General features: G+C 42.6%; 2 protein-coding genes, 1 long non-coding RNA gene and 1 other non-coding gene across 6 annotated transcripts; 3 read left to right on the top strand and 1 right to left on the bottom strand.

The window, feature by feature from the left end:
- Positions 1-3,998: 3,998 nt before the first annotated feature.
- On the bottom strand, positions 3,999-18,168 carry PHAX (phosphorylated adaptor for RNA export). Of its 2 annotated transcripts, XM_036409058.2 has the most exons (6): positions 17,988-18,168; positions 14,891-15,504; positions 12,073-12,193; positions 10,559-10,642; positions 10,143-10,192; positions 4,688-5,010 (listed from the first exon to the last, which is right to left on the bottom strand). In XM_036409058.2, the coding sequence occupies exons 1-6, from the start codon at positions 18,081-18,083 to the stop codon at positions 4,923-4,925; spliced, it is 1,053 nt and encodes a 350-aa protein (XP_036264951.1). In that variant the 5' UTR covers positions 18,084-18,168; the 3' UTR covers positions 4,688-4,922. The 2 variants fall into 2 exon arrangements, with proteins under 2 accessions (XP_036264949.1, XP_036264951.1); XM_036409056.2 differs by lacking the exon at positions 10,143-10,192 and having other exon boundaries at positions 3,999-5,010; positions 17,988-18,163.
- On the top strand, positions 12,477-12,579 carry LOC118703975. The gene has a single exon (XR_004983216.1). It is a non-coding gene; the product is annotated as a U6 spliceosomal RNA (small nuclear RNA).
- A 5,260-nt stretch (positions 18,169-23,428) lies between the features above and the next one.
- ALDH7A1 (aldehyde dehydrogenase 7 family member A1) lies at positions 23,429-62,038 on the top strand. Of its 2 annotated transcripts, XM_036409051.2 has the most exons (18): positions 23,430-23,649; positions 24,992-25,045; positions 25,911-25,976; positions 30,964-31,044; positions 31,669-31,792; positions 35,263-35,395; positions 38,002-38,046; positions 41,663-41,740; positions 43,922-44,019; positions 47,186-47,227; positions 49,291-49,385; positions 51,854-51,938; positions 53,177-53,283; positions 55,500-55,616; positions 57,154-57,251; positions 57,453-57,526; positions 60,701-60,776; positions 61,872-62,038. In XM_036409051.2, exons 1-18 carry the CDS (start codon positions 23,458-23,460, stop codon positions 61,924-61,926), a joined length of 1,620 nt encoding a protein of 539 aa, XP_036264944.1. In that variant the 5' UTR covers positions 23,430-23,457; the 3' UTR covers positions 61,927-62,038. The 2 variants fall into 2 exon arrangements, with proteins under 2 accessions (XP_036264946.1, XP_036264944.1); XM_036409053.2 differs by lacking the exons at positions 47,186-47,227; positions 49,291-49,385; positions 51,854-51,938 and having other exon boundaries at positions 23,429-23,649.
- On the top strand, positions 39,732-40,957 carry LOC123651143. The gene is made up of 2 exons (XR_006739642.1): positions 39,732-40,567; positions 40,799-40,957. It is a non-coding gene; the product is annotated as an uncharacterized LOC123651143 (long non-coding RNA).
- Positions 62,039-70,746: the final 8,708 nt, after the last annotated feature.

Raw genomic sequence — 70,746 nt, 5'->3', positions numbered from 1 at the left:
GTACATCTGGATTACTTTTATCTCCAAATAAATACACTCTCAAGGGATGCAAACAAAATTGAATTAAGTAAACATAATTAGGAAGATAAATTTATGCTTAGGAAATGCCTCCCAAAGCAAAATATTGGTTTGAATCACTGTTTCCTTCAATTTTTGCACACAACCCCAAATGCCTTACAGTCAATAAAGTTAGAAAGTAATAAATTATATAACTTACAATATACAGAGAAAAAATAACTAAATTATCTCAAACCCAAGGCACAGAAAAAAGTACTAATGACATTTAGTACTTAAAAAGTGGTTTTATATCTTAAAAGGGCTAAAGAAACAAGTTCTCAAGAAAATTTCAGGCCTATTTACCAAGATCTGACTGATTTGAAATGTAAAGAAAACAAATTTAGAAGGCCCCCATTACTATAAAATGTATTTTAAGTATATTTTGCAGAGTAGTTAAAAGACCAGCTAGGGCTAAGTTAGTAACATACAACTTATCTATCAGTCTACTTTTTTTTTCAAACTAATATAAACACACGTTTCATAATATTTCCTCTGCATTGTTTGTCACATGCATCCTGTTGTGTCCATATTTTGGATAAATTTTCATCATCCATATTCATCACATCAATTGACCATAATGCACAGTGAGTAGAAGTGATCTTTTTATATGAAAAATTGATATATGATATTTTCTGTAAACCAAAAGCTGATCATGATTACATTTAATTCCTATAAAATGTAGCTGCATGCTCATTAGAACACCTTTAAAATTTTTTTCATTGATTTCAGAAATGAAGGGAGAGAGAGGGAGAAACATCAGTGATGAGAGAAAATCATTAATCGGCTGCCTCCTGCACACCCCTTACTAGAGATCGAGCCCGCAACCCAGGCATGTGCCCTAACTGGGAACCAAACCGTGACCTCATGGTTCACAGGTCGATGCTCAACCACTGAGCCACCGCAGCTAGGCTTCATTAGAACATCTTAGCTTACGTTTAGACGATTAGCCATTGGTGTGATTTACTTTGACTGATCTAAGATAAAAATGCTATCTTCTTATTTAGTCTGACTAAATACCATTTTGTCAAAACTTATGTTCTAGCACTCTATTGACTGTAAAACACAACTGTGCTTTTTCTCTCCATTATCACTGTGACACCTTCAGCAAGGGAGGAAGGGGAGTGGTCTGAAGAATACCCAATAAGTGAGCAGGATGTTTCCTGTATTAAAAATTCCCATCTAGGCCGAAACCGGTTTGGCTCAGTGGATAGAGCATTGGCCTGCAGACTGAAAGGTCCCAGGTTCGATTCCGGTCAAGGGCATGTACCTTGGTTGCAGGCACATCCCCAGTAGGGGGTGTGCAAGAGGCAGCTGGTCGATGATTCTCTCTCATCGATGTTCCTAACTCTCTATCCCTCTCTCTTCCTCTCTGTAAAAAATCAATAAAAATATATATTTTAAAAAATTCCCATCTAAAAACTTTATAAAAACCCTGGCCGACTTGCTCAGTAGTTAGAGCTTCGGCCTGCACACTAAAGGTCCGAGGGTTCAGTTCCTGGTCAAGGACACATATCTCGGTTGCAGGCTGCATCCCCAGCCCAGTAAGGGCGCCTCTGGGAGGTAACCGGTTGATGTGCTTGTCTCACATCAATGTTTTTCTTTCTCTCTCCCGCTTCACCTTTCTTCTACCCTATCTAAAAGCAATGAAAAAATATCCTTGGGTGAGGATTGAAAAAAAACAAAACAAAACAAAAAAAACTTCATAAAAGCCCTGGCTGGGGTGGCTCAGTTGGTTTGGCATCGTCTCTGCACAAAAAGGTCACCAGTTTGATTCCCTGGTTTCGGGCTCCAGGTGGGGGCACGCATGCAGGAGGGAGCCAACCATCTTTCACTCTGACATTGATGTTTCTCTCTCTCTTCCTCTCTATCAACAAAATGTCTTTTTTAAAAATAAAAATTAAAACTTTGTAAAAATTTATAACAAAATACATTGGTGTTCCCATGTAAAAATGCTGTCTCCCAAACCTTTGAGTAAATCTAAGTGCAGGAAAAGGCACATTTTCATCTGTAGGTTCCATAGCTCCAGGAGAGCTCCACAACCCCTTGGTTGATAAGCAGATCATTAGCATTTACTTCTGACAACAGAGTTCTAAATGTAGTTTTACAAATTACATAAGGGGGGCTTTTTAAAAAGTTAGGGGTGGCCCTGGCTGTATTGGCTCAGTGGATAGAGCATCAGCCTGTGGACTGAAGGGTCCCGGGCACATGCATGGGTTGCAGACTCAGACTTGGGTGGGGGGCATGCAGGAGGCAGTTGATCGATGATTCTCATCATTATTTCTCCTCCTCTCCTCCCTCTCTCTCTGAAATCAATAAAAATGTATTTAAAAAAGAAAAGCTAGGAGTGGCTTTTTCCCTAGTCTTCATTTTCAAACCTTTTTTTGTAGCAAAATATATAAAATATAAAATTTGCTATTTTTTAGTTGTACAGTTTGGGGGCGTTCGGTACATTTCACATTGCTCTGCAACTATCACTACCATCTGTCTCCAGAATCGTGTTTTCTGTGTGTGTTTTTTTTGTTGTTGTTGTTGTTGTTGTTAAACCTGTTTTCCCCATTTTTAAAATTTAATTTATTGGGGTGACATTGTTTCACAAAACCAAACAGGTTTCAAGTTTATAACTTAATAAATCATCATCTGCACACTGCATCCTGCAAACCCCCCCCTTGAGTTAGTTCAATTTACATGACATTAAACATTTCTAGATGTTGAAAGTAGCACTACAGCTCTTTAAAAAATTCACTGAAGCCCAGTGGTGTGGCTCAGTGGTTGAGCACTGACCTATGAACCAGGAGGTCATGGTTTGATTCCTGGTCAGGGTACATGTCCAGGTTTCAGCCTTGCGCCCCAGTAGGGGACATGCAGGAGGCAGCCAATCATAAATCCTCCTTATTGATGTTTCTATCTCTCTCTCCCTCCTCTGAAATCAATAAAAATAAAGATATTCACTAAATATGTAATTAGTTAAATATAAAATAAAGCAATTTTCATTTGGTGATAATCTCACAGTACCAAATAATCTTATTTAATACTAACAATTACGTCTTTAAAAATCCAGTTAAACATTGCAATTTATTATACTTTGGTTGTGGGCACATCCCCAGTAGGGGGTGTGCAAGAGGCAGCTAGCTGATCGATGATTCTCTCATCAATTTTTCTAACTCTCTATCCCTCTCTCTTCCTCTCTATAAGAAAACTTTAAGAACCTTAAAAATTGAAGTATTAGTTTGTATATAAAATTAGGGTATAATACAAACAAGAAATCTGTGGTTTCCAAATATTAAACTATTGAAGAAAATGATTGAGAAAGGTGAGGAGCAATCCATTTAATGAAGATAAGTAACCTTTCAGGCATTAATGCCCTTCAAAAACCAACTTTCACTAGAAAAATCAGCTTATATGAATATATGGGATTTAGATTTCTGAATGTCAATTATTTTTCCAATTGTACTGTCCCTTTAAAATAACCTCTAAGAAATAATCCCAGAATTACCAATTTAAAATATTTTCCTTTCCTTGGTTATAATAATTTTATGAAAGAATATTTGAGATTAAAAGATAAAGTCACAGGGACTGGGAGGAGTAAGGAAAATAGGAGATATCTGTAATACTATCAACAATAAAAATATATTTAAAAGAAGTCACTTGAATCTCATTAAGGACCGCCAATACTAATTTTATTTTTGCATTCTTTATGAATAAAAAGCAACAAATAACCATTTTCCTTTTCTTTTCCCACTCAGATTCTTTAATCCAACTTCAATGACCATTATTTCAGGAACGACTGAGTTTAAGTACATTGCCTAAAAAGGTTTGTATTCACTTCCTAGATATTTTGTAGGAATTTATTTTATAAACTATCGTCAATACTTGGGACATCTTAAGTAACCTACCTTTGGAAGGTTTATTCCTTTCATAAAAATGAGTACTTGGATAATCCATGCAGATGTGATATTTTTAATACTTCCTTAACATAAGGTAAAACAAGCAGGCCCCACTGAAAACATTTTAAATATCCATGGTAATTAATTACACAGGTATGGATCACATTCAGTATTTAGAGTATGACCAAGTTAACAAAATAAAATAAAAAAGACAAACAAACCAAAGTTAAGTTATGAATCAATACATCTTCGAAAAGCTTCTGCTGTTTATTTACTTCTGGACAAACAAGTGGGAAGGCCCATCAGAATAAACATAATTGAATTTTAATCACTATCCTTAAAATAGCCTAAGAGTTCTTCAAACACAGACATACTAAATTTGGATGCATTTGTAATAAATAGTTTAACAATTTATGTATCTTAGTAGGATCTTTTAATGGAATGTATTAAAACCAGTCATAATTCACTGCAAAGATAAATAGGAAAAAGAAAACAAACTTTTGAATGGCATGTTATAATGACCTGGACAAAACTGATTATCATCTAGTCATAGCACATGCAACAGATCGAGAAATTAAATTCTCGGCTATATATACTTTTTAAGTATTTTGTCAGACACAAGAAAATGCAGAAGTTTCTACCAATCTCTGCCCATATTCAATTTCATTTAAAACAAAACAAAACAAAACAAAAAGATCTTTTTCTCCAGATATTCATGTTAATCAGTGCAAAGTGAAACAAAGCAATTCAGTAGAAATGATTTATTACAATATTATTTTAGGAGGATTCCTCAAATGTACTAAAAAATGTCTAAATCATGAGAATGATCAACCTCAATATCTTCCTCTACATCCAACTTAGTTTCTCCATGTCCCTCCTGTGATTCATCGAGAGAGGCCAAGGCCTCATTTGTGTCACTTGCAAAAGTTTCTCGTGATGTATCATCATCTTCTTGAAAATTCAGACTTTTAATGGCTTGCTTCATCTTCTTCCCCAACAGTTGTGTTCTCCTCTTCCTGGCAGCTTTTTTATTTTCATATTCCTTTTGATTTTCAACGTAGAAAATGTCCTAAATAGAGGCACAACTTTAGTAAATAAGAACTACCATGTATTAAAAGTGTATTAGAAGGCAGACCCTTTATATTATCTCCATTTCTCACAGAAAACAACAACAAAACAAGCCATTATTATTAGACTGACAATTGTATAGAGAGTCCAAGATATTAATTAGGTTCCCACTGCAAGAAGAAGATGAAGCTATGATTCAAACACAGCCTAGTGTTCAGTCTTCGGCCCATGCGTACTATACCATAATACATCATCTCTAAAGTTAAAGGGCTCTAACTAGAAACATACTGTAGAAAAACCATATTGTTTAGCATTTAAACGAAATATAATTCATCATGACGAAATTGAAGTCTTTGGAGTAAAGATTTACTTTGAAATACCATTATAACAATATGCTAAGAAACGGAGCCATTCCTGAATTGTGACTAAATATGATAATGTAACCTACACAATGCAAGAACAATTTCATTGCTTAAAAAAATATGACTGTAATTCACGTGACAATGTAAATCTTAGTCAAAAACTTTGTCACAAAGCACAAAAATAATACAGCACTGGAGTACATTCCAGGTAATACATTCCAGAGTTTCTCAACCTTGACACTACTGAAATTTTGAGCTGGATAATTCTTTGTTGTGGCAGTCTGTTGTATGTATTGTAGAACATTTAGCAGTACATATGACTTTGTATTTTCTAAACCAAAAATTAGAAGTACTGCCCAACTGGTATGGCTTGATGATTAAGCATTGACCAATAAACCAGGAGGTCAATGTTCGATTCCTGGTTAGGGCACATGCCTGAGTTGCTGGCTTGATTCCCATTGGGGTCATGCAGAAGGCAGCCAATGAATTTCAACATTGATGTTTCTCTCTCTCTCTCTTCTCTCTGAAATATATATGTTAAGGGGGGGGGGGGGGCGGGGAAACAACACACTAATTCTCATAGAAGTTTAAAAAAAAGTACACAGTCACATACAAAACAAAATCAAATGGAAACAAGGAAAGCAAGCCCACTCAGTTTAGTTCTGCTTCCAAGTTTTGCAGACTATGATTGTTAGCAATATAGCGATTAAAAGAATAATTATATCATCTGGATGGCATTTGAAATTACCCGCAATAAAATTCTATAAATTTGAAAAAACACATAAAAATCTTAAAAGCCAAAACTTTTATAATCCCTCACAATAGATTAAATCTTTGGTTGACATTTTGATGTTTTACATACCCATCTAGTGTCCCATGCCTCTTTTTTTTTTTTAAATAAATTTGTACTTTGCCTCTTTAAAACATTTAGTATTTTTGTACTATTTTCATTTCCTTAAAATTGCTTCACAAAAATAGAGGCAATAGCATAATCCCTTTTTTTAAAATATATATATATATATTTTTTATTGATTTCAGAGAAGAAGGGAAAGGGAGAAAGAGATAGAAACACCAATGATGAGCTCTAATTGGTCTGGCTCAGTGGATAGAGCGTAGGGCCTGCAGACTGAAGGATCCCAGGTTTGATTCCGTTAAAAACATGGACCTTGGTTGCGGGCACATCCTCCGAAGGGGGTGTGCAGGAGGTAGCTGATCAAAGTTTCTCTCTCATTGATGTTTCCAACTCTCTATCCCTCTCTGTAAAAAAATCAATAAAAATATATTTAAAATAAAAAAACACCAATGATGAGAATCTTTGATCCCCCCAGTAGGGGATCGAGCCCGAAACCCAGGCATGTGCCTTTAACCGGAATCAAACCCAGGACCCTTTAGTTTGAAGGCTGACGCTCTATTCACTGAGCCAAAGCAGCTAAGGCTAGCATAATCGTTTTAAGAATGTTCCTATAACCTGGCCAAGGTGGCTCAATGGTTGAGTGTTGACCTATGAACCAGGATATCACCGTTTGGTTACCACTCTGGGCACAAGCCCGGATGCAGGTTTGAGCCCCAATGGGGGTGTGCAGGAGGCAGCCAATCAATCATTCTCTCTCATCATTAGTTTTTATCACTCCCTCTCCCTTCCTCTCTGAAATAAAAAAATAAAATGAATAAGAAGTCAACAATCCTGTTATTGCATATTCCAAATATTTCTATTGTTTGTTATTATAATGCAGTGTTTCTCGTAGTTTAACATTAAAAACGAACATTAAAACCCCCTTCTCTACAATGAGTTAGAAGAATTATTTCAAGGACATGTAATTCGGTGAAATCATAGGTTTGAAAAAAACATAGGTTTAAAGCCAGTCAGTGTCTGTGTGATCCCAGGCATATCATTTTTATTACTATTTATTTGCATAACAGGATAACACTCACTTTGATAGCCTGTGTAAAGATAAGGCCATATAAGTATCTGGTCCAATACCAAGCTAAGGATAAATAAATGCTCTTTTCTTTCTTGATTCTGGAAAGTCTGCCCAAGTATTAGGCACAGAAAGCTTTTCTAGATATTTTATTTAATCCTTTCATAGCCCTATTAAATAAGCAGAGCACATATTAAAGTCCCCACTTTATAGATGAGAAAATGGAGGCAAAGGGAGAATTGCTCATGGTTATATAACCACTAAATGGCATAGTTAAGATTAAAACCTAGATTTTGAATCTTAGAGAATTCTATTCATTACATCATGCTATTTCTCCGAAAAGACTAATATTTTGCTATCTAATGAAAACCCAAGAATTTCGTTCTAACTACACACTATATGTCAGAGATTATATTGAGGGAGGAGAGAGAACATTAAGGTTTAAACTGTTCTACCATTCCTTAGGAAGTTTACATTGTTACAAATTTATGTCATCAAAATAATTGTCCCGCCGGGACCGGTTTGGCTCAATGGATAGAGCGTCGGCTTGGGGACTGAAGGGACCTGGGTTCGATTCCGGTCAAGGGCATGTGCCTTGGTTGCGGGCATATCCCCAGTAGGGGGTGTGCAAGAGGCAGCTGATTGATGACTCTCTCTCATCGATGTTTCTAACTCTCTATCTCCCTCCCTTCCTCTCTGTATAAAATCAATAAAAAAAATATATATATATATATATATATATATATATCAGAATCCAAAAAAATAAAAATAAAAAAAATAAAAAATTGTCCCAATAAGGAAGAAAGCACTTAGACTAGAGATTTCAAATGTGCAACAATAGTAATTTCAATAACAGACCTTTAAAAAGTGACTTGGCCCTTACTGGTTTGGCTCAGTGGATAGTGTTGGCCTGTGGACTCAAGAGTCCCTGGTTCATTTTTAAAAATATATATTTTATTGATTTTTTACAGAGAGGAAGAGAGAGGGATAGAACTAGAAACATCGATCAGCTGCCTCTTGCACACCCCCTACTGGAGATGTACCCTCAACCAAGGTACATGCCCTTGACCGGAATCAAACCTGGGACCTTTCAGTCCGAGGGCAGACGCTCTATCCACTGAGCCAAACCAGTTTTGGCAAGGGTCCCAGGTTTGATTCCAGTCAGGGGCATGTACCTTGGTTGCGAGTACATCCCAGGGGATGGGGATGGGGGAGGGGGGGTTGGAGGGTGTGTGCAGGAGGCAGCTGATCGATGTTTCTCTCTCATCGATATTTCTCACACTCTATCCATCTCCCTTCCTCTCTATGAGAAAAATCAATAAAATATATTTTAAAAATAAAAAGTGACTCAGAAGTAACCAAGCAGAAAACCTAAGGAAAAACAACATGGAACAGATGCAAAATATGCTCACATCAGCTCAAGAAAAATGGTTCTTATTTATTCATCATTAGTAGTATAATTAGCATGGCTCAACATATTCCTAGTTTATCACCCACTGTGGAAATAAAGAACTTCTCAGTTATAGCAGGCATGGCCCAGCTAGCATGGCTCAGTGGATGGAGCGTCGGCCTGCGGACTGAGGGGTCCCAGGTTCAATTCGGGTCAGGGGCATGTGCCTTGGTTGCGGGCACATCCCCAAAGGAGGGCGTGCGGGAGGCAGCTGATCGATGACTCTCTCTCGTCGATGTTTCTAGCTCTCTGTCTCTCTCCCTTCCTCTCTGTAAAAAATCAATTAAAATATATATTAAAAATTTTTTTTGAACTACGAAATATCCACATTGTAAATTCCCATAGAATACATTCTAGTAACACAAAAATGATTAAGAACACTGAATAGCTTCTAGTTTATAAGAAATGTTAGAAGAGAGGGATGAACAAAACAAACCCATGAGGAGACAACCACCAAGAATGTACATTCTTTAAGACTCTTCAAAGGTCTAAATCATGGAGGGAAATGTGGGACTAAAAAGAACAAAAGATAAATAAAATGGAATGTGGAAATCTGGACATGATCCTGTTTTGGAGTGGAAAAAAGAGTTGAAAATAGATTTTTGGGACAATTCAGGAAATAGGAGTAGTCTAGGAGTTGGATGAAACTAAGAAATTGTTTTATTTTTCTTAGGTATGCCTATGTAGGATATTGTCTTTATTATTGAGAGAGGCTTGTTGAAGTAATTAGGGTTGGGTGTCATGATGTTACCAAGAAATTGTAAAGTTCGATTGTTAAACTATCAACAACCCACGAATCTAGGTAGAGGATGTGGGATCCCTTAACACAACCCGCATGGTTCAGGCCAACTTAAGAGTCCCGTTTCTGGAGAAGGCCGCACACTAAAATGAAGAAGCTAGAAAACAGAAAATGGGGGCCAGACGGGAGACTACCTCTTGGGGAGGACTACTCAGATGCTCTGGCCTTTTACCATTCCTTTTATTGAGATTCTGAGACAAAGACATCTCTTAGGTGGGAAATTCCAACAACAGAAAATCAACAAGAATTCACATATGATCAACAAATTAAAGTTGCCTCAACTACCACTATCTCAACTAGATGATTCAGAGCCATCAAGATTGGCCAGCTCTTTTTACATTTTACTACCAGGGAACAATGTTTGGTTTCCGGTTAGCCAGCTCTTTTTACATTTTACCACTAGTGACTCAACCTTGACAATGAGTTAATAGCTCCGGCCATTCAGAGCCATCAAGGTTGACCAGCTCCCTTTACATATTATTACCAGTGACAACGTTTGGTTTCTGGCAGAGGATATATGGGTATTCATTCCATTCTTCCATTTATTCTGCATGTTTAAAATTTTTCAATAATAATAGCTGTAGGAGGGTAGAAAATAATTATGTGCTAAGAAACCAGGAAAAGATGCCATAAAAGAAATCTTGATCTTGGTTCTGAAAGGGAAGAAAAAGAGGCAGAGCTTTACAAAAGGCACAGGTTTCATTTGAAGTGAGAATATGACAAAATTGGTCAATTTAAGACAGAGCAAGTGATGAAGATTAGTAGGAAATGAAGTTAGGGCCCAGCCAGCACGCTCAGTAGTTGAGTGTTGTTGACCTATGAATCAAGAGATCATAGTTTGATTCCCGGTCAGGGGGCACGTTCCCTAGGTATGTGCTTGATCCCCTTTGGGGGCATGCAGGAGGTAGCCAATCAATGATTGTCATCACTGATGTTTCTATCTCTTTCTTCCTCTTTTAATGAAGAGGCTGAATAGAAGTCAAGTTATTATGAAAAGTCAAGAACATTATCATTTTTACCTTAATTTGTTCCTCACTGATACTAGGAGTGTTTTTCAGGAGATTTAGGAAAACTCCACCTGGTGTTCTTCTTCGACTACCATTCTAAAAAAGAAACAAAAAATATACTTTATAGACCTTCTCAGGAATGGCCAAAGTATCTTGTCAACAAAGATGTGCCTAAGGAGACAATGAGGTCACCCTGATCACTCCGGCTTAACTGCAATGCCCTCCTTGCCTCTCTGTACCTACATTTGATCTTTCTTTCCCCACAGCACTTAACACTGTCTAATACACTTAAAGATATTCCTCTTACTTTCATAGACTGTCTTCTTTCACACACACACACACACACACCCGCCAATACACTATAAGCTTCTGTGCCTGGCACCCAGTGATAAAAAGGAATGAATGCATCAAAAGAAAGTGAATTTGAAGTTCTATCTTCCCAACATTCAGTAGATTTGCATTAGCTCGCTGGAATATAAAGTTTTATTACATTACTATAGAATTAAAACACTGATGAACCTATAACTTTGTGCTCAACTAAATGAAAATCAAAGTACTTTAACAATGACACAAACAGAAGGGCCAGTACAGACTATTACAATTGGTTTTGGGTTTTACTTCAGTGATCTATGTTCACAGTCTGTTTCCTCAGCCAGTGCTATCAATTCTAATTGGTTTCCACAGCATAATATTGATTTACTCTCTTGTGATGTTATTATTCAGATTTCCGAAGAGTAAATAAGGAAGCCATTCAAACTTCATCCTCACCCGGAGGTGAAAGCTGAGTGAAGTGAGATCTGTAAATCATTCTATGGGATAAACTGGCGCTGCCTGGGATCTGGCCCAGCCAGAGAAGTGCTCTTGCTGCCGTTCTGAAAAGGTAAAGTGTTTCTCAGCTGTTTTTTTTCTATAATTGTTTCTCCTACTGCAGGGAGCCTTTAGACATTTTCCTATTCACCCCACCACCCATGAAATTTTAATACTCACAGTTTCTATTGTGCATTTTACATAATAAGGTTTTTCCTTTTGTCCCCAAGAACCAATTTTGAAGAATGCATGAATTAAACCAAAAGTAACACTTCTGTTCATCACTGCTAACTCAGTACTGGGTCCTGTTGATAGGCACCTCGTATGTATCATCTCATTTCATCCTCGCATTAGTCGCCATTTTACAGCTGAGGACACTGAGTCTCTGAGAAGTCAAACAACTTAGGCAAATCTCATACCTAGTAAGCTACAGATCCTGAACTCAAACAATGAACCCCTTAATTCCAAAATCCATATTCTTAAAATCTGAGCTATGGGTTAGTATGTTGTCTGCACACTAACAGGCTACAATTTACATATTTTTTTCTAAGTATTAAAACTGACTATACTTACTTTTTTATTCAGTTTTCATTGTTAACAAAGTTTTTTAAAATCTCAAACCAATAATTTATGAGCCAACAATCAGAGACAATTTAATTTTGTAAATACATCATATTAAGCACAATTAAAAATGAAAACAATGAAGCTCTTAGTCTTACCATTATAAAAAGGCCACCATTTTGTTCTATTTCAGCAGTTTCCATCAGAAGTTCAATTGCCTTTTTGTTCCCAATAATACTCACTACTCGGGCTATCAGATCTTTCTTTGGTTCCTGCAACCTGATAAGGAACAAATAAAGTAATATTAACCTCTTTTATTTGTTATATAAAGTTGAAGAAATCTACCTTAGTCTCATTGAGTCAACTAGAATTTAAGTCCTATTCTAATAACAATTACTTTTCAAAAATCTCCAATATTTAACTTTGAAATTGATGACCCGGAGACATTCCTATCTTGGGTCACCCAAAGAGTAGTAACCTCAAGATTTCATCTGAAGTTTCATAACTGGACTCTTCACTTCGCTTTATTGGGTTATGATGGATTTCAAAGTAAACATGCACAGTGCTTGCTTAAGCAGCACATATATTAAAAATGGGAGATACAGAGATTAGCATGGCTTTTGTGCAAGGATGACAGGCAAATTCATGAAGCGTTCCATATTTTTTTACATTGATGTTTCTCTCCCTTCCTCTCTCCCAAATTAATAAAAACATTTATTTTAGCCGAAACCGGTTGAGCGTCGGTCTGCAGACTGAAAGGTCCCAGGTTCAATTCCGGTCAGGGGCATGTACGTTGGTTTCGGGCACATCCCCGGTAGGGGGTGTGCAAGAGACAGCTGGTCAATGGTCAATGTTTCTCTCTTACTGAATTTTCTAGCTCTCTATCTCTCTCCCTTCCTCTCTGTAAAAAATCAATAAAATATATCTAAAAAAAATAAAAACATTTATTTTAAAAGTACAATAAATGTGCATATACACTGAGGGGAATGCAAGCCTAAAAGCAAAAGATAAGATAGTTCACTCCTGTCAAAACAAATAACATATACTAGCTTTCAATTATTAAGACTGAAAGTTAGCTCTCCTAACTTTAGAGATATCTGGACAGGATTTTCTCCTCACAAGCTCCCCACTTCAGAACAAAAGGTATGGCTAATATTCAATGATGACTTATAGGATAAGCACAATCCTAAGAGCTTTATATGCATTATCTCAGTTAATTCTCTCAACAATCTTAAGAAAGAGGTAATATTACTTTCACTTTACCACTCAAAATTAAAAACACCAGGAATGTCCTAGCTAGCTAGCTGGTTTGGCTCAGTAGATAGAGTGTCAGCCTGCTGATTGAAGGGTCCCAGGTTCAACTTTGGTCAAGGGCATATGCCCAGGTTGCAGACTTGATCCCCAGTAGGGGATCAATGATTCTCACTCATTGATGTTTCTATCTCTCTCCCTCTCTGAAATCAATAAAAATACATTTAAAACAAAAAACAACACCAGGAGCCTAAGTAATACTTTTAAAGTCAGAGCTCACTCTCTAGAGAGGAAGGAAGATTAATATTGCAGAAGTCTACCAGTTCCCTAACCGGCCTGGCTTCCTGTTTCTCCTCAATAGGAGGCAAAGAGCACTAGACTAGGAAAAGGAAACCAGAGTTAATTCCAGGTCTGACACATAACATTTGTGACTTTGGGCAAGCCACGCAACTACTGGGCTTCAGTTTCCATATTCTACAAAGGGAAAACTTTGTTTTACAAAATCTAAGTTCCTTTCCAGCACTCAAATTCCATATTCCTCAGAAGTTTAAAAATCCAGTATTGACAGGCTTGCCTGGAAAATAAATGCTGTTTTCCTTCTAGCTTTATTACTCTTGAATCATACTTGTTTTCAAATTTGTGACTATTCATTAGTGATTAGAACTTATGAAAGTTAAACAAAATTTGAAACATGCAATGTTAATTTGCATCAAGCAATTCTACTCTAAGGAATTTATCCAAGAGAAATGAAAATCGTGTCCAAAGATCTGTATGTGAAAGTTCATAACTTTATTCAGAGTAGCCAAAAGATGGAATAGCCATTCAATATGGATATGTGTGTGTGTGTGTAATAAATAAAACATTACACTACATAAAAGAAGCCAGGCATAAGAGACCACACGTATAATTCTATTAATATGAAATGTCCATAAAATGCAAACTTATAACTACAGAAAGTGGATTAGCAATTATCTGGAGATGGGGACAGGGGTTACTTTTAAATGGGCATATGGATATGAGGGGGGGTCTTTTATTTTTTTTTAAATATATTTTATTGATTTTGTACAGAGGGGAAGGGAGAGAGATAGAGAGTTAGAAACATCGATGAGAGAGAGTCATCGATCAGCCGCCTCTTGCACACCCCCTACTGGGGATGTGCCCGCAACCAAGGTACATGCCCTTGACCGGAATCGAACCCGGGACCTTTCAGTCCCCAAGCCGACGCTCTATCCATTGAGCCAAACCGGTCTCGGCTGAGGGGGGTCTTATTGGAGTGATGGAAATGTTTTGAAAGTGGTTTATGGTGAGGGTATACAACTGATAAATTTACAAAAGTATTAACACATGATTGAAATGTGTTAATTTCAATATTAATTTCATATTGTACTCTATGTACAATATGCCTGAATCATATAACAAGTCATGAATGCTTGAAAACACTCAAACCCTCCCCATGATTTAAAAAGATTTTTTTTAATCTAAAGAGCTCTATGGCACTAGATGGAAAGAGCTGCTTATGAGTTCATAAAAGTTTGTAAAATTCTATCAATCTGTCCAAATTTAATAAACTACAAATATATTCACACAACCAAATAAGCCCAGAGTTCGTTCCTTAAATTAAAAAAAAAATCTTAAAAAGGAACATTATCATTAATGTATTTGGAATCTATTTTATTTCCTATAAATGGTCAAGAGCTCATTTGTATGAAAATTTTAATTGCTCACCTGAAAGTAATTTCATCAGCCACTCTCTCCTGAGAATCATCCTCTGTGATCTCATACCGGCCTTTATAGTTCATTTCCAGTCTGTCCCCCAGTCTGTCTTTGACAGGTCGTTTCCGTTTGAGATGACCTTGCCCATTTTCCTCTTCCTTTGAGCCTGTTTTCTTGCCATCTTGCATATATTCATCTAGCTCTTTGTCTAATTCTATTGTCTGTTCTTGAGATTCCCTCTTAAGTTTCTTAGCAAGCAAATAATTGTAGGCCTCGCATTGTCTGCTTTTGTCAATAGTGCCTTCCATTTCCAAGATACCAAGTTCATTGGCCACCGAATCTTGAGTCTGCTCCTGCAGCACAGCACCCCAGATGTTGTTCACCTTCTTCCCTCCACCAAAAGGTGGTTTCTGGCTACCCTGGCCAAATGGAAAGGGCTCTAGTTTGGGAGGGGGGTTGAAACACTTCTGCCGCTTGCGTTTCCAAAGAGAGGTATCATCATCTGAATCAGAAAAACTCTCTTCACTGGAGTCTACACCTTTAACAGTCCGATAATGTGACACTGGTGCATAGGCTGCTGCAGTGCCCTGGAAGGGCCTCACCGCACTGTCCCCAACTAGTGCTTTCTGGAAGAGAAAGGAAATAAATCAATTCCATGAAACACATCTACTCCACCCACCACGTGCTTTTTAAAGAAAAAAATTATTTAGGGATTCAGCTGGACCATTTTGAAGCAGAACTGATCTTCAAAAACATGAGAAACCAATTCAGTCCCTACTTTTCTAAAGGTCCATATGGAATTTCCAATTTTAAATTATTCTTTATAGAGCTAATGCAGAACTTAGTTCTAAGGCAGTGGTTCTCAACCTTCCTAATGCCACGACCCTTTAATACAGTTCCTCATGTTGTGGTGACCCCCAACCATAAAATTATTTTCGTTGCTGCTTCATAACTGTAATTTTTCTATTGTTATGAATCGTAATGTAAATATCTGTGTTTTCTGATTATTTAGTCACCCCACTGGTTAAGAACCACTGCTATAGAGCTTAAGACCATCAGAAAACACAGATATTTGCATTACGATTTATTAACAGTAGCAAAATTAGTGAAGTAGCAGCGAAGATAATGTTATGGTTGGGGGTCACCACCACACTGTATTAAAGGGTCGAGGCATTCTAGAAAGGTTAAGAACCACTGTTCTAAGGCCTCCTTCTAAAAAATTACCAAAGCCCTTCATTCTCACCTTTAGAAGATTTGCAATCTTTTCAGTTTTGTCAGAAAGCTTAAAAATGATATACACACTAATTGTTACTAGTAGTTAAAAGAGAATTTTTCACTCTTTTAATATGTTCTTTATATCAGAGAGAGAAGGGAGAGGGAGAGAGATACGCAAACATCGATGAGAGAGAAACAGCAATCGGTTGCCTTCAGCACATCCCTCCCTGGGGATCCAGCCTGAAACGCAGCAGTTTCCCTGACCAGAATTGAACCAGTGACTTCCTGGTGCATGGGAGTTTTGATCAACAAACTGAGCCACACCAGCCTGGCCAGAATTTGTTGTTTTCTTCCCAAATATGCCTTTCATTCTTTCAAACACTTCAACTTCCTTTTCATGGTTTTGTGACTATACTTTTAGACTAAATAGTAAACTATGGGTAGGAATCCCGGACTTATTACTTTTAAGCCCACCCAGTGTGGCTCAGTGGTTGAACATTGACCTATGAACCAGGAAGTTACTGTTGGATTCCCAATCAGGGCACATGTCCAGGTTGCGGCTCCATCCCCTGTAGGGGTTGCCCAGGAGGCAGCTGATTAATGATTCTCTTGTATCATTGATGTTTCTATTTCTATCTCTCCCTCTTCCTTCCTCTCTCTGAAATCAATGAAATATATCAAAACAAAGAATGCAGAGCCCTGCCCTGGCCAGTGTGGCTCAATAGTTACAACTATTGGCCTATATACACCACAGGGTCGCAGTGCCATCTCCCTCAAGGGCACCTACCTGGGTTGCAGGTTCAGATCTCGCTCTGGTTGGGGCGCATGCAGGCAACCCACATATCCATGTTTCTCTGTCTTTCTCTCCCCACCCCTCCCTCACCTTCCTCACTCCCACTCTCTAAAAAACAATGGAAAAAATATCCTCCAGTGAGGATCAACAACAAAAATGTAGGGCCCATGGCGTTAAATTTGCCAAGTCATTGGTCAATCTGTAAAACCTGGAAGACATTGAAAAGCAAAATACCTCGGGCGTCATTTCAATGCAAAAGAATCACCTTTGCTTTTTGTACTGAATACTAAAGAAATATTTGTTTAACTATTATGTGCTAGAAATGGGGGGAAATTAGGCAATTTTCCTATCTTTTTCAAATAAATTTTTGATGTTTTTAGAGAAAAGAGGGAGATATATATATCGATCGATAGACAGACAGACATATATATATAAATAAAAGAGAGAAACATGATGTGAGAACGGAACCTCCACGGTCTGCCTCCTGCACGCCCCGGCGGGGGTCGGAGCCCGCAGCCTCACGCCGGCCGGGCATCTCCCTCTCCCAGAAACAATGGCAGCTGACGTTTCTCAGGTGGCCGGCGCCCTGGATGCTGACAGCCCGGCCTCGGCGCGCCGCTGCATCCCCAGCCCCGGACACGTGCACCCTTAGGCTGATAACCGGCCCCGTCCCAGCCGGCGCCGAGGACCGAGCGGGCGGCCGGCACCGGAGCCGCTCGGAGCTGGCTGCTCGGCGCGGGGGCAGGACAGACCCGCTCCCAGAACCGGAACCGGGTCCGGGACCCGCAGCCATCGCCGCAGACAGCGCGGGGCCGTGGGAACAGGGAAGACCGGGCTGCGCCGGGGATGATCCCGTTCCCCAGCCTCAGTCTCCCATCTGCTCCGCGGGAGGAGGAGCTCCACGCGCTTTCGGGCCGCAGTCCCCCGGGGCGGTCTAGCGGCGGCGAATGGCGGGTTTAGGGAGGACGAGCGGAGGGAAACGGCCTCCGGGAGGCCGCAGCCCGCGGTGCCTCCCGCAGCGGGAGCCGGCCCGGAGCGCAGGGCCCGCCGCCCGCTGCGTCCCCGCGGCCCGGGCCCCGCGCGCCCGCCCTTCCCGCTCACCGGCACCGGCAGCGGCCGCTCGCAGGGCGCGATCGTCATGTCGGAATCCGAGTCGGAAAGCTGCCCATCTTCCATGTCGCCGGCGTCCAGCGCCATGTTCCCGCGGCTCGGCCGGCGCGGCGGTGGAGGGAGCACTTCCGGCGGCGGCGGGCGGGTCCGGCCGCGGCCTCTCGGGCGCCCCCGCGAGGGCCGCTCCCGCCGGCGGCCGGGGCGGGGAGGGGCGGGAGGAGCGGGGGGCGGAGGGGAGGGAGGTTCGCTGGGCGCCTGCCCGGGGCAGACGGAGGGGCGTGATCCCTGCAAACTGCTCCCTGCGCTTCTCAGGGAAAACGGGTGCCCGCTGCCCCGCACTTCGGGGCGTTTTCCTCCGGACGTGGGTTCCTGCCAGCCTAAGTGGGGGCGCGGACAGCGGCCATGGGGACTCCTCGTTGGCCTCACCCCTCACTTGGAGCCCCGGCAGGACGTCTGGCTTCCATCCTTGCTTCTGCGCAATCTACTTGTTGCTTCCAGGGAAGCCATTACCTGAGGTCCCTGCCTTGCTCCGACCCCCCAGGGGCTCCCCTCCACACAGTGAGACCCGAGTCCTCAGCTTGGCCAGCAGGGCCGCCGGGCCGCGCCTCTGCTCCCTCTCCCCCTGCCCAGCCCCCAGCCCCCATCCCCCAACCCCCAGCTCCCCGGACGCGGTGGCGCTGCTCTCGGCGTCCCCCAGGCCCCCTTTGTTCTTCCCAGGCTCTAGGCCTTTGCAGTTGCTGTTCCCGCTGCCAGACAGACCCCTCCCAACACCCTGAAACCCCATTCTCTGCACTGGGTGTTGTCCCACGTGATTCAGGTTTCTGCTTGAATGCCATCTTCTCAGAGAGGCTTCTTCGACCACCTGAAAATAGGAACCGCTAATATCACTCTTCAACCCTTTTTTTCTTCATGACTTCAGTAGTCAGATGTGTATTTGTTTTATTTTTTTTTGTCTGAAATGTTTGTTTTATTCAGTGTTGTTTTCCCCGTGTTCCACCCAGTGACTTCTTATATATAGATGATCAAGAAATAGTTATTGAATATTTTTATATAAAGGGGTTCTTATTATTTGTACCTTTTAGGATTGTGTAATTTGCTTTAAAAAATAAACAATATAGCAAGTTATTCTGGACACCGTTCTATAGCAAAATACAAAGATCTGGTTCCCTCCTGATGACTCCCTACTATTCCATTGCATGGAGGCCCCATTATTTAGTCTCTGATAGTGCACATTTAGGCTATAGCCAATTTTGCAACTAGCACATATTTTTTTGCAAATTTGTTTAATTATTTCTTTAGGTACATTTCTAGACTATGTGAAAAAGATGAATATACATTTTTTAAATGTGAATTTAAGACATAAAGGAATTTTAGAAACCACTTGGTCCAATTTCTTATTTTGAGAAATGAAGAGAGACTACACAGCTATTTTATGTTTTTTATTGAGTTTTTTTTTAATAGAGCTGAGTTTTTAAAATTTTTTATGATGTTGACATATTTCCTTTTATAAAGAAATTTTATTAATTTTAGAGAGAAAGGGAGAGTGATAGCAATATCAATGATGAGAAAGAATCATTGATCGCTCGCCTGCCTCCTGCACATCTCCCACTTGGGACTGAGCCCATAACCCAGGGATGTGCCCTAGACTGGCATGGTGACCTTTTAGTCCGCAGGCTGGCTCTAGCCACTGAGCCAAACCAGCTAGAGCTGAGTTAGCTTGTTTGTTTTTAATTTATTTAATTTTACCAAACATGATTGGAATTTAGTAAGTAATTATAAATCCAATAACAATTCTACATAAATGGACATACAGTGCCAGAATTCCTTGAAAGCAACTAATACCATATTCTTTTGCATAAAACATGCATTCACTGCCACATGTTGGCCAAAATCGGTCTCTATAAGAAGAGACTGTCCCCCTCCTTTCTGCCCTCCCTTTCACTCTCTCTAAAAATCCATGGAGCTAAACCGGTTTGGCTCAGTGGATAGAGCTGTCAGCCTGCTGACTGAAAGGTCCCGGGTTTGATTCCAGTCAAGGGCATGTATGTTGGTTGCAGGCACATCCCGGTAGGGGGTGTGCAAGAGGCAGCTGATCAATGATTCTCATCGATGTTTCTAACACTCCCTCTCCCTTCCTCTCTGCAAAGAAATCAATAAAATATATTTTAATAAGTAAATAAATAAATAAAAATAAAAATCCATGGAAAAAATATCCTCAAGTGAAGATTAACAAAAAACAATAAAAAGTAAGCAACTTTCTGATAGTTAAATCAGAGAAATAAATTTGAGAAGATACAAACTTTCAGGCCCAAACGGTCCACCACCTGTGCAGTCTTGCAGAGGAGTTGCTGAAATCCTACCTTGGAAGAGTTCCCAAGCTGGGAATTGTAAACAACCTCAAAGATACCCTGAGCTTCCTAACCCCTTTTGTTACAAGGCCAGCCCCGGGCACACAAGCATCTCCTGTGGCCATAAGACCTGCCAGCTTCAGGATGTGTAAATAGGAGGTGTGATGCAGAAAAACATGGGCTGGACCATTTCCTTGACTTTCTGTAGTTCTTATTCAGCTCATCCAGGGATTAGTGGGTACTCGTCTACATGGCTGAACACACAAAGGAGTGTCAATAAACACTGTGGCCCCAAGGCCTCAAATGCTTGTAGTCACATACCTCAAAGGGTGTTCTCAGGGCAGACCTTGTTCTTCCAGAGGGAGAGAGCAACTCAGTGTTTATCCAAGGGTGTTTTCCACATAGTCTGAGGGGCTTTAAAGAGATTTCAAACCAACCGAAAGGACTTCCCCTCAAATATGGGGTTTTATACAACATTTCATGAGGTTCTTCAAAAGGGAAGAGCTGAATCTTGACTCCAGGTCTCCTAACTCTTAGACAACTTTATTGTTTTACCTTTCCTACATAGACTTGCAATCCCCTAGTCTATTTGGTTCAGTGGATAGAGCATAGGCCTGCAGACCAAAGGCTCCCAGGTTCAATTCCAGTCCGGGCCCTCAGGCAACCAATTGACGTGTTTGTCTCACACAACCGTTTCTCTCTGGCTGTTCCTCTCTCTAAAAAAGGTCAATGGAAAAACATCCTCAGGTGAGGATTAATGCACACAAAAACTTGCAATTGCCTTGGAATGGGTTTGTGTATGGTGTAATGTAGGAGTCAAATTTCATGCTATAATCATCGTTTTACTATGATATGGGACGCAAATAAATATATAAGGCATAGAACAGTCCTCCCACCCCTGAAATATTTTGTCCAGTGTTTTCCTCTAGAAGTTTTAGTTATTACCTTTAGGTCTATGGTCCATTCTGAGTTAATTATATAGTGTGAAGTAAAAGTCAAGCTTCTTTTTTTTTGTTTTTTTGTTTTTTGTTTTTTGTTTTAATGATTTATTTTTATCTCTGTCAGGCACTCTCAGCTTCCGTGATTTTCTAAAGATTTTTCTTTATATATATATATATATATATATATATATATATATATATATATATATATATATTTTTTTTAATTAAATTATTATCTGTGATTTTTTTTTGCATGTGAATATCCAATTACTATAGCACCTTTTATTGAAAAGACTCATTTCTCTGATTGAATTTCCTTGATACTTTCACTGAAAATTGGTTATATTTACGATGTCTATATCTGGGTTCTCCATTCAGTTCCATTTATTTTTTTTCGTTTGTTTATGTTTGTACATCCTAAGCCAAGGATATTTTTTCCATTCATTTTTAGATAGAGTAGAAGGGAGGGGGAGAGACATATCGATTGGTTGCCTCCCACACATGCTCTGACCAAACCTGCAGCTAAGGCACATGTCCTGGATTAGAATTGAACCTGAGACCCTGCCACCCTTCAATCTATGGGCCCACATTCTAACCACTAAGCAACCAGCTAAAGCAGTTCCATTGATTTTTTTTTAATATTTTATTGATTTTGTACAGAGAGGAAGGGAGAGAGATAGAGAGCTAGAAACATCGATGAGAGAGAGTCATCGATCAGCTGCCTCCTGCACACCCCCTACTGGGGATATGCCCGCAACCAAAGTACATGCCCTTGACCGGAATAGAACCCGGGACCTTTCAGTCCCCAAGCCGACGCTCTGTCCATTGAGCCAAACCGGTCTTGGCAGTTCCATTGATTTTTATCTTTATACCAATGTGAAGCTTTCTTGATTACTATAGCTTTATAATCATTGTAAAATTGTTATAATAAGTGTTAAAATTATGTACATTTGTTTTTCATTTTTCCCTCCAAAATTGTTTTGGCTGTTATAGAATAGATCCTTTGCATTTCCATTTAAACTTTAGAATCTGCTAACCAGTTCTGGTATTTTGATTAGGATTGCTTTGAATCTATAAATTAATTCACACATTAGGGAGACTGCCTTAGCCTGATGCCATTACCCTCGCTGAAATCATTTATTACTTGTTGACAACTCTTCTGATTCCGGGCTCATTAAACAACCACATAGGTAGTTTGTATCCAGGAGGAGAAGGCAGTGATTGGAGGATGTGAATGGTTGGTTTTGTGAAGATAATTTTTCCTATGAAGTAATATGCCAGCATTCTAGTTGTAGCATCATTATTTATCAACTGGGTTAATATCAGTCTGCCCAGAACAATAGTGTCACTCAACGCATGCTGTCACGGGTCGAGTTCCCAGTTTGCAATAACGAAATTGCATCCTGGGTTGTGATGATTTCTCCAATCTACTGCTGCGTTGGGGCAAGTGTAGATGTTCGGATTACATCTTTCTGCCTCCTGGCCAGCTATCTTTGAAGAACGAAGCCGGCCGAAACCGGTTTGGCTCAGTGGATAGAGCGGCAACCTGCAGACCGAAAGGTCCCAGGTTCGATTCCAGTCAAGGGCATGTACCTTGGTTGCGGACACACATATATATTTCAGAGAGGAAGGGAGAGGGACAGAATCATCAATCGGCTGCTTCCTGAACGGTCCCCACCCCACCAGAGATCGAGCCCATAATCGGGGCGTGTGCCCTTGATCGGAATCAAACCTGGGACCCTTCAGTTCACATGCACCGAGCCAAACCAGCTAGGGCCACTCTGCACTGGACATGAAGGCCCAGTGGTCACCTTACAGCCTGAGAAGCCTGGCTCCAGTCTCCTGTGCTTGGGAGCCAGCATTTCGCTGGGAAGCGCGCCTCGCTGGGCTCGCGGTTCCCGGCACCTCTCACTTGATGGCAGTGCCCAACTCGTTTTCTCCCCGCTTTGTTCCAGCCCTGAGTTACACCGGGTGCAGGCTGGGGCTGGCCCGGGGCGGGGGTGCAGGCTTGGGCTGATCCGGGGGCGGGGGTGCAGGCTGGGGCTGGTCCGGGGCGGGGGGCGTGCCCGGGGCGGGGCCGGGCCTGCCCAATGGGCGCCCCCGGGCGGGGGGCGGGGCCCTATTTGAGCGGCCCCTCGGGGCCGGGGGCGCGCGCGCGCGTCCCGGTTCAGCATGTGGCGCGTCCCCGGCCCCCTGTGCGCGCACATCGCCCGGCGGAGCGAGCTGCTGCGGCCGCGGAGCAGGCCGGCCGCCCTCATGTCCACGCTGCTCATCGCCCAGCCGCAGTACGCCTGGCTGCAGGAGCTGGGCCTCCGCGAGGAGAACGAGGGCGTGTACAACGGCAGCTGGGGAGGCCGGGGCGAGGTACGCGGGCGCCGGGGAATCTCTGCCGCCGCGGCTCGCCGGGCGGGCTCTGCGCCTCCCCGCTGCCGCCGCCGGGGGCGGGGGCTCCGGGTGGAAAGTTCCGAAACTCCGCAGGAAAAGTTTTATTTTTTCCCCGAGCAGGGCGCCTTAAGAATCCCCCTGGATGGTAGGCCCTTGTGCGCTGTGGAGAGTGGGTTCGATGCCATGTTGGGGCCGGTTGGGGTTCAACTTCTCACGCACATTTCAAGCCTCCGGGCCGAGCTCTGCGTCTGCAGTGAGAATGGCCACGCTGGCCGGTGGACGTTACCTTAGCTCCTCAGCGGTGACCTCTGCGCCAGGGGGATGTCCCACAGCGCAGGGCTGCATTGTCCTCTTTTCTGAATCCTTGTGGAGTTTGCAAGCTCGGCCTTCCTGAAATCCTGTTTTTTCATGAAATGCTGTTTTTTCCTTGAGGACCGGTGTTTCCGCAGTTCTCTTCCCAGAGCCTATCTCCATGCCTGGCATCTAGTTAGCGCTCAATAAAAACTTTTTCTAGGCTACGATGGGAAGGCAAAGTGCGGATCGCCTAGATTTTTTTTTGAGAGTGGCTTAGGGAAGAAAGTTTTTTTGGAATAAACTATTATATAACATGCAACACACATGTTGTGCATGTTATATAATGAACCTTGTTTTGTTATCGGAAACACCATCCCTGCAGTGATGGTGGGAGATTCAGGTGGTTTTAATACACCCTACTCTGTTGGTGGTTTCCTTTTTTTGTTTTTCCCTATGGCATGTAATCAATAGCTTCTTGGATAATGTGTTTTCTTCCGAAGGCCTTTTTAAATTTTTTTTATTAAATTATTATCTGTGTACATATCTTACCATTGCCCCCCACCCCCCATACCTGAAGGCCTTTTTAAAAGAAAGTTTTTAGTAATAGTTACGCCTTGATTTTTTCTTTTCTTTCTGTTGATCGATTCAGTTTGTGTGGACACAGGCCTCTCCCATAGTTGTTTGGCTTTGGCTGTTTTATCTCATGACCAGAGGGTGAGCAGAGTAAGGCAGAGAAAATAAGTAAAACTCGATTTTGGTCTGTTAATGGGAAAAGGGGACAACGTAACAGGTGACATTTAGATTTTTGTTGATGTACCTAATACTTAGATTTGCAGAAAGAGGGTTCTAAATATTTCAGTCAAAATGAAAAGCTTTGTAGAGTGGCTTATTTGTAACAGATTGGACATTTTATCTTAGTTTTTTTTCTTCTTCCTCCCTTTTTTCTTCCCGCATCTGGCCTATTCCCCTAATTTGGATGGGATTACCTTTTCAATATCTGGTTGTCATTTTTGTTTTTTGTTTTTAGGTGATCACGACCTATTGTCCTGCTAACAATGAGCCAATAGCACGAGTCCGACAGGTAGGTACCGTATTTTTCTGACCATAAGACGCTCCGGACCATAAGACGCACCAGTTTTTAGAGAAGGGAAATGAAGAAAAAAAGATTCTGAAACAAATAGTGTCCTAAAATATTTTATGTGCATTAAAACCCAACATCACAGTCATAAACACATGTAATCAACCCTGTAAAGTAAACAGCAGCATTTAGAACCATTTTAGAGCCGGGCAAGCACACAGAGACCACACAGAGCCGGGCAAGTAAAAAAACTTTTTTTTTAAAGTATATGTGTAGGCTATATTTGGACCATAAGACGCAGGGACTTTTCCCCCCCACTTCTGGGGGAAAAGCACTTCTGTTTTTCATGCAAACAGTCTACCTGGAGTTATTGGGAGTGATCAAGAGCAATAGGAAATTTCAAAGTCAAAGAACAATGTTTCTTTTTCATTGCCATTTAAGAAACTGTCCCCAGTTCCCCGTGGCGATGTGTGTGCCCTAGGAAAGGTGAACCATAAGGAGGACCGGGAGAGAGGGGGTCCCTTGCTTCTGAATCACCGGGGATTCCTAGAATGAAGGTTCTGGCCTCATAAACCGGGGTTGGAGCCCGAGGTTCTGATCTCCCAATACGCCTTAGGTGTTGTCTGAGATGCTAACGGACAAAAAGCACACCCCGATTCTACGTGTTTTACTGGATTCCAGCGGGTTTTGGGAAGCCTGGGCCATGAAAATGATTTCAAACCACACATTTTAGGGCCACCCAGAGATTTCCAGTTCTTTTCCAAAGTAGTCTGTGTTCTTAGGAGACCGTCACTTTTCTTTTCCCTTGTCTCCACCTAATTCTTTTTGTTTGTTACATTCTCCTCTCCCCCCTTAATTCTCAATGTAGGCGAGTGTGGCTGACTATGAAGAGACAGTAAAGAAAGCAAGAGAAGCATGGAGAATCTGGGCCGATGTAAGTATGGAGGCCGAGGCATGACTCCTTACCGTAGCTGCAATGCGATAAAGAAGCATCTGATGAGCAGGCAGTGTCCCTGGCAGAAAGGGGAGCTCTTTGGGGCTGTGATAATCTCTGCTATAGTTCAGAATAGTGCCTTTTATTTGGCCTTCAGTGTCAATAATAGTTAAAAAATGTTTTAAATTGATTTTTAGAGAGAGAAATAGAGAAATGTCCACCGATTGCCTCCGACACACACACACCAACCATGGATCAACTGCAACCTGGTTATGGGCCCTGACCAAGAATCCAACCTGCCAATTTTGGTGTCTGGGACAACACTCCAGCCAGCTGAGCCACACAGGCCAGAGCATCAGTGGGTAGTTTAAAAATGGATTAAAACTGTTACTAACAGCCCTGGCCTGTGCAGATCGGTTGGTTGTTCCTCTCCGGTGCACAGAAAGGTTGAAGGTTGATGCTGGTCAGGGCCCATAACCAGGTCTCCCCAGTAAGGGGTGTGCAGGAGGCAACTGATTGATGGATGTTTTTATCTTCCCCTCTCTCTCTAAAATTAATAAAAACATTAAAAAAAATAAAAATACTTATTTGCTGCTTCTCCCTCCCACCAGCTTTATGGGAGGTGAACGGGGAGTATCTCAGGAACAGGTTCACATTTCTGGTTCACAGGGCAGTGGTGGCTGCTCTTTCAAAGGGCAGGGGCTGGAGTTCCTAAACCGGCTAACGGCCTTGAAGTGTGCGTTCTGCTTCCTCCACCCCTGTGTCCGCCAGGGGTTACATGAGCAAATGTAGGGACAGAGTGGAGTTTGGCCCCGCTTAGCTGTCCCGCGGTGAGGGCCAGTTCTCTGGAGGAGGGGAGAGTAAAGAACAGGGTTAGCCTGGATTTCCTAATCCTCCCTCACCTCACCCTGAATATCCCTCTTGGTCTGCCACCAAGCACTCCGGGCCTGTGGCTGTAGGAATATCCCGGGCTTCACCCAGCTCTGTCCCTGGGAAATTCACCTCAGTGTGCTTTGTTGTAAAAAGGGGAGACTGTGCCCATTTCCTGGGTTATCACGGGGGTAAAATGAGTTAACCGTGTGAAATGCTTACCATGTGAAATGCTTACCGGAGAGCCTGGCACATGGCAAACCTCTACCTGCCAGTGATAAAAGCACGTGCTGCTGGGTCTGGGATGTTGAGCTAAGTGTTTTCGCTGAATCGGTGATTGCTGGTGGGTGGGGATGTCCTTGGGGAGGGGCAGGCTCTCCTGGGTTGGATGTAGCTTTGTTGTTTGCTGAGAGACCTCTTTTCCATTATACATAATCAAAAATATGCCTGAGCAGGAAAACACCACTTCCAAAGGTCACCAGTGTGCTAATAAGTAAGTTCCCCCACCTGCGTACCGAATAGTGCCCAGAGCAGTGTCACTCATTGTCCTGCTTTAATAGTAACTTTTTTTTCTGATCGTAAAAGTAATGCCTATTCCCCACTTTAAAGAAAATTGAATGTGCAGTAAACAAGATAATCAAGCTTCCCTTCTCAGTGCAAACACTTTTCTGGAGTCTGCTGGGTCTTGAATGCCTTCAGCACAGAGGAATCCGCTTGTCCACGGGGCACGTTGTGGGTGGCACAGGAAGTGCAGAGCTGGCCCCGGGCCCTGGCCCGCTCCGCAAGTTTATTAACATGTTGCATTAGTGTGCGACATTAGTTATAGCGGGTGAGGCCATACTGATACATTGTCATTAAATATATAAAATCCGTCATTTATATTGGGATTTCACCCTTTTATGCACTATTTTGAATGCCAGTGAAATATTTGACCAGAAACATCTATTATATGTGTGTATTTATCCAAGGCAAATACAATCATGTTTGAGAAAAGTTAGTGTGAATTCAGGATCTTTTTTTTTTTTTAAATATGTTTTCATTGATTTATTTTTAGAGAGAGAGGAAGGGGGGGGGGAGAGAGAGAGAGAGAGAGAGAGAGAGAGAGAGAGAGAGAGAGAGAGGGAGAGAAAGGGAGAGAAGGAAAGAGGGAGAGAGGGAGAGAGGGAGAGAGGGAGAGAGGGAGAGAGGGAGAGAGAGAGAGAGAGAGAGAGAGAGAGAGAGAGAGAGAGAGAGAAACATCAACATTGATCAGATCGGCTGCCTCCAGCAGGCCCCTGCTGGGCACCGGGCACCGGGCACCGGACACCGGACACCGGCGTCTTTTCCGACTGGCCTTCACATCCCTCTTCGCTCCAGGGGTGGAGCTGCTGTTGTGACATTGGTGTTGGGCTGTCCCTGGCGGGTGTTCTTCCTCCGGGGTCTCCTTGGTGGCCTGCTCGTACTCAGCAGGGCCGGACTCTGCGCCTTACAGCCTTCCTCACTCCTCTCAGACGTCCCGGAGAATGGGGGCTGCTCGGTGGGAATGGGCTGCTTTTCTGGGTGATGGTAATTGGGGATCCACTTGTTGGAATTCGCGTTAAGCAACTGAGTTCAAAGTTTAGGGAAGAGAGAGACTTTCCCAATTGTGCCTCCCTTCGGCCGGCCTTCCTGTGTGAGGACCGACCACTGAAACTACTGTGTCATTTAGTTCACTTAAGTAAGCCAGGAATTTTTCAAAGGAAACATTTCCCTCGAAGGGGAAAGGAACCAAGTGAAAAATGCGGAAAACTAGTTGTAAGAACTGATTTCTTCCTCTTCGCTGGAGCTTACCACATTGAACCTGGTTAGTTCCAAAGGCTGCTTTCTTTCACGAGGCAGTTTCAGCTCACCTGTTTCTGTCCTCTGCACCCTCGTTTGTCCTCTGCATCTCTGCTGGAGGAGCCAGAGCCTCTTCCCTCTCTTCAGGGCAGGAACTGTTAGCGGGCCATCCTTAACGGAATGGAGGAGTACCAGATACTAGGCAGCTCTTAATCATGGGTGTCATTATAGTAATTCCTCAAAGGCTCAACTAATACTTCCCTCCTAATTCTTTATTATTATTATTATTATTATTATTATACTATTTAATATTTTAATATATTAATATAATTATTAAATATATTATTAAATATATTATTTTAATATATTTTATTGGTGTTTTTTTTCAGAGAGGAAGGGAGAGGGATAGTTAGAAACATCGATGAGAGAGAAACATCGATTAGTTACCTCCTGCACACCCCCTACTGGGGGTGTGCCTGCAACCAAGGTACATGCCCTTGACCGGAATCGAACCTGGGACCCTTTAGTCCACAGGCCAACGCTCTATCCACTGAGCCAAACCGATTTCGGCACTTCTCTCCTAATTCTCAATGTGACTTCACGGGTGAAGTGTTTAGGGACTGCAGACTCTTGCTGCCACCTCAGGAGGGTCTGAGAGTATTGATTCCCAGTTATGCAAGGCCTGATCAAGCTCCCCCTGGAGATGTAGCTTTCTTCCTTATTTCCTATCCCCCCTCATTTCGCTTTCCCAAACCTAACCCTGCGGTTCTCAACTTGTGCTTTTTGTGCAAATCATCTGGGAAGCTGAGGGAGTGGGAGAATGCCAGCTCTGGCGGGCATGTCTGTGGTTAGTGTTGTCGGTTCAATTCTTGGTCAAGGGCACTTACTTGGATTGCAAGTTTGATCCCCAGGCCAGGTCAGGGCACATGCCGAAGGCAAACACGATGTGTGTCTCTCACATTGATGTTTTTCTCTCTCCCCCGTCCTATTCTCTAAAAAATCAATGGAAAAAATATCTTTGGGTGAGGAATAATAACAACAAAAAAGATGCCAGATTTGAGTGGGTGAGTTGGTTGTGGGTGAGTTGGTTGTGCGTTGTGCGTACACCAAGAGCTTTCCAATTCGATTCCCAGTCAGGACACATGCCCAGGTTGTGGACTCCATCTCTGGTAGGGGTAGGGAGTGTGCAGTAAGTAGGCAGTCGATGGATGTTTCGCTCTCACATCAATGTTTCTGTCTCCCTCTGAATAGTCAGGGTTGAGAATCAATTTTAAATTATCAGGTTTTGAACATTTTTTTTTTAAAATGTGTTTTTATTGAGAGAAGAAAGGAGAGGGAGAGAAAGATGGAAACATTGATAAGGGAGAAACATCCATTGGTTGCCTCCTGATGCCCCCCACTGGGGATTGATCTGGCAACCTGGGCATGTGCCCTAATCAGGATTCAACTGGTAACCTCCTGGTGCATGGATAATGCTCAACCACTGAGACACACTGGCCAGGCTCAAGTCTTGAACATCTTTTTAAAAAAAATATATATTTTATTGATATTTTACAGAGAGGAAGGGAGAGAGATAGAGAGCTAGAAACATCGATGAGAGAGAAGCATCGACCAGCTGCCTCTTGCACACCCCCTACTGGGGATGTGCCCGCAACCAAGGTACATGCCCTTGACCGGAATCGAACCCAGGACCTTTCAGTCCGCAGACCGACGCTCTACCACTGAGCCAAACCGGTTTCAGCAAGTCTTGAACATCTTAAAGTCCATTTCTCTCTGCTGCCATTTTGTAGTCCAGGCAGCCACCACCTGAACTATGGTCTTCCTGTCCAGTTCTTGTTTCCCTCAGATCCATTTTCTATATTAAATTAGAGTTATATTTTAAAATGTACTGTTCCCCCTCCCCATCTACCCCACCACCACCTAAGGCCCTCTGGTAATTGCCTCACTGTTTTTGGGTCCTATACATGGCCCTTTGCCGTGTGGCCCCTGCATTTCACTCCTGCCTCTTTGAACTCCTTACAATTTTCTAAAACCACCATATTTTTTCTTGCCTTTTGAACTTTGCATTTTACTTTCTTTTTATATATTTTAAAGTATGTTTTTATTGATTGAAGGGAGAGAGAGAAAAAAACCCTACCACATGGATCAGCTGCCTCCTGCATGCCTGGTACTGTGGATTGAGCCCACAGTAATGTTCCCTGACTGGGGATTGAATCCCCAACCTTGGCATATTGGGATGATGCTCTAACCATGTAGATACCTGGATGGGGCTTACCATTTATACTTTGAGTTGGACACTAAAATTCCATTCTTTTCTTAGGTTCCTGCTCCAAAGCGAGGAGAAGTGGTGAGACAGATTGGGGATGCTTTGCGGGAGAAGATTCAAGTACTGGGAAGCTTGGTAAAGTATTTCTGTGTAAAAACATAACCCTTTAAAGGGGAATAGGACTGTCATGCCTTTCTGTATATGAGATTGATTTTATTTTAAGGTGGTTTTTTTTTGTTAATTTTCTTTTTTTATCTTCACCCAAGAATAAAAAAAGAAATGTTTTTATTGACTTTAGAGAGAGTGAGAAGCAGAGAAACATCAGTGTGAGAGCAAAACATTGTTTGTCTGCCTCCTGCACACCCCTGCCAGGGACTGAGCCCGCAGCCCCGGCGTGCGCCCTGACCGGGAGGTGACCTGGCCATTTCGAGGCCCAGGACGAGGCCCGGCCACCTGAGCGGCCAGGCCCGGTTGTGATTTTTCTTTTTCTTTTTTGGTTTTTCTAACATTGTGATTTTTTTTTGAAAAGCAATCTACACATTTCAAAAGTCTTTTCTCTGGAGGAAAGGTGAACAAGACAGGAAAAAGTGAAGTCTATTGTTGGGTTTTAAAATTCTTCAGAAAAATAAGTACAGATTTTCTAAAGTTTATTGCCCTCACAAGAGACACAGAATATGTTTTGCATTCCCCCCTCTGGTCATTTTAATGTTTAAAAGATGAATTCTGCTGGAACTATAGCTTGGCTTTTTGTATTTTTAGGTGTCTCTGGAGATGGGGAAGATCTTAGTGGAAGGTGTGGGAGAAGTTCAGGAGTACGTGGATATATGTGACTATGCCGTTGGCCTGTCACGGATGATCGGGGGACCCATCCTGCCTTCTGAGAGTAAGCAGTGAAGTCACGTAGGCTAAGAGTTCCGTGTTCTGATACAGAGAGCTCCAAAAATGCCTTGGCTGTGATCAGTTTGCAAAAGAGGACTTGTAAGTGGCATGTACATGAATGAAAATGCCTTCAATTTTATAGTCAGAAATGTAAGTTGAAACAGATGAAAACATCAGAGGAAGACATTTGAAAAATTTATTTTATTATTGAGAGTATTACAGAAAAATTTATTTTCACTTATTTTTTTAAATACATTTTTATTGATTTCAGAGAGGAAGGAAGAGGGAGGGCATTAATGATGAGAGAGAATCATTGATTAGCTGCCTCCTGCATGGCTCCTTCTGGGGATCGAGCCCCCAACCCAGGCATGGCCTTGACCAGAATAGAACCTGGAAACTTTCAGTCCATAGGCCAGTGCTCTATCCACTGAGCCAAACCGGCTAGGGCTATTTTTACTTTTATTTTTAAAGGTAAAACAGTGCTGGCAAATTTGTGGGTTGACAGACACTCCTATGGAGACTGACTAGTCGTAACATGAATTGCCCATCCATTTGGAAAACAATTTAAAAATAATTCCAAGAGCCTTAAATTTAATACCAGTTTCAAGAATCTAATTTGAGTAAATAATTTGAAACGTGACAAAGGTTTATGAACAAAGATATTGATTGTGGTATCAATAGGAAACATTAAAAATGACCTGTTAATGCTGTAAGACAAAGGTGGGCTCATGTTGGCAGTCTGTTAGCAGGTAAAAAAAATCCTGTTTATGAAGATTGCCTGCTTCCAACCCACACTTTTTATTTTTATTTTATTTTATTGATTTTTTTACAGAGAGGAAGAGAGAGAAATAGAGAGTTAGAAACATCAATGAGAGAGAATCATCGATCAGCTGCCTCCTGCACATCCCTCACTGGGGATGTGCCCGCAACCAATGTACATGCCCTTGATCTGAATCGAACCTGGAACCCTTCAGTCTGCAGGCCGACGCTCTACCACTGAGCCAAACCAGCTTCGGCTCAACCCCACACTTTTATGGAAAGGATGTATTTACTTATTTTTAAATGATTTTTATATTATTTTTTTGAAGAGACGATATACTCATATCACAAAATTAAAACGAAATAAAGGAGTAAAGGATGAAAAGTATTTCCCCTGGATACTCCACAGTAACCCTATGGAAGTAGTTCCTGGTTTCTTGTATATCTTTTTAGAGCTTTTATTCACTTATAGGCAAATATGTGTGTTTTGGAAACACAGACATTAGGAAACTATACTTTCCTTTCTATATTTTTTTCTACTTAATGGGTATTGGACATTGTTTCATATTCTTCCATTAAGAGGTTTCTTCATCTTTTTTAATATATTTTTATTGATTTCAGAGAGGAAGGGTGAGGGAGAGAGAGAGAGATCAAAACATCAGTGATGAGAGATAATCATTGATCGGCTGCCTCCTGCATGCCCCCTTCTTGGAGATTGAGCCTACAACCCAGGCATGTGCCCTTGACCTGAATCGAACCTGGGACCTTTCAGTCCACAGACAGATGCTCTATCTGTTGAGCCAAACAAGCTAGGGCTCCTTCCTATTTTTAAAAAAATATATATTTTATTGATTTTTTTACAGAGAGGAAGGGAGAGAGACAGAGAGTCAGAAACATCGATGAGAGAGAAACATTGATCAGCCGCCTCCTGCACACTTCCCCACGGGGGAAGTGCCCGCAACCAAGGTACATGCCCTTGACCGGAATCGAACCCAGGATCCTTGAGTCTGCACGTCGATGCTCCATCTACTGAGCCACACCGGCTTCGGTGTAAAGATCCTATATGTAATTTATTTAACCGGTTTCCAAGTGATGGATGTTTTCCAGCTCCTGCTGTCACACTGTGCAGCCAGGACCAGCCTTGGGCTCTGGGAGGTCTCAGTGACAGGCATACGGGCTTGTGTGGTTTGCCGTGTTTGCAGTTTTGATAGAGCAAACGTGGCTCTGGGTGGCTGCATTGAAGACAGAAGGGCTGGAAGTCCGCCAGAGGGTGATAGTGGTTACTGTCTTCTTTCTATTTTTCAGAGTTTCCCTGGGAGGTGATCATGATACATTTATGATCTGAAAAGAAAAAATTTTTTTTTTTTAAAGAATGTAATATTAATCGATGCATGGTCTTTGAGCTAACTTTGACCTCACTGATAATGCAATTAATGCTGATTGTGTGTCTACCAGTTGCCAGGTGATCTCATGGGTGATACTTGGTCTAAATAAGGGATAGTCCTTGTCCTCAAGGAATTTATAAGCCTGCAGATTCCTTACCCTTAAGAGAGGCAAGCGGGAGATAAGTATACTAGAACATGATAGATACTGTGATGGGGCGGAGGATAGGTCAGTGAGCCCCTACGCTAGCCGAGAAAGTAAACCCAGGGCTTCCCAGAAAAAGCAATTGAAGTTTAGATTTCAGGGCGGCCTTTTAAATAAGTGACAGCTTAGTGTCCTAGCCGGTCTGGGGCATCGGCCTGGGCCTGCGGACCAGAGGGCCTCCGGTTCGATTCCGGTCAAGGGCGCCATACCTTGGTTGCAGGCTCTTCCCTGGCCCCGGCCATAGGTGGGGCACATGCAGGAGGCAACCAATCAATGTGCTGCTCTCACATTAATGTTTCTCTCTACCTTTCCCTCTCTCTTCCAGTCTTCCTAAAAATCAATGGAAAAATATCCTTGAGTGAGGATTAACTAACTAACTAACTAAATAAATAAATAAATAAAAAAGAAAGCTTAGGATGGGAGAATGTGTGCTGTTGGGGAACTGGATGGCTTAGCACACCTGGAGGCCCAGTATGAGGGGGCTGGGTGGTGGGGCGGAAGCGGGAAGAGGATTGTCCCTGACGGGGGATGGACTTTAGGTGGGCAGCTACAGTCGTGACCCAGGGTTTAAGCAGGGAAGTGTTCTCAGAGCCGCACTGGCCTCCCTGAGGGGGATGGGGAAGAGGGGAGGGCAGGGGTGGAGGTGGCAGGTCCTGCCAGAAGGAGGCGGAGCCAGCACATCATCTGAAGGGAGTGTAGGAGGCCTAGACCCAAGGAGGTCTGGCAGGGGGTGCAGCAGTGGCGGCTTCCCTTGCTAGCGAGCTGTGAGCGTGGCCACACGGATGCATGGCTGGGAGCTCCGCCTTCCTGGTGGGTCTGGCTTTGACCAGGGTTTGTGAGCCAGCCCTCCTTGCTTCACTGCTTTGGTTGCCCTTGGTTAAAATGACCAGAGTTCCTTCAGGATCAGAGACATTGTGTCTGGTGTCATTATGGTTGGTGTCATAGCCATTTTGTAGTGTGTTAATTAATGAACCAATGCCCCGCAGCATGCAGAGAGATGCACGGCAGGGCCTCTGGAATCCCCTCTTGGTCCCGAGCGCCTTTGTTCTGAAGCAGAGCAGACTGATTAATGAGACATGCATTAAATGAACACGCTTAAGCATGCTCCTCGCCTCCCCCTGTCTTCAGGACCTGGCCATGCACTCGTTGAGCAGTGGAATCCCGTAGGCCTGGTTGGAATCATCACCGCGTTCAACTTCCCCGTGGCGGTGTACGGCTGGAACAACGCCATCGCAATGATCTGCGGGAACGTCTGCCTGTGGTGAGGCCTGCTCACTTGCTTTTCTAGAATAGATGATAAAAGTAGCCATTATTAGGAACTAGCAAAAGTATTTTATTTTTAAAATATATTTTATTAATTTTTTTTTTTACAGAGAGGGAGGGGGAGAGAGAGAGAGTTAGAAACATCGATGGGAGAGAAACATCCATCAGCTGCCTCCTGCATGCCCCCTCCCCCTCCCCCCCATCCCCCCACACACACTGGGGAAGTGCCCTCAACCAAGGTACATGCCCTTGACCGGAATCGAACCTGAGACCCTTCAGTCTGCAGGCCGACGCTATCCACTGAGTCAAACTGGCTAGGGCTAGAAGTATTTTAAATGTATTGAAATGTGTTCTCCTACTCTACTCTTTTTTTTTATTGTTGTTAAGATTTTTTATTGATTTTTTAGAGGGAAAGGTAGGGAGAGGGAGAGAAACATCAATGTGAGCAAAACATCCATTGGCTGCCTCCTGCACGCCCCTGGTGGAGATTGAGCCTGCAGCCTGGGCTTGTACCCTGACGGGGTTGAGCCAGCAACCTTTTGGTTCATGGGATGATCCCCAACCAACTGAGCTATACTGGCCAGGGCTCTACTCTTTCCGTTAACATATTAAGTCATATTGGCTACTTGTGAAGTGCCCACTCTGAATTGTTATGTACTATTTTACTGTTGGTAAAATTTTTTGACTTATTTCTTTTTTTGACATAGCATTGTCTGTACAGTTGCTTCCACCCCAAGGGGGTACTGTAATTAAATTCTGACACTCACTTCCTGTGTTTAGTGTCAGATTCCTCATGTGTAAGGGTTCAGACTTCCACAAGACTGGCTCCACTTCAGATACAATCTGAAAGTACCCCAGGCCCCCAGGACATCTGCAGTTCTGGCCAGCCATCTGTAAATCTGGGGGTTCCCGTGAACTCTCAGTTTCAGTAATTTATTAAAATGACCCAGGGGACTCAAGAAAGCGCAGTACTCAGATGATTATAGTTTTTTTTTTTAATAAAGGATACACATAGGGAAAGGCCGAGAAGTGTCTCAGACGCAGTGCCTCCAGGCCCTCTCCCAGTGGAGTTGGGAGATGGTACCCTCCCAATCAGGAGTCTCCGCTGAGCTTTGATGTCCAGAGTTTTTTTATTTTACTTTTTTATTATTTTTATTTATTTATTTTTATATTTTTATTGATTTTTTTTACAGAGAGGAAGAGAGAGGGATAGAGAGTTAGAAACATCGATGAGAGAATCATCGATCAGCTGCCTTCTACACACCCCCCTCAGGGGATGTGCCCACAACTAAGGTACATGCCCCTGACCGGAATCGAACCTGAGACCTTTCAGTCTGCAGGCTGACGCTCTATCCACTGAGCCAAATCGGTCTCGGCCAGAGTTTTTTATTGGGGTTTTATCCCATAGACATTGCTGATTGAATCATTGGACATGATTGAATGCAATCTTGATTTCTCTTTCCTGTGGTTGGTCTTTCTGGTGACAATTTTGAGGCTAATTAGTAGACATCACAAGTCACCTTGTTAGCATAACAAACTCACTTCTGTCACTCAGAATCCTGAGGTGAGTTTGTTTTGGTAATTGTCACCTGAGGTTATTTTTTCCTTTGATTTTTAGAGAGAGTGGAATGGAGGGAGGGAGGCAGAAGCATCAATATGAGAGAGACACCGATTGGTTGCTTCCTTCATGTTCCCTGACCAGGGCCAGGGATGGAACTTGCATCTTGGAACCTGCAGCCCAAGTGCGTGCTCTTGACTGGGAATCAAACCTGGGACTCTTTGATCCGAGGGCTGATAACTCCAACCACTGCTCGGTGGCCCAATGTATTTGAAAGCTCTATGCCAGAAACAAAGACAGTTAAATAATATTTATTGTACTATATTCCCCAAACAGAAAACTTAAATAAATAACTAGGAGGGAAAAAAAGAACTTTCAATACGTCACAACCTTCTTTTTAAAGTTTGACTCTCTTTTCTTCAATAAGAATTTGATAGTGAATTTCTAAATTTTCTGAAGCTCTTGGCCAATGTTCCCATTGATGCATTAAGTTTTACATTTTATGAACTATATGACAGTAAAAGTGAAGTGGGAAATATCAGCTTCTTGTTTTAGCTTTCCTGTTTAGTGGAAGAACTAGATTTGTCCTTGCCTGCTTTGGGTCTTACCACTATTTATATACTGATCTAAATGTAGGCAGCTGACTGTACTCAAAGACTGTCCACAAAAGCAATGCAGAGCTGGAGGGATTAATCATTCCGCACCATGTTGCCAGAGGGACCTGTGCTTTCTGGCAGCTCAGCAGCCTTCCAACATAAATCCTGTTGATTTCCTCTTCATTCAGCTCCCGTGATTGGCAGATATTAATGTAACAGTTCCTATGAGCAGTGCGGCAAGCAGTTTCAAAATTTCTTTTGTCCTTTTTATATTTATGAAAGTTTTGAGGTCTGCGAGGTCCCAGAGACACCAAGCTAAAGGACAGATTCCTATTTCAGTTATGAGAGGCTCAGTTGTCTAAAAAGACTTCGGCTGGATAATAAAAGGTATTAATGATTTTCACCAAATTAAATTGCCTTTTTTTTTTTTTTTTTTTTAACCCTCTCAAGGAAAGGAGCTCCAACAACTTCCCTCATTAGTGTCGCTGTCACAAAGTGAGTATGTGTGACTTTCTTCTTCCTGGGTGTGGAGTGATCTCAAAAGGGTGATTGGCAGGCACTGAATTTTAATGTGATGTAAAAGTCTCACATTTAAGGTGGGATTTGGCTAACCTCTTCCTCTCTTGACTGTAATAACACTTAGTGTTGTTTGGCAGCTTACAGAGCTCTTTCATTTAACTCAGTAGAAACATGGCTGATACAGATTTAAGGTTGGAAATAGAACTCTTATAAACATTATTGTCACTTGCAAAAGAAAAGCAAACCCAGCACAGGGGAAATTTTCTTGCGATTTTGGGGCTATAGTTTTTAACTATTCAACAGGTTAGTGGTTTTGTTTTCTACCCAGCTAACTCTTTTATTGCTTTTGTTTAATAGACTATTAGCAAAGCAGAAAGAAATATTATTCCAGGCATTCTTCTCACACTGTCTAAAATGTATTTTATCTTTTGATTAAAAATGGCTTTATTTACTCATATTTGAAAACTTGACAACTGACTGTGTCATAAAATCAACGTCAATAAACTTGTCACTCTGGAAGTTAGAGATCGTATACGAGAGTACCCCTTTCCATGTGAGTGATGATGCATCCTTTATGCTGGGTTGATTTTGTTCTTGGGGCAATTGGGGTATCCCTTTCCCCACTGAGTGCTGGGAGTGGAGTCCTTATGGTATCTCGAGAAAAATAATTTTCTGAGACTTTCACGGGATGATGAATGATTTTTATTTGCGTGGAATTGTGTCATGGGGTTTCCAAAGTCCCATTTCCCTTAGACCAGTGATAGACATGTCACGGAGGTTTCAGTAGAACAAGAAGCAAAGCCAGTGTCCAGAATGTCCCTTCCCGGTTGCAGCAGGGTCCTGTCAGCATCAGCTAGTTACAGTTTGTTAGTCCAGTGTGTGTGGGGGTCCACATGGCTGGTGGCCACGGGAGAATGCCAGGAAGCAGGCGTGAGACCCCAGGAAGCAGGAATCAACCAAGAGCGTGAACGCCTTTGTTTAGGGGATTAAATATCTCAAATCTTCGTGTGCTTGCAGTGGGCATGCCCATTCTGGCCGTTGACCTGTTCCCACGTGTGACTGACAGTCAAGTCCCCTCCAACATTGTCCCCAGTTTATCACCCCAGCTGTACTGGGCATGCGTCTATTTTCTCTCCGTCCGGTCTTTCCCCCAGCCATCTGCAGGGAATAGCTGGTGTCTCTGTAGGGAGTGTAAAGCTACAGCTTCCTGGTGAAGCTGCCCAATGATATGCCTATAATATTTGACCTTCCCTTTACTCCTTTCCTGTTATTAATAACTAGGATCAGTACAGTGGTATCACCCTCATGGCTTGCATTCTCTGATTTAAGAATTGTTGAAGAGAGCCTATGGTGGAGTCTATATGTAAGAATGTTTTCAATATTAGATCATTTATAGGATACTGGTTTAGGAATTGAAAAGTGAGCTGAAAAAGAGAGAATTAAAAAAAAAGAATAAAAAAAGAGACAATAGTATTTCCTTGAAAGGAATGTGTGATATTGAGCAAAATATATCCTTTAAGGTAGGGGTATTTGAATGAAATATTACATATTATTGTGATATACAAAACATAAAAATGATGAGATTCTCCAGGCAATTTTTTTTTCTTCAAAATAAAAAACTTAGAACTGGAAGAAAGAAAATCACTGTAAAGATTTTTTTTGTTAAGTTTATAGAGGTGACATTGGTAATAACATTTTGAGTGCACAATTCTATAATATATCATCTGTATAATGCATTGTATGTTCACCACCCAAAATCTAGTCTCCCTTCATTACCATAAATTTGACCCTCCCTTTATTCTCTCCCCCACCCCCCCTCTCTGGTGCTCACCTCCTGTTGTCTGTGTCTATAAGTTTGTTGTTTTGTTCATTCTTTTGTTGCTTTCTGTTTTATGTCACACATATGAGTGAAATCATATGATTATTGTTTATAAAGGACATCTTTTTGGGGAGACAACTGGAGTGTTTATTTACAATGGCAGTGGAATCTTTTATGGAGATGGGTATAGGATTTGGACCTTTTTTGAAATTTAAATTAAACCAGTTAGAAAGTAGCCAGCAAGTTGGCATGATTGATGAGAAAGAACCTTAGCTTTATTTAGGCCCATGCTCCTCAGAAAGATCAAAACAATTACCCTGTTTCAGAGAAAACAGAATGACTCGAGCCATTTTTATAATTCAAAATAAGATTGAATCAGCATGGAGCTGTGGTTATGTTAACGATTACAGTACAAGTTGTGGGAGTCTGAGGAAAAGCTGTGCTGTTTGCAGTGCTTTAACCTGGAGGTGCTGATATTTCCTGGCTACGAAAGGTTTGATGTGAAGGCAGCCCGCAGTAGTCCTGGACTTAAGGGTTTTGTGGGCAGGCCCAGCTCCCCCAGCTGCATCTCCTCACGACCTGCTCTAGGTTTGGGGAATGTTGGCGCTGCTTTGCGGAGATGTGCTAACCCTTCTCATTTGCTGATGGGGATGCCCTTTCACTTCTTTGTCTTTCTAGGTTTTATTTGTTTTTAAAAATACATTATATTTTGTTGATTTTTTTTTTTTTTTTTACAGAGAGGAAGGGAGAGAGATAGGGAGTTAGAAACATGGATCAGCTGCCTCCTGCACACCCCCTACTGGGGATGTGCCCGCAACCAAGGTACATGCCCTTGACCGGAATCGAACTTGGGACCTTTCAGTCCACAGGCTGACGCTCTGTCCACCGAGCCAAACCGATTTCGGCTAGGTTTTATTTCTTTTTAAAATTTCTTTACCATTATTTTAATGGATTTGTAGACAAAAAACACCAAAACAACAAAAAATGCCCTGTGATCAGTTAACCATCTTGAATCATATATGTCCTCATAGGTTGGCAGAAAATAATTGAAAACAATGATTTCTTGAACTACTTGACCAATGCTTTATATCTTTTATTTATTTTGCAGATTAAAAAAATATTTTAATTGTTTTTTTTAGAGAGAGAGAAAGGGAGAGGGATAGAAAGATAGAAACAGCCGAAGCTGGTTTGGCTCAGTGGTAGAGCTTCGGTCTGCGGACTGAAAGGTCCCAGGTTCGATTCCGGTCAAGGGCATGTACATTGGTTGCGGGCACATCCCCAGTAGGGGATGTGCAAGAGGCAGCTGGTTGATGTTTCTCTCTCATTGACGTTTCTAGCTCTCTCTCTCTCTCTTCCTCTCTGTAAAAAATCAATAAAATATATTAAAAAAAAAAAGAAAGAAAGATAGAAACAAATGAGAGAACATTGACCAGCTGCCTCCTGCACGCCCCCTGATGGGAATCAAACCTAAAACCTGGGTAAGTGCCCTGACCTGGGATTGAACCAGCGACCTCCTGTTGCAGGGGTCAACTCTCAACCACTGAGCAATACTGGCTGGGCAGTGTGTGTGTGTTTTAAATTTTTTTTAATATTCCTTTAGGGAGGAAAAAAAAAGAATTCTACTCTTAAGTGTTTGAAAACCTTATTTCTGTTATGTGAGGGGAAATCCAGGCCCGGATGTGTGAGGGGAGGAAGAGAGTCAGGTGGATGGAGTATTTAAAAATCCCTAAGAATGAAATGGCTTCCTTAGCAGTAACTGCTTTTCCTTTCCAGGATAATAGCCAAGGTCCTGGAGGACAACAAGCTGCCTGGCGCGATTTGTTCCTTGACTTGTGGCGGAGCAGATATCGGGTAGGTCGCTGTGTGCAGAACATCTTTCTGTTGAAGGACCCCAGGTTGATGGACTAGAACCATCTGTCCTAGAAGAGCTAAACGCAGGGCAGCTGGAGTGAGCATGTTTTTTTTGGAATCATTATTGTTAAGGACCTCATGGGCTCTGCCTTTATTAGTGCACAGACTCTGTTGGAGGGTAAGATACTGCCTTTTAATTGCCCAGAGCTACTATTGTAAGGTGTTTATATCCTACAATGACAAGCCGCTGTAATGCTGAGCAGTTCATGGCCTGCTGACACTTGATTTATCAAGGTGCGCTTACACAGCTGAGCTGGGCAATTGGAGTCTGGTGTCTCGCTGCCACCACCCCCATCCCCCCATCCCCTCACTCCCACCAAGAACCTAGCCTATTGGTCTGCGTTCTTCAGCCAACCAAAAAGGAGAACCTTGGGAATACAGCTTCTTTATTTTAATTTGTCCAGGGTTTTTTTTGTTTTGTTTTTTTTTAGAGTATTCACAGTGTTGTACAACCATCACCATTACCTTATTCCAAAACATGGGGGAAAGGGAATGGTTTGAGTGGACCCCAGAAGAAACCCTGTAACTATTAGCAGTCACTTCCTATCTCCCCCCCACACGTAGCAATCACTAAACTACTTCCTGCTTCCATGGATTTGCCTTCTTGAGACATTTCATAAAATCAAGTCATGCAACATGAGGCCTTTGTGTCTGGCTTATTCGCTTAGCCTAATGTCACAGCCTCTTTTTAAGCTGGAACTGACTGTATAATTGCTCAGAAGCATGATGAGATTGTTGTTATCAGCTTAGACTTGGACTAGGTGAGGTTTCATAGGGGTCTTATTGGTGTAGTTCAAATGTTAGTCTTTCTCTATTTTACCTCCATACTACTATACTTCTGGGCTATCTAAAAAAGGAGCAATAAATACTCCTTTTATTTTCAATAAGTGAAATATATGCATAGTGAATTATCTAAATGTCATTTAAAACGTGAGTATAATATCCTTTGACCAATTTGTTCTTCTGGGCATCCTTGCCTTTGGCCTTAGAGTAGCTCAAGTGATTGCATGAGTGTGTAGGTGTGCATCACGGAACAGCGGCCTTGGCTACCCATGCCTATGTTTGCTGGGCTGAATCTGAGGAGGCCTACATGGCTACATTCATCAGCTGTTGGTGCTCTATATTGGACTGATACTGTGGCTGCCTGGTTGGCCCACACCAAGCCCTTTGACGCTCCGAACTGAGCAAATCAATAGTGTCTGGTCTACGTTCCTTAGAAGCAGCTGGAACTCAGAGCATAGCCTTTATAAATCATCTTTCATGAGGGATACTTAGGATGGTTCCTACATTCTTTAGCTTTTTAATTCTCGAAGAATTAGTCATTTAATTGTGTAAAATAACTGGAATGCTTATTGAAGAAATGCTAAGGTCATGTTGTCAGTAACCCAGTTGGGACATAAAGGACTATCTTTCTTTTTTTAAAAATATATATATTTTTAATTTATTTATTTATTTATTTATTTAAAATATTTTATTGATTTTTGTAGAGAGAGGAAGGGAGAGAGATACAGAGTTAGAAACATAGATGAGAGAGTGTCATCGATCGGCTGCCTCTTGCACACCCCCTACTGGGGATATGCCCGCAACCAAGGTACATGCCCTTGACCGGAATGGAACCCGGGACCTTTCAGTCCCCAAGCCGATGCTCTATCCATTGAGCCAAACTAGCCTGGGCTTATTTATTGATTTTTTACAGAGAGGAAGGAAGAGAGATAGAGAGCTAGAAATGTCGATGTGAGAGAAACATCGACCAGCTGCCTCTTGCACACCCTCTACCGGGGATGTGCCCACAACCAATGTACATGCCCTTGACAGGAATCGAACCTGGGACCTTTCAGTCCGCAGACCGATGCTCTACCACTGAGCCAAACCGGCTTTGGCAGGACTATCTTTCTTAATAATGTCCTCAAAGTGATTTCTGTTTATAGAGAGCTCAGAAGAGGTTAGCCTATTGTTTTCCATGGTTCCACTTGTGAAAATCTAGTTCATTTTCACAAAGACCTTCCCTTGCTCTCCTATAACTTGGACTGCCTTTCTAAGAGCCTATGTCAGGGTTTTCCGGCCAGTACCATTAGGTGGCGCCATTGCTGGCTTTCTCTGAGTGACCTGTCTGTTCTGCAGCACAGCCATGGCCAAGGATGAGCGTGTGAACCTGCTGTCCTTCACCGGGAGCACTCAGGTGGGGAAACAGGTGGCCCTGATGGTGCAGGAGAGGTTTGGTAAGTGTTGGCTTTCTAATGATTTTAATTCCCTCAGAGGTATGGATGCGAAATGGAAAAGTTTTTTGTTTTGTTTTTCTTGACCCTTTCCATGAGATACCAGCCATGTTTATCTGAATGTCCAAGTAAAAGAAAAGGGTACAGTTATTAGTGGGTTAATATTAGGCAATCGAAAATGTAAATAGCATAATTGGAAAGGAAAAGGGTGTCATTTTTCTCTCTATATGACTGTAATAAAATCATATCAAATGTATAAGTTCTGTCAGGTCTATTTGGCAAATTAAAAAAAAGAAGACTCACAATCTAAATAGGAATATAGGACCTACAGAGAATGTGGAATAGAAGATTTAAATCTGTTCCCTCATTTATATAAACATAGCTTTGTACACTTTATTTTATGGCTGATAACAGAAGGTTTGAAGGATAATACTGACTGTCATTTCTGGCTATTGTGAATTTGGACTCTAACAAGGGGAGACTTGATAGGCAATCCAGCCCTTTTGCTTTTGGGGCATTGCTTTTATTTATTTATTTGATTTTTTTTTTTTTTTTTTAAGAGAGGAAGGGAGAAGAATAGAGAGATAGACACATCAATGAGAGAGAGACATCATCAACTGATAGCCTCCTACACACTTCCTACTGGATATTTAGCCCACAACCTGGGTATATGCCCCAACCGGGAATCAAACCGTGACCTCCTGGTTCATAGGTTGATGCTCAGCCATGTCAGCTGGGCTCCTGTACCCTTCTTATTTGAAGTAGTAGTTAGATGTTCTCTCTTAAGTATTACTATTAATTAAATGGATTATGATAAAAAAAGGATAAATATTCTGTCTGTCTTAAGTTGCAGGTGCTTTTCATGGAGGGGGCTGGCTGCAGGAGTGTGTTTAGGGAGCAGACAGAGTTGGAAAGATGTAGGAAGCGTAGGTCTCTTCTCTTCTGCCGCACAGCACTTGCAGCCAGGCAGGAGGAGCTGATGGGAGGTGTGGCATCTTCTGTTCCCTCCCCTTCTCTTGCCATCTTGGGCAATGCTCTGCCGTAGAGACCAGGGCTGACGGGGCACTCAGTGACTTGGTCATAGCGGCCCTCTCCCCTTATCATCAGCGCTCACTGACATGTGACCGTTTTAGAGTGTGGAAGTGACACCTCTCCTGCTGTCACATACATTCCCGGCACCACAGATAAATAAAAGTGATTTGCATAGAAGCTGATTTTAAAGTGCATTTAAGGAAAAATAAATGTATGTTCAAATGGTGTGGTAGACACAGCTCTAAAATTTTTATTATTTATTTATTTATTTATTTATTTTCCCTCATTTTTTAAATTAAGGTATTATATGTGTACATACCTTACCAATCCCTCCTCCCCCCCCCCCACTCCCGTACATGCCCTCCCTCCCCAGAGTTTTTCATCCATTGGTTATGCTTATATGCATGCATACAAGTCCTTAGGTCGATCTCTTATCTCCCCCATATCTCCCTACCCTCTCTGCTGTAATTTGACAGTCTATTTGTTTCTTTACTGTCTCTGTGTCTATCTTTTTGTTCATCAGTTAACACAGCTCTAAAATTGAGGCAAATACATTTCAGATCTTTGTGCTGGGAGTGTAAGGTCAGAATGGCATTTGTAGCCTGCTGTGTAATTGCCTGGAATGTAAGCTGGCAACATGTATAGTAGCCCTAATGTTCATGCCCCTGACCTACATAGGTAAGAGGTAGATAGATATCTAACAGTCCATATATTCATCACTAGAGAAGTAGCTAAATGAAATTTGGTGCCTCATCATGATGGATACTATGCAGTGATTTTTTTTTTATAGTTCCTAATGATTTAAGGAGAAGGTATAAGATATTAATCAGAAAATAAAGTAAAATTAATTCAATAGTAAATGTAAGTGCACAGGAGAAAGATTGGAATGCACTATACCAAAGTATAAGGACAGATTTCATGGTGACCTGTGGGCCATAGCTCTTTGCCTGATACATTTTGCTTTTTAAAAAGTAATTTTCTACAATGAGCACATAATTTTTAAACCTTTTTATTGTGATCAGATGTATAAAAATTAACAATTTTAACCATTTTTAAGTGTGTGGTTCTATGGCATAAGTATAATTTACATTGCATAATCATCATCAATATCTATATCCAGAACTTTTTTTTGTTTGTTTTCCCAGTGGCCCCTTGGCAGCTACTATTCTATTTTCTGTCTCTGTGAACTTGACTCTTTTAGGAATATAACCAGAATCACACAATATTTGTTCTTCTGTGACTGGCTCAAGTCATTTAACATAATATCTTTAAGGTTTATCCATTTTGTAGAATTTCCATTCTTTTTAAGGTTGAATACTATTTCATTATATACACACACACACACACACACACACACACATTATACACACACACACACACACAATCCTATTTCATTATATATATATATACACACACACACATTTATTTTAGCCATTCATCCATTAGTGGACACTTGGGTTGCTTCCACCATTTAGCTGTTGTGAATAATGCTGCTATGAACACTGGGGTACAAATGGCTAATTAAGTACCTGCTTTTTACTTCTTTTGGCCCTGTACCCAACAGTTAAATTGCTAGATCATTCATATGGTAATTCTGTCTTTAATTTCTTGGGACATTGCCATATAGTTTTCCATAGTGGCTGCACCATTAATGCTAACTGGGGTTTTTTTGGAAATAACGTCAAACTTAGAGAAAAGTTGTAAGACATACAAAGTAATTTCTATATAGCCTTAACCAGATTCACCAGTTGCTTACATTTTGTCCCATTTGCGTTACCATTTTCTCTTTCTCCAGTAGCACATATACATACACACACACACACACACACACACACGCACCCTCGTACATATACACACACGTATATTGTGGTTGCATGTTATTTTTGAACCATTTGAAAAGAGTTGAAGACCTTTGTTCCTTTACCAGTATATTTCCTGAGAAATGAGTACATTGTGTCATATAACCACAGTACAATTATTAAAATCAGGAACTATTTCATTGATTCCATGCTCATGCTGTGTTTTAAGCCAGAAAACAGATTAAAACGTAACTGGGGTAGATTATGATTTGAGGCCATCTGTGAGTGTGCATGAAATACTAAAATAGGCATTAATATGTGTTTATATGTTTTTAAAGGGAGAAGCTTGTTGGAGCTTGGAGGAAATAATGCCATCATCGGTAAGGCTGCCCCTGTTTTTGTTTTGTTTTCCATTAGGAATATCTTCGGTAGCTGTCCTGAGTACATCACACTTGTAGGACCTCGTCTGGTCTGTTTTCGTACGTGCCCAAGGCCTGACTCACATGTTCAGGAATTTTACTTAGTTATCACTGCAGGCAGAGATAACTAGGAAGGAAGGGTGTTCATGTTGGAAAAGGTAACCTGGGCTTAGCACCTGTGTGCAAGACTTCCCAATGTGGCATTGTTCCTGGTTTTCCCTTCTCCCGGAAAACTGGCCACGTGTGTCTCTACAAAAAGTAACTCCTGCCGAAACCGGTTTGGCTCAGTGGATAGAGTGTTGGCTTGCGGATTGAAGGGTCCCGGGTTCGATTCCGGTCAAGGGCATGTACCTTGGTTGCGGGCACATCCCCAGTAGGGGGTGCGCAAAAGGCAGCTGATCGATGATTCTCTCTCATTGATGTTTCTAACTCTCTATCCCTCTCTCTTCCTCTCTGTAAAAAAATCAATAAAAATATATTTAAAAAAAAAAGTAACTCCTATGTGACTTCCATTAGATTTCAAAAGCATGAGTTTTTCTTTCATGGAATATTTGATGCTTTTATAACTGAGAAGGAACAAGCCCTTAAGGCATTTTAATCACTCACCTGTAGACTTGGGCATTACGTAAGTTTGTTTCTCAATTTCAGATAGTTGGGCATTACATAAGTCTGTTTCTCAATTACTGGTAGAAAATAGTCTACCAGTGTAACTGGGTAATACAATGACCATCCGTAGGTTGAGACAATAAAAGCATGGGTTTTGTGATAAAAAGCACACTTGCTAATTTGTACATTGCCATCACCATCACGTTTAAACGCTTGCACATTTGAAGTATAAGCCAGAAATTTTAAAAGCAGATGGCAAAGGGTTTTTTCAAGATGAAGTTCTAATATAATTAAAGAGTGAGCTCACTTAAAAATGTAGCTAGCACTCCTTGAGCTCTGGGTGTTTGCTGGGTGCTGTGCTCCGCGGGTTCGCATGCATTGCTTCATTTAATCCCCACAATAACCCCACGAGGCAGATACCATTATTTATCTCATTGAAAGGTTACACTCTGAGGCTTAAAGTGAGGGTGTGCCCAGGTGACGGGTCAGGAGGTGGTGGAACCAGCATTCATATCCTGGCAGTCAGACTCTGGAATACTGCTCTTTCCTTACCTCCTTGCTGCCACCCATTAGTACCCCAGACATTATCCCATTTATGGCGGAGGAAATTGAGGCTTAAAAAGGTAAAATAACAGAGCTAAAGGTGGTGGAAATGGACAAGATCCCGTGGTCTGCTTGGGTGCACAAACCCTCTTCTTACCCATCATGCTAGTCTGGGGGTGCTAGGAGTTTGGAAAAGGGACAATGGAAGATGTAAGAGGGAATCGTGTCCCTAAGTTTCTCTAAGGGGTAAGAAGGAAGGGATTACAAGTCACGTAGAGGGAAGGATTAACTTTGTAAAGACTGGGCTAGTGTTTTCTCTGAGGGTGAAGGAGGGGAGGAATGAATGCACAGAACAGAGGACATGGATCCTTCAGAGGAGCAGAGGAAGCTGGGAAGGGCCCTCAGAGCGTGTGGTCACTAAGTGGGGTGAGGTAATCCGGAGGAGGAGTAAAGAGCTCGAGGGGTTTCAGAAATGTGGACACACTTCTGCAGGAGCAACATGAGGATTTCGGGGTCTGGCCTGGAGCAGGGTGGGGTAGATGCTAGAGAGGCAGTCTGCAGGGTGATGGTCCTAGGCTTCCCCCGCTCTCCACGGGCCCAGGGAAGCTGGCAGTCAAAGTGGGCCTCGGGGCTGAGACTGGAGGGAGGAAAGCTGACAAAAGGGATGGCGGTCTTAGAGAGGAGACCTCGAGGAGGCTGCAGTGCAGGCTTAATGTCAGGAGCTGGGAGACACGAAAGGTGAAGAGGTCAGAGGAGCGAGACCCGCCATGCACATCTGTACTGGGATAACCTCTCAATTCTCTATGATCTTTTTAGCAAGTACCTTGTCTGCCTACTTCACAACACTGATAGGTGTATGTTTCTGCTTCTCTCAGCTTTTGAGGATGCGGACCTCAGCTTAGTGGTCCCATCAGCTCTCTTTGCTGCCGTGGGGACAGCCGGCCAGAGGTGCACCACCGCAAGGCGCCTGGTGAGTATGTGTGCAGGCATGGGAGGTGTCCTGCTCTTCAGATTGCACTGGTAGGGAGGTGTCGTAGAAGTGCTTCCTACCCATCATTCTAGGTGACAAATAATGTGGCCCTGGTCTCCTCTCAGCCAGGGACTGCCTTACCCCCAGCCCAGGCTAACAGCAGTCTCTCTCTAACTGGGTGGACTTGGACTAGGAGGTGAGACTGTTTTCAATCCCACACCCAGAACAATATGGACAAAGTCCAGTGCCACTTAGAGACTAAAGCAAGCTTAATATTTGACAAATTCTAAAATTGTTAGCTAACAGACAGCCTTGGCTTTTACTTATAAAAGCATTTTGAAGATTTTAATTTTGAGTTTATAAATCAAGTCTTTGGTTTGACTTGGTATGACATGGTGTATTGAAAAGCAAATGACTATGTATGTGCTCTCTTTATGAATAAACAAATACATAAATAAGACATTAATATTATGTGCATATAAGGAGATGATGTTTAGCTTCAGCATGAATAGGGCTTGGGATGTTAATCTCCACACTCAGATTTGAGCTGGGTTTCAAGTTTTGTGTCAGATACATCCTTGATTTTCATGATTCTTTTGGTAATGAAAAAACTGTGTACAACTAGACAAGTTTAGTTAGGCTCAAAATTTGGCTACATTTGTCATTTTTAAATTATTTATGTTAAGTTTTCCTCCTGTAATTAAAACAGTTTACAGTTGAATTACAGAGGAATTGATTTTGGGTTTTTACTCTCACCCACAGTGAGTCTGAACAAATTCTTCATAAGGTTCATATAGTCTAAATTAACAAAAATAAAAGATATATGAAAATTAAGTCTTTTCTTTTCCCAAAACATTTTATATACATTTTCCCTGTATTTTACAACAAAAAACACATTTTCTTGTTTTTACATTACTCAGTTTAAATTCTCAAAAAAGATCTAAGAGACAATATTCATAAAGCATTTACAGTTTATTAAACTTTATATTCCATTAATGCTGAGAAGAAAATGAGTTCTTTAAAAATGATTAGCCTATAATAATAAAACCTTAATAAGCAAATCCACCGAACAGTGGAACAACTGGTCGCTATGATGCGCATTGACCACCAGGAGGCAGACGCTCAATGCAGTCGCTGCTCCCTAGTGGTCAGTGTGCTCCCATAGGGCTCATGGCTGGTGAGCGCGGTGGTGGTGGTGGTGGTGGTGGTGGTGGTGGTGGTGGTGGTGGTGGTGGTAGCTTCCTCCACCTCCGCTGTAGGCAGGCAGTAAAGGAGCGAGGGGTCCCAGACTATGAGAGCCCTGGAATGCTAGAGGGATGTCTGATTGCTGCCTTAGGCCTGATCCCTAGGGAATGTCTGCCCCTGAGGGGTCCTGGACTGAGAGAGGTTGCAGGCCAGGCTGAGGGGATCTGCCCCCACTGCATGAATTTTGTGCATCGGGCCTCTAGTAACCTTAATATGAAATGCCATAGAAGGAGCATTTCTCTATTCAGCCAATTTTTTATTTTCCTTTGAGTCTTAGAGCAAATATATTTAAATATATTTTTATTGATTTCAGAGAGGAAGGAAAAGGGAGAGAAACATCAATGATGAGAGAGAATCACTGATTGGCTGCCTCCTGGTGGTTTGAGTCCTACTGGGGATTGAGCCCCCAACCCAGGCACGTGCCCTGACCAGAATTGATCCCTGAACTCCTGGTTCATAGGTCAGTGCTCAACCACTGAGTCCCACCAGCCAGGACATGCTTTATATTTAGTATTAAAAAGTTAGAAGCTATTATTAGTCATTGCTCAAAAAGATTTCCATTGAACAGTTAAGTGATATGTAGAAAAACCTATTGCAGTACTACAGACTAAAGTACTACTCATAATGTCAATGTATTTGCCATGTGGAGACCAACTCGGAGAATGGATGGCTAGACGAGTTCACCTCCACCACTGGGAACATAGCATGGAGCTCATGGCCTCCCCAGAGTGAGTCCAAGGCATGTCCTCACCTGAGTGAGGCCTCACTCTGAGAGCTTGGCCTGAGGCTAAGACCACCTGGTTACACAGCAGCAGAGGTCGGCTGTGGTGTGTGTTCTCCGTGACTCACGCAGGCATAGTGGGGAGATAGGTATACTAGGTGTTCTGCTTCTTACGTTATCCATTGCTCTAGAATAGACATTGGCATGATTGATTGTAAAGCTTAATCAAATGGATCCCTAGAGATCTGACCAAGACTTGTCTCATGGTTTTGTTCTAATAGCCATCTATAGGAAATTATTATCTTCCTGTAGTAAACAATTAAAATTAGGAATTATACAATTACAAAAATAAACACACTTGTATTTGCATATGTTTTAGAGATCACAATTTTTCAAAATTTATTATGAACTATAAATTGGCACTATTAAAAAAAATTGTACATTGTTAACAAATTGGTACGTTTATTTGACGATTCCCTTGCGTGTTTCTTTTTTCACTTAGTTTTTGCACGAGAGCGTCCACGATGAAGTTGTAAACAGACTTAAAAAGGCCTATGCACAGATCCGGGTCGGGAACCCGTGGGACTGTGAGTATCTGGTTGGTTTCAGAGGAATTCCTTTACGATGGTGTGACAGTGTTTCTGAACCCTCCCCGACCCCTTTCCTGAGAGGACTGGGGGCAGCCAGGGCAGGCTGTAGGGCGTTGAGGGTGACACGTCTTGCTTCTAGGTCCGGATCTGGAGTGCTTGATGTGTGGGAGGGGGGATGCCCCGGGCATGGTGTTCAGCTGGGATGAGTGTGATGAGCTTTTCTCTCTTCACCCCGTTCCCCTCATCTAAGCCACCACCGCCCACTCATGGAAGGCTGCAGGAGTCACCAGACATACTTCCCGCTCTTACCTCTGCCTTCCACAGTGACTAGAGTGATTTTTTAAAATGTACTTAGATTAGATGATTCACTCTTACTTTAAATATTCCATTGACTTTTCTTTGCTCTTTGACTAAAACCCAGATTTTTTTCCTGCTCCTTCTTTAGCAGGCTTATCATCTGTGTGATCTGGCCTATGCCGCCTTCCCTCGTTACCTCCTGACCTCTACCCCTGCCCTCCTACTTCCTGCCCTCTGTCCCCAGACTTCTGCCCCCATGCTCCTACCTCCTGACCTATGCCCCTGGGCTCCCTGAGCTCCAGCTGTTCCAGCCTCCTCTCAGTGCTCCAGCTGTTCCAGCCTCCTCTCAGTGCTGGGTTCCCAGGCTGCCCTGCTGCTCCTTCTGCCAAAAAGCTCATCACCCAGATCTTCCCGCAACTGGCTTCCTGCTACAAGACCACCTGCTCCCGAGCTTACCTGCCTGCCTTCTTCCTCTCTCCTGTAACTCTCTGCTTTCGGGCAGCCGTCCATGGGCGGCATGAGGCTCTCCCCTGTGAATTGCACACCAGCTGCTGAGCCTGTGAAGTTCTTAGAGAGTGGTCACCCTGCAATGAATGAACCAGGGGCTCGCTGGTTGATCTAAACCAGGGGTGGATACATACATTTGGCCTGCCACCTGTTTCTGTAAAGAAAGTGTGTCAGGACACGGCCACCGTACTCGCTTCCCTATCTTCTGTGGCTGCTTTCAGCTGCAGTGGCCACGCTGAGTAGTTGTGACAGACACCACAAGGGCCATCTGAAGCATCCCATGTTTACTGTCTGGCCCTTGGCAGAAGACGATTGCAGACACGGCTCTAAACCGAGAGGACACAGGAAGGGATTGGTTTCTGGGGAAGCTGTTATAAAAATAAACCGCTGCCATTTAAAGGACTGTGAAGGACATTCCCCTTTCTCTCCAGCTAACGTTCTCTATGGGCCGCTCCACACCAAGCAGGCAGTGACCATGTTTCTTGGGGCCGTGGAGGCAGCCAAGAAAGAAGGAGGCACTGTGGTCTACGGTGGCAAGGTAAGGGCAGCCCGGAGCTCGGCAGTGAGACTGTCACCTCCTCTCCCTGGGAGACCAGCCCCCGACTGTCCTCTTCCTCTCCTCCTTTTCGTAAAGGGGAACACATGCTTTAAACAGGGATGTCATAAACCAAGGGAATTTCTGGAAGGACACACAGGAATCTCAGAGCTGTGGCTGCCTTTGAATTGAGTCTCTAGGAATCACATGGAGGGAGACCTTCCTGGTACAGCAGAAGACTTTGTACTAAAGTAAATTAGAATCCGTATTTAATGGTTATTTTAAAAGGTGAAGTGAGAACGGGAATAAAAAACATGCACACCAAAAACATTTTAATTTAACACAGACAACTATATTTGAGTCTTTAGATGTAGTCAAAGCAGTTTTCTCATGTGTGGTAGGCATTTGCCTTCATCCTTGCATAAGCTATACCAATAATTTATTATCTACAATTTAGTTTCATTTTCTTTTTTTTTTTTTTTAAACATTTAATCTCCTTTATTTATTTTTTGTTTGTTTTTGTTAATCCTCACCCGAGGATACTTTTCCATTGATTTTTTTTTTTTTTTTAACAAGGATGGAAGATCGAGAGGGAGAGACATCCATGTGAGAATAACACATCAATTGGTTGCCTCCTGCAGGAGCCCTGACTAGGGCTCCAGGCTGGGGAGGAGCCTGCAACCAAGGTACGTGCCGTTGACCGGAATAAAACCCGGGACCCTTTGGTCCACAGGCTGATGCTCTATCCACTGAGCCAAACCGGCTAGGGCTCATTTTCTTTTTAAAGAATATATTTTTATGGATTTCAGAGAGGAAGGGAAAAGGAGAGAGAGAGAGAGAGAGAGAGAGAGAGAGAGAGAGAGAGAGAGAGAGAGAAAGAGAAGAGAAGAGAGGGAGGGGGAGGGGGAGGGGGAGGGGGAGGGAGATCAATTGATTGGCTCCCTTCCACACACTCCACACTGGGGTTTGAGCTCGCAACCCAGGCATATGCCCTGACTGGGAATTGAACTTTGACCTCCTGGTTCATAGGTCAATGCTCAACTACTGAACCATGCAGGCTGGGCTTTAGTTTCACTTTTCACTGAGATGAGCCTCTTGCAAAGCTATCTGAGAGAAGACTCCTCTCTGGTTGTCTGACCAGTGACACACCCACATCTCATTGGACAGCACATCTATGAAAATTATGTATTTTTTTGTTACTTTTGTTGAGTTTTTTCCTGAAACGTTCAACTTAATTTTTATAGAAATAGCTCTTTTTCCCTTTGTGTAATACTTATTTAAGTTATGCAGCGCAACATAGCATTAAAGTAACAGATACAGCTGCCATACCCAGGACTGGGAGTAAATCCAGTTGACTCTTGGTAAACATAAGCTGAGAGGCTGATGCAGATTTACACAGACAAACCGGAGAGTCGACCTCCTAACAGGGCAGCTTACTGTGGACACCAGTAAGGGATGGAAGGAAAAGTGATCATTAAGTGAACAGGAACTAGTAATTTGATTACAGGAGGTTAGTTAGGAACGTCTACACGCTATCCTTTTGGAGCTTTTGATTTTTGTACAGTGTGTATTAGTTTGCTGTGGTTGCCATAACAGAATATCATAGATTGGGTGGGTGAGACAGCAGGACTTTATTTTTCTGGCAGTTCTGGGGGCTGGAAGTGTAAGTCAAGGTGCTGGCAGGATTGGTTTTTGGTGAGGCCTCTGTTCTGGCACCAAGTGTCCTCACTCAGCCTTCCCTCTGCATGAAGAGGTGGGCACTGGCTTCTTCCTCTTCGAAGGACATCAGGTCCATGAGCTTAGATCCCCACCCACGTGACCTCATTTAGCTTGACCTCCATAAAGGCCCTGCCTCCAAATTCAGTCTCTCTGAATTTGGGGGTTAAGGTTTCAACGAATTTGGGGGTGGGGACACAATGTAGCTATAACACAATGGGTATAGGTGAATTTTAAAATCATCTCTTTTAACTTTTTTTCAATGCTACTTGGCTGTGATACATGGCACAGCTCTATATCCTTGATTTCTCTTTTCTTTGACCAAGTGAGAGCCAATAGGAGGCAGAGAAAATTTTCATTCGTGGTGGGAAGTTATTGTGCAGAAACAATTCACCTAAAATGGCGTTGGCTTTTTTTTCTCCTAAGTATCAGCAAAGATACCTGACCACAAGTACTGGAACACAAAGTGCTTTCATTGCTTTTATTTCCTTTCTCTGCCGAAGGTTATGGATCGCCCTGGAAATTACGTGGAACCGACGATTGTGACGGGTCTTGCCCACAATGCATCCATTGCGCACACAGAGACTTTTGCTCCAATTCTTTATGTCTTTAAATTCAAGGTAAAAAAATGAGTCCTGTCACTCTTTTCTCTAGTCTAATGGTGAAACAAACATTAGAAGGCCAGGAGAAAAATGAAGGTGTGTTAAATTTCACTCGATTTGCCTTTAGGGGGGTTTTAGAAAGTCCTTCTGGTCGAAACCGGTTTGGCTCAGTGGTAGAGCCTCAGTCTGCGGACTGGATTCCAGTCAAGGGCACATCCCTGGCAGGGTGTGTGCAAGAGGCAGCTGGTTGATGTTTCTCTCTCATCGACGTTTCTAGCTCTCTATCTCTCTCCCTTCCTCTCTGTAAGAAAAATCAATAAAAATATATATATATTTTTTTTTTAAAAAAAAAAGTCCTTCTGGTTAGAATAAACTTGGAAGTTATGGATAAAATATGGTGGGATGAACACTTCGAACCGTAGAGCACATCACGCGAGCTGCCAGGGAAACCAAGGCTGTGTTGCAATTTATGGAGATTGTGGCCCTCATCTCCTGTATCACCTGACTCTGAGCTGAGTGCGCCAGAAATCTGGCTTCTGTGCAGAAGGAACAGATCGTGTGAAAGGCTGAGAGCCAGCCGATAAAATGAGAAGACTGAGGGCAGCGTAAAGATCTCCAGTTGCAATCTGTCTCCGAAGACAGAGTATGGTGGTTGTAATAGATGAAGAGAACTACAGGGTCTCCTTCCCCAGGGTGAGACACAGGCCCCAGCCCTGCCAGATCATATTTAGAGACTGAGTCAAGGTCTGGATGTTCCATGATTGACTGCTGAGGAGTAATGAGAATCGCACCTTACTGCAGTCACATGATTGTATTTCTTAACGTCTTGCTTTAAAAATTGTTTTATCATGTTTCACATATGGTGATTAGAGAGTATAATTTCATGTTTTGTAGTGTGTGCTTGCATGACTATGAGCTCTTGAACAAATAATTTTAAAAATATATATTTTATTGATTTTACACAGAGAGAAATTGAGAGGGATAGAGAGTTAGAAACGTTGATGAGAGAGAAACATCGACCAGCTGCCTCTTGCACACCCCCTACTGGGGATGTGCCCACAACCAAGGTATGTGCCCTTGACTGGAATCGAACCCGGGACCTTTCAGTCCACAGGCCGATGCTCTATCCACTGAACCAAACCGGTTTCGGCTTGAACAAATAATTTAAACTCTGGGGCCTCCTTTGCCTCATCTGTAAATTGGGGATAATAGGAAAATCTGTCAAAAGTGAGGAATAATTAAATGTATGCTAAGTGGTGGTCAGTGTGTTGCACTTAATAAGAGTTCAGTAACTATTAGATGTTATATATATTGATAGTAGCTTGAATGGAAGAATGTATTGGAGTGGAGCCTGGAGTAAAGATTTGATTTTTGTTCCCTGAAGTACATTGGGGAGAAAAACCCTACAAAGGTGCTATACGAGAAGTAGACTTTGTGACTCTGTGCTTCCGTTTTTGCACTAAAATCATACTGGTGCACCTCATGAAATGAGTCTGACAGTAACTTTGACCCGATCCCTGTGTCATCTAATAGCTTTGACCATCTGTCCTTTCAGAACGAAGATGAAGTCTTTGCTTGGAATAATGAAGTAAAACAGGGACTTTCAAGTAGCATCTTTACCAAGGATTTGGGCAGAATCTTCCGCTGGCTTGGGTATAACCTTGTTTATTGTTGAGACCTCTGTCAGTCTGATTTGCGTGGTGATGGACTTTAAAAGAAACACATGAAACCATCATAGTTGAAAATCCATTTTTTTTTTGGCACTGAAAGTCTTAAGAGTTTGTTTGGGTTGTTTGTTTTGTTCTTTTGCTTTTCTATACGTTGCTCTCACCATGCCTCCCTGTTTACACACAGACCGAAAGGATCAGACTGTGGCATCGTGAACGTCAATATTCCGACGAGCGGGGCTGAGATTGGAGGCGCCTTTGGTATGTGCAGCACGTGTCTCCTTTCCGTGGTGGGCCGTGTCGTGGTCTGCTAGGGCTGCCGTAGCAAAATACCACAGACCCGGTGGCTTCAACAACAGAAATGAATGTGCTCACCTTCCTGAAGGCTGGAGTCCAAGACCAAGGTGTTGGCAGGTTTGGTGACTCCTGAGGCCTCTCTTCCTGGCTTGAGGCCACCTTTGTCTTGTGTCCTCACATGGCCTTTTTTCTGTACACACACCTCTGGTGTCCCTTCCTCTCATAGGGACACCCGTCCCATTGGCTTCAGGCCCTCACTTTATGACTTCATTTAACCTCAGTGACCTACTTAAGTCTTCTATTCATTTGTTTACTGAGCTCAGCTACAGTCTGAGTTATTGGAGGCTAGGGCTTCCACATGTTCATGGGGGCAGGTGGGAAGGAGGGGGAGACAGTTCAGTTCATAGCAGGCAGTAAAGGGAAAGCAGAAGTGGCTTTTTAGAAACGTTTGACCAAGAAACTGAAATACTCATCTTGCCTGGTCTAACATGCCTGAGAAAGCTCACGTCCCATATTCCGAGTGACTGTCCGGGGCCCTGCCTTCTATCCTCAGTCGCAGCATCACGCTGGGGCAGGGCCCTCAGCCTGAGATGTGTGGGCCCCTGACGTGGTGGCATCTGTTTTCTGGGGAGACGGTTCAAGACCCTCCTCCAAAAAAAAATTAAGACCCCTCCTTCAAAGGCAGAAAATTTCACATGAAAAATTCTGGTTTGTATTGGCAAAGTGGGCATAGTAAATGTTAAATGTTCTCTTTCATCTTAGATAAGATGGCTCCCTTTTCACGGAGCCCTGTTTCTAATTTCTTATTTAGTTATTTATTTTTATCTATTTATTTCCACCTCCAGCCCACCGCTAACCCACACCTATTTTCTCTTTACGTGCTTAAACTTAGTAATAGTAATAATTAAAAAAAAAATCTTCCCAACAGTCATTTATTGTTTTACTTATTAAAAATGATTCAAAGTATAGTAAACACAGGTTGCCTTTAATTATATAGAGAAGCAACACAAGCATTCATTAACCTTTGTAAAAGTTTAAGTAATTCGGGGCATTCCTATATTTTAGACAAAACTATAATTACTATTCAGTGTGAAAACTTTGACAAAAGTTTTCTGCTTTCATTTCACTCTGTCACCCTTGCCCTCCACTATTTAGTGGCCTGAATGCATCTGTCTGTCCTTCTGTAACCCTTTAATCCCTGTATCCAGCCCATGCCCCTCTTCTCTCCTTTTCTTCAATTCAGCCCTTAACATTAAATTTTTTTTTAATTTAAAGTTTTAGAATGAAAAAAGAAATTCTGCCCACACTTCCTTTCCCTCCTTTCCCAGAGGCAACCATTTTGAGATCTCACTAAAAGAAGAAAAGTGTACTGACCCCTGAGTTTACTTCGGTTTTTCTGAGTAGTGTGCTATCACGGCACTGTTTCGCAGCTTTAGACATTATGCATTGACCCTCTGCGGTGCCCGATTAACCTTTAATTCCTCTCTTCCCCATAAGCGATAGGGCACTGTTGTGTGGGTGCGGTCTGGAGGAAAGGAGGTGCTAGAGTCTTCTCCAGTGGAGTCACAGCGATGAGCTTAGTTCCTCCAGCAGGGGATTGTGACAGAGGGGTAGTCCGCCAGGAAAGCAAATGACAGACTCCGCACCCCAGCCTTCTACTGGGGCCTGGTTGTGGAGGCACCTCCTGCTGGCACATCCCCCAAATCCCAGGCTCTCAGAGGAAGGCAGGTGTTGAACATAAACCACATTGCTTGTACAGAAACAGTTCAGGCCCAGTGAGGCACCTCAGTCATTCGGGGACTTTTTTTATTTTTTTATTTAATCAGTGTAGGAATTGTGTAGCAGCTATGGGCCCAGATGCAAGCAGACCTGCTCTGCTTTTTCTGCATAGTTCAGTTTTGAATTAATTTTTCCTCAGAGTTTTGGAGCTGTTTGTTTTCTGGTTTCTAGTATTGTGGTTGGAAAGCTCAATCCACTTTGATTTCCAATCTTTTCCCCCTGCTTTTAAAAACATGTTCTGAAATGTCATAGTAATATGCCTCAGTGGAGATCTTTGTAAAAGTATCTGTGGGCCAGTGAGTGGGCCAGTGATTGTCCTTGGGTAGTGGGACTCACATTTTGCAGTTCTGATTTTGCCTTTGGCAGTGTTTCTTTGAAAGTTTTTCCTTTGATTTTTCTCTACTTTAATTTTTGGAACTTCTATTATTTAAATGTTATCTCTTTTTTTCTTTTTCTTTTTTATATGGGAAATTTTCTCAAATTTTTCTTGTAATCCGTCTACTAAGTTTTTTCTTCTTTGCTGTTATTAAAAACAACACCGAGACATTTCTTGTCATCTGATGACAGTTTTAAATGGTATCCTTTTCTTATTTTTATGGATTCATTATCTTCTTATAACCTGAGGATATTAATTTAACATTTAAAATATTTTATTATAAAAGCATTTATGTATGTTATAAAAAATTACACATAGATCATCATAAATTTACACTAACAAAAGAGAAACATGCAAATTGACTATACCTTCATGATGCCCACCAGCCAATCAGGAGTGAGTATGCAAATCAACACAACAGCTGGTGAGTTAATTTGCATACGCAAGCACTACGCTGCAGGGTGGAATGGGATGCTTGTGTTGTCACCATCATGGCAACGATGAAGACGTTCTGTATCGCCCCAGCAGCTCCAGGCCCCTGGGCAGCGTGGGAAGCAGAGAGGAGGCTCCGAGCTGAGTGAAGATGGTGCCAGCAGCCAGGGGGAAGGAAGGCCCACTCTTGCACAAATCTTCATGCGTTGGGCCTCTAGTGAGAAAATAAAAACATTTCCTTTGTCTGCCGTTCTATTCTTAACACCTTGGTTTAAAGGTGTTATTGGCAAAGTTTTTTTTTAAAAGGTTTTCTTCTTCCTGACACATTTCCGTTTCCTCTTAATTCTTTTTTTTTTTAATTCTATTTTCATTTTATTTTGGTCTCTATCTTTTATTGATTGGTTTGCAAAGGAAATTGGGCTGAATGTCCAGGAACTGGTCAGGTAGCTCTGGTCGCCTTTTGGTATCTTCTCGTCAGTGGTACCGAGTAGGAGCCCACGCAGATAGCAACAGCCCAGGAGACGAGATTGAGCTGCTTTGTGTTCCTCCAGGGGGAGAGAAGCACACCGGCGGTGGCAGGGAGTCCGGCAGCGACGCCTGGAAACAGTACATGAGAAGGTCTACCTGGTAAGAAAGACGCTGGGAGGACGCTTAAAGCTATTGCAGTGTGCATTTACACTCTTCTACTTCCGCTCTGGCTTTATGCCTTTCCATTTATCTTCCTTTTTCTAATATTCCAGGCTCTCCCCTCCCTTTTGTACTATTGTTTTTCTACTTTCTTATCCAGCTTTAGCTAGTGCCCAACAGCCGACTAGGAAACCATCTCTTTGGTAGTTTCTATCAGAGACAGCATAGGAACAGGGCACTGTGGGGAGGGGTCCACCAGCAGGAGAAAGCAGAAGAAGCTGTCCTTTCCCGTTTTCTTTTTGGGCGCAGTTACCTCCCTTGCTGCCTGTAGAATCAGAAGGAGAGGAGGTGTGCAGGGGCTTGGGGGCCTGGCTAGCAAGCTGGGGGATCCCAGTTCTCTGAATAGCGAGCATGACCCTTCAAAGTTAGACTAGCTCATTCCCTCAGCACATGAGTAGCTGGTAAGGGAGTTGGCTTCTGGGAGATTTTGACTAGTTCTTTTTTTTAAAATACATTTTATTCATTTTTCACAGAGAGGAAGGGAGAGGGATAGAGAAACATCAATGAGAGAGAATCATCTATCAGCTGCCTCTTGCACACCCCCTATAAGGGATGTGCCCGCAACCAAGGTACATGCCCTTGACCAGAATTGAACCTGGGACTTTTCAGTCTGCAGGCCGAAGCTCTATCCACTGAGCCAAACCGGTTTTGGCTAAATTATTATAGTTCTTACTTTTTATCACATTGGGAATATCTGTTTTTCCTGCTAATTCAATACGTTTTTTAATTCAATATACGTTATTGAGAGAGAAAAGATTGTTATAGTCCCCCTATTCTCATGCTTTGAAACTATGAATGACATTACATGCTGAATGTTTTTTCAGACTTTTGTGTCCTTCCTCTTTTTTTCTTTTAGAAAACTGGATTCATACCAGAATTGTTTTCATATTTTCTTGACTATCCTGTAATTTGGACATTTCACATTGTTAACATATACCGTAGATCAGCTACATTTTTTAAAGGCATAAAAATATTCTATATTATGTACATGCTGTCCATCATTTAATTTTGTTCTTTTTTTCCCCCCCTCCTTAGTACCATCAACTACAGTAAGGACCTTCCGCTGGCCCAAGGAATCAAGTTTCAGTAAAGGTGCTTTAAATTGACATTACTTCAAGTCTTCCAGGTTTTCTTGCAGCTCTGTCTTCTGAAGCAGACAAAGAAATTAAGATTTTCCCTGAATAAATGCATCCTTTTGAGTATGACAGTGGCTAATTCTTTTATGCCCCCGAGGTCCTGACTAAATCAAGAGACTCATTAAAAAAAAAATTGTCATGGCATAGCCATATTTAGTATAAAGCAGGAAAATGGATTTTTATGTTTCTAGTAGTTACTAATTTTTTTTTTACAGTTTATGATTACTTCTCGAGGTGGCTTGAGTCACCACAGGAGAAGTTTGTTTTAATTAAAAATGTTTACTTTATAATTTCTCTTTAATTAGATATTTAAGGAGGCTCTTCCTCCTCCTGTGTATCTACAAAGCCATGACTTTGTGTCCAATGTGGAGTAATGACTACCCACTGCATGGTTGGGCGGGGGTTTCAGGGGATGCGGGGCTGGGGACTGGCAGCTCTAATCTGAGGTGTCAAGTTAAACTGATTCTGAAAACTCTCTTTGAAACTAATCCGTCATTTTTCTACGTATTTCTATCAACACCAAGGACATTTGCCATAATGTTTATTAAAAAAAACTTTACTTTTGAGTTGGTTCTCTTTGTTCTTTGACCTCACGAATGAAAGTTGCTCATTAGTGTCTTCAGCCACAGAAGTCACATTGTGTATTTGTATGTGTTCTCCTGGCTGTGTACCTGAGTGCATGCTTTGCTGGGAATCCTGTGCTGCTGACTATGTCACTGTGGGCCCAGGCTGACTCCCTACCCCTCCCTGCCGGCCTCTGGTGCTGTGGCCCTCCTGCCAGCTCCCAGCTCACACTGTGGATAGGAGGAGCTTGTGGTCAGCATGCCAACTCCTGCCTAGGGTTTTGCTGTATGTCTCCAGTCCCTGGAGAGAGCATCCAATCGGCCAATCCTAGGATCCTGGCTCTGGTTCTGTAGGAAGCGGGTAGAAGACTCAGTCATTTTGGTTTCCCTTTTGGGAGGGAAGCACTCCAGGTGAAGACTTCATGCAGTGTGATGAGGCAGTTTTCTCAAAGCAAATGGGGTGTCTGCCACCGCAGAACATTCTCTCAGTTATTCTGTCCCTGGGAACAGTGAAGAGACCGAGAGGGGTCAGTGTCCTTGCTTTTCTGTTCTAACCCGGCCGCTTTCTAACCTTTTCCGGTTGGCTTCTCTCAAGGCTGCCAACAGGGAAGCTGGTTTCTATGTCAGCATTTCCAGACAAGGACATGCATGTACATTTCCCTTCCTGTGGTTCCCTGTGCACTATTGTCTTACACCTGGTATTGCCACTTGTCTGTCCTGTTCCTCTGCTTTATTTTATCTGCCTGGTTGCTGTAGACATTTGCACTGATACTATTTCTGCCTTTTCTACCCCCTCCGTGCTCAGCACCCCTCCCTCGTCACCATTTCTTAGTCTTAAAGGTTTCCTGGAGGATGTGTGAAGAGGGTAGGTGACAGGCCATTCTTTTCAGTCCAGAAACTGGATACATTTTTTATATATATATATATATATATATATATATATATATATATATATATATATATATATATATAATTGGTTTTTCACAGAGAGGAAGGGAGAGAGAGAGCTAGAAATATCGATGAGAAACATCAACCAGCTGCCTCTTGCACACCCCCCATTGGGGATGTGCCCGCAACCAATGTACATGCCCTTAACCGGAATTGAACCTGGGACCCTTCAGTCCACAGGCTGACGTTCTATCCACTGAGCCAAACCGGTTTAGGCGTGATACATTTTGATGTATCCAATGTTGGGACTTTTCATGTAATGAAATCTGTTGATTGTTTTTCCTACTGAAGTTAAAAAGTTAGGTTACAAATATTTCTCTCTGCTTACTTTTTAGAATGTATTTTTAAAGAAGTGGTATTTGTGTGTATGCAGCTAAACATTCACATGGGGCGAGAATGCTTCTAGCGAACTCTGGCAGCTCCTGTTCCTTCCCCTGTCCGCCCACAGTTCCCACTTCACGCCACCCTCGCCTTCTCTGCTATTGTTGACCTCCTTGTTCATAAATAATAAGCTCATCCTGCTAGTTTTCAGTTCGTCAGTGTAGATACGGTCTGTTGACTTGTGGCTTATTACCACATCCTCAAACATAAACTTTCTCTTACCTCTAATCTGTGACTATCACAGCTTTTGGTTAAATGTATAGTCGTCATTTAATTATTGTGAATATGCAAAGATAAGCCAAGCCCAATCATGCTTTAAAAACACACCTACTTTCTCATCTAATCTTTAATTTTCCCTGGAATTAATATTTGCCCTTACAGCTTACTTTGCTTTGTATCTTTTGAACGTTGTTAAATACAGCATAAGAATCGCCATTTTAAAGTGTGGTTTAGTGGCAGTTAGTACATTCAACCATCTCCACTTCCTAGTGAAGCAGAGTAATCCCTCCTTTGGAAAACTGCTATTTGAACTGTTATTCGTAGACAGTCTCTTATTCTGTAGGTCAACTCTGTTATTTTTAGATAGTCCCTTATTCTGTAAGATAACTGTTTTAGTTTGAATAATAGAAAAATATAAAAACGTAGCAATCTGACCTTGCAAGCTAGCCATCTGACGTAACAGGCTAATGCTGATACTGATAATAATTCCCATATTCTGATGCCAAGGATGGGTTCATTATACACTTAAGGTTACAAACTAACAATGAGCTACACAGAGCTCCTTGTGAAATCTGCAGACAAAGAAGCTCGAAAGGTATGAATACAGGAAACTTCCTGTATGTGGTCGCTCAGAGATTTGGGGAACACCTCCCTCAGGGCCTGCGCGAATAAAGACTCCTAATTAATTGGCTCATTAAGGCCTCTCATATCTATCTTGCTGATTTACGACACAACACTAGTTGTAGGATATTTTTATTACCCCCAAAGGAAACCCCATACCCAGCAAGCAGCCATTCCCCACCCTGTACCCCTCGGTACCTAGCCATCACCAGTTTGCTTTCTATTCTGGATTTACCTATTTTTTTAAAAATATATTTTATTGATTTTTTACAGGGAGGAAGAGAGAGAGAGAGAGTTAGAAACATCAATGAGAGAGAATCAGATCAGTTGCCTCTTGTACACCCCCTACTGGGGATGTGCCCGCAACCAAGGTACATGTCCTTGACCGGAATCGAACCTGGGACTTTTCAGTCTGCAGGCCGAAGCTCTATCCACTGAGCCAAACCAGTTTCGGCTGGATTTACCTATTCTTGATATCTATAATAATAAAAGCATAACATGCTAATTAGACCAGACGTCCTTCCAGACAACCTGTACGAAGCTGGGGCTGCGAGGGAAGCCGGTGCCGGCCACCCGGGGAAGGAGGGCCTACTTTTTGCACGAACTTCGTGCATCAGACCTCTAGTTTTATATAAATAGAATCAGTTACTAATTATTTCCAAACGCCTGAATTATCTCTGTAGCATGCCTATTAATATTTTCCAATTGCTCATAACCAGTTTCAATTTTTATTTTACTTTTCCTGGAATCAAGTGCCCTTTGTCCTGTTTACTGCCATTGGCCTGGCTGCTCACTAGGGCTGCTGCACAAGCACCATCCTGGGCTGCTTTTGCTGCCCTCCCCTGTTCGAGTCCTGTGGTTCCCGGATCCCGGGCTTCCTCCTTACCTCACATGCTGTAGCATGTGCTGCAGAAACCTGAGAATGGTGCTTTTGGAGCCAATTTTTGAGAAATCTAAAAGAAAGGACTTTTCCTCCACATTGAAGGGGAGATTGGATATAGGATCTGGATTTAAAATATACTGTGTTTTGTTGTTTTGATTGCATTGGAAGGGCCCACAAATGTTTTGTGGTGGGGATATTTTGGTCTTTAATTCTTTGGAATTTGGATATATGCTATAATTTTATCTAAATTAATTTCCCCTTCAAATATTTAATAATTCTTTCCACTCCAAATTTGATAAAAGAATTTTCCTTTCCCCACTAAAGCTTCTTTTCACGGCATATTTATGGATACCAGGATTGTTTTGGGGGTTGTGTGTGTGTGTGTGTATACATACACATATTGGGTTGGTTTAATTCTTGTGGACTTTAAAAATGTATATATATTTGTATTTATTTTAGAGAGGAAGGGAAAGAGAAAAAAAATTCAATGATGAAAGATCATTGATTGGCTGTCTCCTGCACATCCCCTACTGGGGATTGGTCAATGCTCAACCACTGAGCCACACTGGCCAGGCTTCCTGTAGACATTTAAATTTCCTTTATTATATTTGTTTTCAAGTACTACGTGTATTACCTATGTGACCTTCAGAAAGTGACCTAACCTCTTTGAACTTCGTTTTGTTAGCTGTAACAGTTTGCTTTGTAAGCTGCACACACCAATCTGCCTTTGGCAAAGCTTGGGAAGCAAGCTGCTTAGACTCATTTTGCTCCTCTACATCCATTCTCTAACATTCTCTCTCCTGCCTTATCCTCTGGGGTGACCTCTAGACCTGTTCACCTTTGTGTTCTGGCTTTTGATTGTTTGGCCAGTGGTCAGAAATCAGAGCAGACAGAGGTCGGGATATTCGTTTCCCCACCCTCTCCCTGCCAGCCCTGGGGGATTATTGCCCATGGTTTTACTCCTTTTTCTACCATCACAGACCTGTCAGATGTCCCCTCCTCCAGAACGATACAAGGCTCTGCCAACACCGATGCCCCCAGTCAGCAAAGTGCAAATGGCATTCTGTGGGTTCTTCCTGGTTCACCACCTTCCCTCCCTGATTCCTTCCCTCCGGGAGTCCAGCTAGGAAGGAGGAAGTACTCAGCTGTCTTGTCAGGACACCTAGACAAGTGCTGGGATGAGTGAACGTCAACAACTTTTAGGGTTTTTGTTTCTGGACTCAAAATTAAAATTTTGTAACAGCAGGCAGTTGGCCTAGCATGGGTCATTTAGTTGTCCTTTGGCTTGGGGAGAGCAGGACAGCTGGATGCATAGTCCTAATGCTGAAATCGAGGGAGGAGAGTTCCCTCGATTGGGAAATCTGAGCGATACAGGAATGAAATATGGATGCTGGTCAGTAAAACTGTGCATTGCCACACAATGGAATAGTAGGATTTGTCCTATAAAAAGTACAGAGAAAAATTATAAAACTAACAGTGGTAAGGGCTCAGTATTGATAACTGTTAAAAAAATATATTTTATTGATTTTTTACAGAGAGGAAGAGAGAGGGATAGAGAGTTAGAAACACTGATGAGAGAGAATCATCGATCAGCTGCCTCTTGTACACACCCCCCACTGGGGATGTGCTGCCAACCAAGGTACATGCTCTTGACCAGAATTGAACCTGGGGCCCTTCAGTCCGCAGGCCAACGCTCTATCCACTGAGCCAAACTGGTTTTGGCGATAACTGTTATTAGATTTTTTTTTGTATATTCCTAAGTGAAATTTAGGAGCATTTTTTAGATTTTTGAAAAGGAAAATTCTTTGGCATTTTTATCATAATCACCTTAAATTTATAAATAAACTAGAGGCCCGGTGCATGAGACTTGTGCACCCAAGGGGGTCCCTTCAGCCCGGCCTGCACCCTCTCACAGTCCAGGAGCTCTCTGGGGATGTCCAGCTGATGGCGGAGCAGGCCTAAGCAGTCAGTCAGACATCCTTAGTTCTGCTGCGGAGGCGGGAGAAGCTCCCGCCAGCACAGTGGTGCTCACCAGCCCTGAGCCCGGCTTCTGGCTGAGTGGAGCTCCCCCAGGTAGAGCACCACGTTGAGTATCTGCCTCCTGGTGGTCAGTGCCCGTATAGTGACTGGTGGTTCTGCTCTTCAGTTGATTTGCATATTAGCCTTTTATTATATAGGATTAGGAAAGAACTAATTGATAGTACTTGGACATTTTTATCTAGTTATATGGTTTGTTCACATATGTATACTTTTTTGAAAAATTCTGTTGTTTATTTCCTGCAGTGTCTTAACAACCTTTACGTTTATTTCTACGGTATATATTTTATGATTTTAGTGAATAAATGGGATTTCCCTTTCTTTTTGTGCAAGTTATTGAAGAGGCCATTTATTTTCCCAAGGTATATTAGGTTTGAGAATAGAAAGACGGATCCTACAATGACTCAGCCATTTGCTGGTTGAAGGTCTTTGGAAATCTGGCCTGGTATCTTTACGGTGTTGACCTGTGGGTGGCACTGTTGGTCAGAACAAGTGACTGGCAGGGAAGTGTGTGTGTTGTGTTGACACTGGTATCCAGGAGGTCACCATGGAAAAGGTTTTCCATTCAGACATAGGAGGTGCTAAACTCTGCCCACACTTTTACGAGCTGCTTTCCATTCCAGCCCTGTTGGCAACCTGCCTTCCTTCTTTCCCCTGAGACGACTACACAGATCACCGGTGCCTCAGGTGCTTACTCTGCTTGGGTAAACCACAGCCCCAAAATGTTAAAGAGAAGAAACGGTGTTTGGCTGTAAGTGCACATTAGTGCCTTTTAAATGAAGAAACATAGTTTTATTTTCCATGTACTCCCCCCCCAGGACATATTACTTGTTTTGCTTACACGTACACGATACTACATTCCAGGCATTTTTCAAAGCATTTGACAAATATAAACTTGTAACAACTCTCTGAGGTAAGAAGCATTGTGATCCTCCTTTGATTAGTGAGGAAACAGGTATAGAGAAGGTAAGTGACTTTCCCGAAGTCACACAGCAGGTGAGCAATGGGGCTGAAATTGGAACGCAAGCACACTGGCTCCGGAGTTAGTGCTCTGCTGACAGGAATCGCCTGAAATTAGCCCTCTCCCCCCAGTGAAACTATTCATCCACCACTCAGGCCCTGCTGGTCAGCCTGGCAGATGTTAACATTGACCTCGATGAGGGTGATGCCTGCCAGTGTTCATCATAAAATGTTCCCCCTTATAAATTCATGTCTTTTTTTAAAAAAATATATTTTTTATTGATCTTTTACGGAGAGGAAGAGGAAGGGATAGAAAGTCAGAAACATCAGAGAGAACCATGGATCAGCTGCCTCCTGCACACACCCCTACTTGGGATGTGCCTGAAATCTGGGCATGTGCCCTTTGCTGGAATCGAACCTGGGACCCCTCAGTCCACAGGCTGAGGCTCTATCCATTGAGCCAAACCAGCTAGGGCTAAATTCATGTCTTTTGTGAAGAGGTCCTTTAAAATCACCTCCATGTCTTATTCCCCATCAAACTTTCTATTCATCTATTTGCATGTCTTTACAGTTCCCTACTTGATCCAATAGGAATAATTCCTTTATTACATTACTTATTTTAAAGTTTTGGTGTCTCTGATAGGCCAGTAGGATTCCCTTTAAAGTGGCCTCTGTGTCCTTTGGGTGTGTCCGCGTTTTCTGAGCACTTCCTTTCTGGAATAAGCTGTTCTAGGTCCTTCCTGTCCTTTCCCTGACTCAGCCCTGGATCAGCCATTTCTCCAAGGAGCCTCCTTCCTTTCAGGCGGGAGTCATGTTTAGAAGCTGAGGTCCCGTGTAACATGCCTGTGGACATCACTGCTGCCAGGTCCTTACCGTGGTCGGGGCTGGTAATACAGGTACACCATCTGTTTATTTTGACAAGCATGAGTTAACATCAGCACGTCCACGTTCAGTCCCATGTCACAATATTCATCTCAGTCCCCCCCTTCCAGTATTTTCAACGCGTCCCTGAGAGTAAGAAGCCTACTTCCTAGTACCCTTGATGCATTTTCTTGTTGGTATAACCAATCAGAGGGTGCTGGTCCGTCCCCCACACGGATGTCTTCCTCACCCGACTCTGGCTCTGACACCCCTGCGCAGTTGCCCCTCTGGGACAGCCTCCCCCCCCATCTAGTGGCTTTAGACTGAGCTGTTCAGAAAGAAAAGAGGAACTGCTGGCCTTGCCTTAAATGCAGAATGTTGAGTTGCATCGACATGGCCCTTGCCTGCCCCCTCCTGCCTACCTGCCGGTGAGCGGAGAGGCCTGGGCATCAGCGGGGGCACAGGGAGGCGCAGGTCTAACAGCGAATGCCCATGTCCTGGGACAGCACTGCTCCCAGCGGGCTGGGCTTGGGGAAGTCCTGCCTCTTGGTGCCGTGGCTCCCTCGTGTGTAGAAGGAATGGACTGGACCAAGCCTGAAGCCCAAAGCTAGTGAGACCTGGGCCAAAATGGGCCCAAGTACTCATGTGGGAGTTAGTATTTTAAAAAAATCAAAATTTTGATTTAAAAAAAAAAAAATCAAAGTTGCACTTCAGTTGGCCTCAGGTAGGCCACGGCTCAGGTGGTCACATTTCTTTCCCACCCTCCCTTTCAGCCCAAGGATTCTGTAGGCTATTATACAATATATTTAGGTTCTGGGCAATTAGTCTTGCCTCAAACTATCCCTTTTTTCACTAAGGACAGTGTTGTGTGTGTGTGTTTTCTTTTAAATACGTTAAGGAGAGAGGAAGGGGGTGGGGAGAGAGAGAAACATAGATGTGAGAGAGAAACATCAATTGGCAGGGCACTGAACCCATAACCTGGGCATGTGCCCTGACGGAATCAAACTGGTGACCTTTTGGTGCAGCAGACGCTCAACCAACTGAGCCACACCAATCAACCAGGGAAAGGACAGTGTTTCTTGCAGGAAGAATGAAACAGTTTATAGACTTCCAGCTTCCTGTTAGGGCCCTGGTATTACTTGATATATATATATATATATATATATATATATATATATATATATATATATATATATATATTTTTATATTTCAGAGAGGAAGGGAGAGAGATATAGAAACATCAGTGATGAGAGAGAATCATTGGTCAGTTGCCTCCTGCTTGTCTCCCACTGGGAATCAAG

This window comes from Pipistrellus kuhlii, unplaced genomic scaffold, assembly GCF_014108245.1.
Source record: "Pipistrellus kuhlii isolate mPipKuh1 unplaced genomic scaffold, mPipKuh1.p scaffold_m20_p_4, whole genome shotgun sequence".
In the NCBI taxonomy this organism is placed as follows: Eukaryota; Metazoa; Chordata; class Mammalia; order Chiroptera; family Vespertilionidae; genus Pipistrellus; species Pipistrellus kuhlii.
The sequence above is the reverse complement of the archived record's forward strand: the minus strand, read 5'-3'. Positions and strand labels throughout refer to the sequence as shown.

Bases quoted from the DNA above. Each gene is read 5' to 3' on its own strand.
- ALDH7A1 (XM_036409051.2), top strand. From the start codon at position 23,458: ATGTGGCGCGTCCCCGGCCCCCTGTGCGCGCACATCGCCCGGCGGAGC. The intron at 25,046-25,910 runs GTAGGTACCGTA...TTCTCAATGTAG, and splicing joins CAATAGCACGAGTCCGACAG to GCGAGTGTGGCTGACTATGA. The intron at 41,741-43,921 runs GTAGGTCGCTGT...TCTGTTCTGCAG, and splicing joins TGTGGCGGAGCAGATATCGG to CACAGCCATGGCCAAGGATG.
- PHAX (XM_036409056.2), bottom strand. From the start codon at position 18,083: ATGGCGCTGGACGCCGGCGACATGGAAGATGGGCAGCTTTCCGACTCG. The intron at 12,194-14,890 runs GTGAGCAATTAA...GTTCCTTATCAG, and splicing joins GCTGATGAAATTACTTTCAG to GTTGCAGGAACCAAAGAAAG. The intron at 5,011-10,558 runs GTAAAAATGATA...GCCTCTATTTAG, and splicing joins TCAGTGAGGAACAAATTAAG to GACATTTTCTACGTTGAAAA.